Raw genomic sequence first — 72,089 nt, 5'->3', positions numbered from 1 at the left:
TGCCTCAGATATTGGAGAGTTTACTATTGTCATCTTTTCACAATTAAGTGTCGGATGAGTGATTTTACTCCAGAATTCTTCAGATTTGACCTTGTCTGAATTTTTCAAGGAGTAGATCTTTCTAAAATAGTCTGAAAAAATATTAGAGATATCTTCCGTATTTATATGGATTTTCTCTTTATGATGGAGATTATCTATTAATGGGGATCTTCTTTCCCTTCTCATCAAGTTAGCCAATAGTTTTCCGGCTTTATTCCCATGTCGGTAGAGTCTTGCCTGAAGCTTTAACTCCTTCTGCGTCTCTTTATAAATTTGGAATGTATCTCTTTCACTTTTTGATCTATTATACTTAATCCAGTTTTCTTGGGAATTATTAAGTAAATAATTATTATATGAGTTAATTACTGATTTTGTCACTTCTGTCTCTCTCATCTTTAGTGTTTTAACTCTATTAGCACTATATGAAATGATTTCTCCTCTGAGAACTGCCTTTGCGGCCTCCCAGAAGATATTCGGACGATCGACGTAGTCTTTGTTTATCTCCGTGTATTCTTGAAATTTCTCTTTCAGCCAAATTTTAAATTTTAAATAATTTACCAACCATACAGGAAAGAAGAAGCGAGAAGATCCTGATTTGGAGTTTTTATATAAAATTTCTATTGTAACAGGACTATGATCTGATATGTTGATAGGGAAGATTTTAGTTTTAATTTGCATTTTACAAAGTCTTTCGTCGATAAGAAATAAGTCTATCCTAGATAGAGTTTTATGAGCTCTGGATAAACAGGTATAATCTCTTACCTCTGGATTCTGCAATCTCCATATATCCATTATTAATAGATTTTGAAACATTTTCTTAAACATTTTGGTTTCCAGATTATCTCGCTTGTTCTTCCCTGCCATTGGCTTCTGTCTTAACCTGTCTAATGGATAATGTGGAGCCATGTTAAAGTCCCCGCCTAAAATTAGATATCCTACTGATTCAGTGAGAATTTTTGCCTGCAGATTATCCCAGAATATTGGATCAAACACATTGGGTGCGTATAGATTGCAGAGTGTATATAAAGTTCCCTCTATTTTTAGTTTTAGAATTACATATCTCCCTTCTGGGTCTAGAATACTATGAAGAATTTCATAATTAATATTTTTTCCTAACAGAATTGCCACTCCTCTCTTCCTTTCTATGCCTGTGGCAGCAACTACCTCTTTTACCCAAGAAGACTTCAGTTTCAGCACTTCTTCTAAATTTAAATGAGTTTCTTGCAATAGAGCTATGTGTGTATCAATTTTTTGTAGATGTGCTAAAATTGACTTTCGCTTAATGGGGGAGGTGAGACCTCCAATATTCCAAGAGGTTATTTTACATTTATCCACTCTGCTCATTTCTCACCCATCCAGGGCAAAAAAACAACAGAAACAGGAGGAAAAAAAAAAAAAAGTAAAAATAAACACAAACACAACGTCCCCCTGAAGGGAGACCATCTAACCCAAAAACATAGCATAACTGAGTAAGGATAAACCGTAACAAACAAACAACACCCCCCTGTTGCAGATAATTCCCCGGGGGCCCCGCATGGCCCCTTGTTGGCCCTTGAACCTTGTAACCTATATCAACCGATAAAGTTCAAAATGTAAGGCTATTTTACCTTCTATTATCTTGATTCCCTAGCTTATCTACAAATGTTTCCGCTTCTTTGGCAGATTCAAAGAAATGAGCTTCATCATTGACTATGATCTTTAACTTAGCCGGGTAAATTATTGTTGCACGATATCCCACATGGATAAGTTTTGTGCAGGTTGGGGATAGCTCTTTTCTTTTCCCTGCTGTTTCTGCTGAGAAATCTTGGAATAGATATATGTTAGTTGTCCCTAATACAATGGGTTGGTTTTTCCGATAATACTGGAATAATGTAATTTTATCCTGGAAATTCAGTAACTTTGCTATAACTGGTCTTGGTCTTACATTTCCTTTACCCGCCTCTGTCTGTCGCCCCAGCCTATGGGCCCTTTCCACTATTATTGGGGGATAAGATGAAGGCAGGCCTAATAATTGCACTAAGGTTGTAGATATGAATTTTCCCAGGTCCTCGTACTGTTTCCCCTCTGGGACCCCGGTTATTCTTACGTTATTCCTCCTAGACCTGTTCTCTAGGTCCTCAATTTTAAATTGCATTTTAGATAGAATTGTGTCTATGTTTTTTAACTTAGAGCTATGTGTCGTGCTATTATCTTCCAAGTCTGACACTCTTTGTTCGACTTCTTCAAGCCTATTTGAGAATTGCCTGACTTCATTGGTTAAGGAAAGAATATCTTGTTTGATTTCAGCTTGCACAGAATCAAATCTTGGAGCAAGAGCCTCTGTTATACTAGTTATTAATATTTGCATGTCTGGTACTGCTTTATCATAGGTAAAATTAGAATGAGTGTCCATCTGAGTTTCTGAAACACCTTTATTTTTCCTATCTCTGTGCTTTGCCGCCATGGCTGGTGAGGGAGTTTTAGTGTGTGTGTGCAAAAATGTATCCATAAATTATTGATGTGAAAAAAAAGAAATTGGAGGAGAGGGGGCAAAGTCCCCCCCTGGAGTGCAAGGGAGAAAAAAAGAAAGGGGAGGAAGTGATATATGTGAGGGTTAGTGGGGTGTGGAGTGATTGGTGAGGAAAGGAAGAAAAAAAAAATAGTCTGAAAAAATATTAGAGATATCTTCCGTATTTATATGGATTTTCTCTTTATGATGGAGTTTATCTATTAATGGGGATCTTCTTTCCCTTCTCATCAAGTTAGCCAATAGTTTTCCGGCTTTATTCCCATGTCGGTAGAGTCTTGCCTGAAGCTTTAACTCCTTCTGCGTCTCTTTATAAATTTGGAATGTATCTCTTTCACTTTTTGATCTATTATACTTAATCCAGTTTTCTTGGGAATTATTAAGTAAATAATTATTATATGAGTTAATTACTGATTTTGTCACTTCTGTCTCTCTCATCTTTAGTGTTTTAAGTCTATTAGCACTATATGAAATGATTTCTCCTCTGAGAACTGCCTTTGCGGCCTCCCAGAAGATATTTGGACGATCGACGTAGTCTTTGTTTATCTCCGTGTATTCTTGAAATTTCTCTTTCAGCCAAATTTTAAATTTTAAATAATTTACCAACCATACAGGAAAGAAGAAGCGAGAAGATCCTGATTTGGAGTTTTTATATAAAATTTCTATTGTAACAGGACTATGATCTGATATGTTGATAGGGAAGATTTTAGCTTTAATTTGCATTTTACAAAGTCTTTCGTCGATAAGAAATAAGTCTATCCTAGATAGAGTTTTATGAGCTCTGGATAAACAGGTATAATCTCTTACCTCTGGATTCTGCAATCTCCATATATCCATTATTAATAGATTTTGAAACATTTTCTTAAACATTTTGGTTTCCAGAGAGGAAAATCACAGCAGATGATTAGCATTCAAAAAGATTAGTAACACATGCAGTTTGCAACTAACCAAGATAACACAATGTTTCTTATTCCCCTTAACATTGAGTTACTATGTCTCTGTTTATACTTTGTAATCAACTTGCCAGTGTTTCTTATGGCTTATACAATTAGGGTATTATTTAGCAGTTTAAACTTTATGCAATACCTTCCCTGAGACCTGAGATACTTATATTTACAGAACTTTGCATAGTAGGCGGCCAAGGGTTAATTTATATCATTAATAAACATGAAAAAAACAAAACAAACATATAAATATATTTTTGTAGCTTTCTTTCCTTTCTCTTTATACCAAAAGAATTGAAAAGTAATCAAAGTCAATAAATAAGCAAGAGAGGGATAAGCAAGCAGTTCATAGCATTTGGAGAAAGTTATTAGCACATGCAGTTAGTGTTCAGCATGTAATTTCCTCTTTTTTCTGCTGCCTTTTTCCTGGTGTTTGTGAAAGATTTAATCTTGGAATGTCTCTCACTTTAAAAGGTGGCTTATGTATACTTCACTCTAATGTTGTGCAAACACTTTTTTGTAAGACTTTTGAGGTTAGTTCCCCGTGGAAAAATAATTATATTTCACAATAGCTTCTTTGTATGGTGGCTTTTTCCCAACTTTTGAGCCGCTATTCCTTTAAAGTAAAATGTACCTTTTACCACGCAGCTCTGTGCAATAGTTATAACCAGGCATCCAATTTCCTGCTCCTTTTCTTCCTAAGCTAGATTGTTGTTTGTATTTGTTTTCCTCTCCAGCTCTAGCTAGGATATCAGCCACACTTTCACCAGCAGCACCGGTGTATAGGAAAATGTGGTGCTCTGGCTGTTCCTTCTCCAGCTCTAAGTGGTAGCCTGCCCTGTAAGGTCAGGGTCTCCTCTACTCCCTCACGCAGCACCGGTGGGAGGGGTGGGGACCGATAGCCGAATTCAAGTGGTATTACTTCGGTTTAGGGAGCAAGCGAATCCATTAGAGCTTAAAAAATATAGGAGGCTGTGTTTAAGCTGTTACCCCCTCTACCACCTCACGCAGCACCGGTGGGAGGGGTAGGGGTAAGCCAATAGACTTCAATTTCTCCATAAAGTTTAAGAGATCCCCGGCTCAGTACAGGCTATAAGGGCCAAAGCAATATGGTGCAATGTACCTGCACCAATATGGAACCGGTATCCAGTTTTCTTCCAGATAATAGCCTCCCAGGACCAGGGTTTCAGCGCGAATTACCGCCAAATGGCTGTTGTGGGAGTCTCTAGAGAGAGCTTGCTCAGAGCCTGTCCTGCATTCAGTCTCCTCCCCCGGAACCATCTAGGGCATGCAATTTTAAACAACTTTCCAATTTACTTTTATCCCCAATTTTGATTTGTTCTCTTGGTATTCTTAGTTAAAGGCTAAACCTAGGAAGGATCATATGATAATTTCTAAGCCCTTGAAGGCTGCCTCTTATCATATGCTTTTTTATTTGCTTTTCACAACAGGAGAGAGCTAGTTCATGTTCATATAGATAACATTGTGATCATGTCCGTGAATTGTGGCAGACTCTGCACTAATTAGCTAAAATGAAAGTCAATAGATAATAAATAAAATGTCATGTGATCAAGAGGGCTTTCAGAAGATGCTTAGATACAAAAAAAACTGGGGAATGCGTAATAAAGGGATTATCTATCTTTTAAAACAACAAAAATTCTGGTGTTGACTGTTCCTTTAAACTCAAAGCAAAAAAAATTATAGAAAAAAACGGGAAACATACAAAAACTTACACTCCACAATACACAACTAGAAAGCAAACACAAATTAGAACCGCACAACTATTTATTGTTGGCTTGCCTGACAACAGCAAGAAAAGAACTAAGGGACCTTCTGATTACTGACTCCCAAAAACAAGCATTATATCTCTGTCAGCTCTACTACGACCAAAGTAATAAACCAGGTAAGCTCCTAGCCCGGTCTATACAGCGTAAAAAAATAAGTCATACATTCACTCCATAAAGACTCCCTCCGCAAAAGAAATACGCAATAGCAAGGGCATAGCCAATACCTTCCAACAATACTATAACACCCTATATAACCTTGACTCTACCGTCCGCCACTCAAGACACCAACAACTCACAGAGGACTGACAAAAATAGAAATAGACCAAGCCATAAAGGACTTGCCATCTGGCAATTGCCCTGGACCTGACAGATTCACCCCTCATACCTCCCATGGGTTTCAATACCATTTGTATGCCGATGACACCCAAATCTACCTCTCTGCACCAGACCTACCTCCTTCCTTACTAACCCGTGTCACTAACTGTCTTTCTCACATCTCATCTTGGATGTCCTCTTACTACCTTAAGCTAAATCTCTCCAAAACTGAACTCCTTATCTTTCCCCCTTCTTCCAATGTCTCCACCCCCTAAATTTCTATAACTGTTGATAATTCCATCATTACCCCTACCCCGCATGCCCGATGTCTTGGGGTCACACTTGACTCAGATCTTTCCTTCACTCCTCACATTCAGTCCTTGGCTAAAGCCTGCCGCTTCCACTTTAAAAACATTGCTAAAATTAGACATTTCCTTACACAAGATACAACCAAGATTTTAATCAACTCTCTCATCCTTTCCCGCCTCGACTGCTGCAATTCCGTCCTCTCTGGTCTACCTAGCTGCCGCATAGCTCCTTTACAATCCATTATGAATGCCTCTGCCAGGCTCATCTTCCTTACTCGTCGCTCTTCATCTGCTGCACCTCTCTGCTAATCCCTTCACTGGCTTCTTCTTGCCTCTAGGATTAAACACAAAATCCTCACCCTGACATATAAAGCTCTCAACTGCACTGCTCCCCCCTACATCTCAGAACTTATCTCTAGATACTCTCCCTCCCGTCCCCTTCGATCAGCTCAGGATCTCCTCCTTTCCTCCTCTCTTGTTACTTCCTCACATTCACGTTTACAGGACTTCTCCAGACGGGCCCCCATCTTGTGGAATTCCCTGCCTCGCTCCATAAGACTCTCCCCTAGTTTTAACAGCTTCAAGCACTCCCTAAAAACTCTACTATTCAGGGATGCATACAACCAACACTAACCTTTCCTATCGCCATTGCTTTCCTCTTGAACCCTTTGATTGTAAGCCTATGGGCCCAGCTGTATACAGATCGCTTCATAAGAGCCGACTACAACAGTGAAACTCTCGACAGAGCCCTCTACCCACTTAACCCCTACAAAAGCTATCTTATACACCGACTATGTTTACAGCGCTGCGGAATCTGTTGGCGCTCTACAAATACCTGATAATAATAATAATAATACCTCAATTATTTATTCTTTTAATGAACTTTCTTCCACTAAATTTTTACCCCAGAGTATGTTTGAAGCCCACATAACAGTCTTACTAAAACCTGGAAAATCCCCTGACAAACCCAGTAACTTTTGATCAATTTCACTCCTTGCCATAAAAATCTTAGCCAAAGTACTAGCCACCAGACTCAACAAACATTTACCACAGCTCATATCCACAGACCAGGTCGGTTTTGTCCCGGGATGTGAGGCCAAAGATAATACTCTCAGAATACTCCATATTATTGACTATGCCAAACACCACTACCTTACATTCTCCCTTTTCTCTACAGAAGCAGAAAAAAGCAGTTGATAGAGTGGACTGGTTCTATCTCAGGGAAGTCATGATTAAGATGAATTTTAGTTCACTATTCCTCCATATGGTTTTTTCTTTATATGCCAACCCCAATGCTAGGGTCCGAGCGAACGGGTCTCTTTCAGAATCATTCTGTATCTCGAATGGAATGCGCCAGGGAAGCCTTTGGTTTCCCCTCCATTTATCCTCTCCATCGAAGCATTGGCCCAAAATAATTGAACTAACAATACAATCACAGGCATTAAAACTGGTAGAGTAGAACACAAACTCATCATGTATGCTGATGACATCCTTTTTACAATGTCCAACATAGAAACCACCTTCCCAGAACTATTACGAGAACTACACATATATGGTTGCATATGAAACTTTCACGTCAACCTAACATAATCCGAACTTCTCAATATCTCTTCTCCTCCCCACATTGTGAACCAACTCATTTCCACACATCACATAAACTAGCCCCTACTAGCCTTAAATATCTGGGAATTCAGCTTACCTCCAACTCCCACACCTTATTCTCCCTAAATTACCAGCATCTTAAGGTAGAGATAGCTAGGGACCTAGCCTCTTGGAACAATGAACCTACTTCATGGTTAGGCAGAATAGGGATAATCAAAATGAACATTCTACCTCACTTACTTTACCTCTTTCCGACCCTTCCTATCCCCCTTCCAACAAACTTTTTACAACAACTTCAAACACTTGTGGATAAATTTATATGGCATGGAAAAAAAAGCAGAGTTAGGAGACAAACTATGTGTCTCCCCAAAACCAGGGGCGGCTTGGGGGTCCTGAACCATCTAGTCTATAGGAATGCTGCTCTACTACAACATATATTGGATTGGAGCCACAAATCCACCCATAAAGCCTGGGTTCAACTAGATAATATCATATTAGAGAAAGGCAACCTTGCAACCCTTGCATGGATCGCCCCACAAAAAAGACCAAATGCACTTTCTAATTATCCCACAATTGCACTAATCTTTAAAGTATGGAACAAAATAAGATCTACATGAACCCAGGTCTCATAACTTCATTCGCCACTACTTCCTAGTAGGAAAACCCAGACATACCTTATACTCACATTCGTCACTGAAACAGGCCATCGTACAAACTAAGAGAAGGAGTCTTATAATATGCCAAAGAACAAGAAACTATAGCACCCCAAGAAAAGTTACAACAGTGGGACGACACACTCTTCTCCACATGGCTTTCTCATTCTGAATTAATTCATTAAGTTTCCACTCACAAATACAAATCTAAAATGCAAAGGGATCTTACACCTTTTAAACACCTCTGAAACCAATAATCTCCCCTGAGACATACAATCTCCCTCCTCTACAAAATACTACTACTTCCCAATAACTCAACCCTCTCCACTTACACCAGGACTTGGTGCTTAAAGACAGAAATAGAACTAGACCAAACTTCATGGACTAAATCTTTCCAAATTGCCACTAAACCCTTTCGGAAAGCTTTAATCTCCCACCGGAATGAATCCCCTCCTTTGCTCTATTAACAGTCTTATTTTTTTTTCTCTCTCTTCCCTAAATCTCAGCACCCAACCTGCAAATTACCCTCTTTCTTCTACCCCTCTATCCTTTACCTCCCCCTCGAAAGGTACCTAGACTTATCCTAAAGTTCACAAGGTTATGTTATTTGATACATAACTTAAAGGAACAGTCAAAACCAGATTTTTTTGTTGTTTTAAAAGATAGATAATCCTTTAATTACCATTTCCCCAGTTTTACATAACCAACACAGTTATAATAATACATTTTACCTCTGTAATTACCTTGAATCTAAGCCTCAGCAGACTGCCCCCTTGTTTCAGTTCTTTTGACAGACTTGCATTTTAGCCAATCAGAGATGTCTCCATGGTAAATTCACGTGCATGAGCTCAATGTCATCTATATGAAACAGGCGAACTAATGCCCTCTAGTGGTGAAAAACTATCAAAATGCATTTAGATTAGAGGCGGCCTTCAAGGTTTAAGAAATTAGCATATGAACCTCCTAGGTTTAGCTTTCAACTAAGAATACCAAGAGAACAAAGCAAAATTGGTGATAAAAGTAAATTGGAAAGTTGTTTAAAATGACATGCCCTATTTGAAACATGAAAGTTTTTTTGGACTTGACTGTCCCTTTATAAACAGAGGATATGATCAAATGAAAGAAGGGCCAACCGATGCCTTGAATCTCATAATTTCATCTTGTGTGGCATATAATGGACTAGAGGACTCTTGCCCTTCTACAAGTTTGTTTGCTTGAATATTGTCCCCTTTGTATCTCATATTCTTACAATTACCCCACCAAGTTTGTATGCATTACTTTATATATTTGAATACTCTGCACATTCACCAGCATAGCTTAACTCATTTTGGAATCTTTGGAAATTAGCATTACACTTTATCTCCATGCCCCTGAAATGATGTCAGGGGCACTGTTAAGAACTCTAGCAAAGAAACAACATAAGGGCCTGATATTCAAAAGCTTTCCGCTCAGGTGAGATTATCTAAGACATCTCGTCAGTATGGAGAGGTTCCTAAATAAATGTTAGAAAAACAAATTTTAATTAGAACAATATTTTTGTTTCATTTCTCTCCATGCTGGTGAGTTTTTTTTAATATGAGGGCCTGACAGAGAATACACAGAAGGGTACCAAGGATTCTCCCCTCTAGAAGTGACCTGGGGCTCTAATGGAATGATTATACAAAGATTTCAAATTGCCCTGTATACTTGTGGCTATAAAAACAACAGACCTCCCTACAATGGAGGAGAATGAACCCATAGTCAATATCTCAGAAACCCTGACTATCCACCAGAAGAGGGAGGTAAAAGACTTCATCAGATTAAATAAAGATGTTTTCTCCTCAGTCCCAGGAAGAACTACAATAATAGAGCATGACATTGTCACTGAACCGGGAAAAAGGATAAATCTAAAGCCATATAGAATACCTGAAGCCCGGTGGGAAGCAATCAAATCGGAAGTAAAGAAAAAAATGCTGGACCTTGGGGTAATTGAAGAATCCCAAAGTGACTGGAGTAGCCCAATTGTGCTTGTACCAAAGCCTGATGGAACAATCAGGTTTTGTAATGATTACCGGAAGCTGAATGCAATATCCAAGTTTGATGCATACCCCATGCCAAGGGTTGATGAACTTGTGGAGAGACTCGGGAGAGCCAGGTACCTTACAACATTGGATTTGACCAAGGGTTATTGGCAAGTGCTGCTTACAGGATGGGCAAAGGAAAAGACAGCCTTCTCTACTCCAGATGGGCTCTTCCAATACAAGGTGTTACCTTTTGGCCTACATGGTGCTCCAGCAACATTTCAAAGAATGATAGACCGGATCTTAAGGCCACATGCTCATTATGCCGCAGCTTACTTAGATGACGTGTTCATACATAGTGAAGATTGGGAGTCTCACGTGCCAAAAGTGCAAGCTGTCCTTAATTCCATAAGAAATGCCAGTCTGACAGCAAATCTGAGTAAATGTACCATTGGCTTGGAGGAGGCCAAGTATCTTGGCTATTCCATTGGAAGAGGAATAGTGAAGCCACAACCTGCTAAAGTTGAAGCCATAAGGAATTGGTCATGACCTATGATGAAGAAACAGGTCAGAACATTTCTTGCGCTTGTTGGCTACTACAGAAGGTTTATCTCCAACTTTGCTACTATAGCGGGTCCTTTAACTGACCTCACTAAAGCAAAAGCTCCAGTAATAGTGAAATGGCCCTCTGAAGCTGAACAGGCATTTCAAAATCTCAAGGAAGCCATCTGTAGAGAACCAGTATTAGTCACCCCTGATTTTTCAAAGGAGTTTGTTTTACAGACAGATGCCTCTGATGTAGGGCTTGGAGCAGTGCTTTCCCAGGAAAGTCAAAGTGAAGAGCACCCAATACTATACCTGAGCTGGAAACTTCAACCTAGAGAAAATAACTATTCGATTATTGAAAAGGAGTGTCTAGTAATTAAATGGGCTGTTGAAACTCTCAAATATTATTTGTTGGGCAGAAAATTTAGACTAGTTACTGATCATGCACCTCTCAAATGGATGAGTCAAAATAAGGATAATAATAGTAGAGTTACACACTGGTTCCTTAGTTTGCAACCCTATTTCTTCTCAGTAGAACACAGGGCAGGAAGTAAACAGGGTAATGCTGATGGCCTTTAACGTATGCATACGCTTTTGGCCATGGTCGCTCACCCCACTAGGTCTGAGCTGGCGGGGAGGATGTGTGACAGAACCCAAGGCATAGTAATGGAAGGTGTCTATATTCCCTCAAAAGTGCTGCAGTGCGGGGTATGGTCTGACAACCCCAGGGAGAATTGTTATAATAATACATTTTACCTCTGTAATTACCTTGAATCTAAGCCTCAGCAGACTGCCCCCTTATTTCAGTTCTTTCGACAGACTTGCATTTTAGCCAATCAGAGATGTCTCCATGGTAAATTCACGTGCATGAGCTCAATGTCATCTATATGAAACAGGCAAACTAATGCCCTCTAGTGGTGAAAAACTATCAAAATGCATTTAGATTAGAGGCGGCCTTCAAGGTTTAAGAAATTAGCATATGAACCTCCTAGGTTTAGCTTTCAACTAAGAATACCAAGAGAACAAAGCAAAATTGGTGATAAAAGTAAATTGGAAAGTTGTTTAAAATGACATGCCCTGGTATTCTCCAGGGGTTCTGGTGGAGGAGGAGCAAGTATGTGAGGCTGTGCTCTATGCTCCAGTCCCAATAGCTGTTGGTGGTAACTTCTTCGCGCCTTACCCCACGAATAGGGGTTGCTACAGGGGCAGTCAGTAATATCGCCCTGGGAACCTAGCAGTGCCTTTCCATTGCACTGTCATCCTCACAAGCCCTACTGGAGCTGATATTGCCATTTGACCAGCCCGCCTGTTATTTACAGAGAACCTGTACTGTATATTGTTTCAAAAACCCCTCCGGGCTGGCTCCCCTTGTATCTTATTGTGGATTTTTTCAATTCCCCCCTGCAACCCTTACTTGCAAGGTGTTAAAACTTTATTCATTACCTAACTAAAGATCTCCTGTCTCTGCTCTCCCTCCTCCCCCCCCCACAGAACTCACCCTACCGGCTTCAGGGCTCACCTCCACTTTGCCGCATTTATACTGGTCGTTTTCTCCCTGGTGAGGACGACATTGTGGTACAGTGATCCACCGCCTGCTGACCTACCGGCGTCTTACCTCACTGCTGCTGACGAGCCAGACTCATTCCTCTGCTGTGGGCTCCCCCCTCTCCCACGGGTGCTGCGAGGGAGGGGGTGAGCGCTGAGCTGGTGCTCCGCTGGAGGTCTTCTTGCGGCTCGCTTCTTCTGTGCTTCTCCGGCTCCTGTTGCTGGCATCCTCCACTCCTCTCCCATCGGTGCTGCGAGAGAGGAGGAGGGGCCGCGATTGCTGTGCTGGATCCACATTGCGGAGGTAGAAGATAAGTGGAGATTAGCTGTATCACATGGACGCCTGCTCCTAGAAGCCTAGAAGCCTCAGCTCATATCTCCCGGTGCTGAGTGGAAAGCGGTAAGAGTAAGGTGAGCCCGCCAGGACTTTTTTGTTCAAATTCTTTGTGGTTGCTGGAAGAGAGGGGTTAACTTTGAACTAAAAAGCTTCCTATTGTACCCCCAGCTGAAAGTGCTATGCCGATACCTCTTCCTTGCCCAACATAGAACTTCTAATAGGAATACCCTTGTAACCTATTTGATAATACCACACTAGGGACTACACTCTAGAAGTCGCACTCTGACTTATTTGGTGCCTGCAACTTTGTTACAAAGATAGAGGGACATAAAAGAAGAAGGGAGAACAATTAAGAAGTTAACATTTGGCTTTTCAAGGAAAAGAGGGATAAATGTGAGGAGGGAGAAATCACGGGGAGGAGAGAAAGACTAAAGACTAAAAACAACAAAACAACAATAAAATATCAGGAGGTGAATGTTTTAAATTCTTAACTTTACCTTATTCATCAAAACTTTTATTCATTACAGTTTGATTAAAATACTTCTATGAACACAGTTCTGAAAATCTTATCTCCTGGAGTAAAAGTTTCACTTGTTTTTTTTTTTTTTGTTTGTTTGTTTTTTGCTGTTCTTTTTTTTTTGCTGTTCTTTACTTTTTGTCTTTCTATGTCTTTTTTGTTTTTTTTTGTTTTTTTCTTTCTCCCTTCTGCTTGGACTTAATTGAGCTAAATACCTCATTATTTGCTATGTATTTATAGAAAAAAAAAAAGAAACATTGTGTCCTGTCTGTTCTGGTCCGCACTGTTATATTGTTACTATATGGGGCTATAGATATATTTAGAATTGTAAGATTGTTGCGATAGTACTGCCTTATTAGTATTAAAAGGAGGCTATAGCTGTGCACAAATTTATGTAATCAGCACAATAACGCCATACAGGTACATGAAACGTTATTTGACTAGTGGAGCAGTACTAGCGCACTATCGCCATATAGGGACACAGGCGCATATAAAATTATATGATTAACGGTACCTGCTTAAGATTAATGTGACACCCTGAGACAGTGATATATTGTTTCCTTACCTAACTCTATATGCTGTGTATGCTGTGAATATATTTCTTAAAACGTTCTGCTTTCCATAACTGATTCTAGCTTTGGGTGATAATAAGAGAATGAATAAATATTATCTTCTCTGGTAATCTACTCAATATCACTACTCAACATATCTCTGTTTGCAAATCACAAAATCTTGTGATTTGCAACTGAACTGACTCTATCTAAATTTATATCTTGATTAATGTTTTCTATCTTACCGATGGGTCACTAAAATTGAAAACCTACGGTTAGATTGTCTTTGCCCTAACATTTTCTCGTTCTTGAATATAGAAAGGGACAACTACCTTTTTTGCTTATTTCTTAGGAGCAGTAAATATTCCTTTGAGTCTTTTTCCCGGTCTAAAGTACTTGTTAAAATAACCCACTGCTGACTTTCTAAGGCAAACTATCTAGAGGGATTAACTCCCACTGCCATTGCCCAATAGATTAGATACCTTCTACTCCATGAGGAAGAGAGGAAGAGATTTTTTACATAAATCTCCTCACCAGTGCATTAGTTAAATAGGCAAAAGCCTGTTGTTTTTATAACATTAAAGGCTGAGCATCTCTCAGAATCTCATTATTTAAACTGTTACTGATTCCATATAACTGAGCTTCTGCCAAAGCCACAAACACTTTAAATACACCTGTGCTAACAATTGAATATTTACATTTGTAATTAGAACAGATTTATACCTTGTTAGAATCTTACACTAGCCACCTTAGGCCATCTCAAACGCAGATCACTTCACTTCCCCTATATCACTGATCACAAATATCACTCCTCAAAACGTAACTCTCTTTCACTCTCCCCCGCACCATCACGTCCTCACACTATCTCACTTTTCTGGATTAGCTCAATCGGGAATATCACGTCTATCTAATTCCCTTTGGGTTTTTTGTTTTTTTTTTACCCCTCTTTTCCCCCCTCACTCCCCCCGCAAGCGTTTTTTTATAAACGCCCTCCTCTTCACTATCACAAATAGACACGTGGCTTATAGATAAATTTCTCTCTATTACATCCAAGACACCCTCTCCAAACATGGCAACTAGACACAGGGACAGGAAATCTAAAAATACTCAGGATTCTATCACTGAGTCACAATCAACCTCAGCCCACACAGTAGTCTTGCCTGAACCCTCTAACCCACAAGTATAAGTATTACAGAAGCTCTTACACCCAAATTTGATGCTCTTAGGACAGAGATTAAACAAGACATCTCTTCATAAACCCAAGAGATCAGACAATTCTCTAATAGGCTGCAGGAAGTGGAACAGCGAGTGTCAGATCTAGAAGATCTAACGACAGGGTACAGCTCTAAACTAGAAATGTCAAGTAATAATATTCAAAAAATCTATGACAGGTTGGAGGATTTGGAAAATCGCTCTAGAAGAAATAATATTCAAATAATAGGTCTTCCAGAAGATAAACAATATGATGACTTATGCTGTTTCATATCATATACACTCACAAAGGCTCTTAAAATTCCTCCAACCTATCACCCGATTCTGGTGGAGAGAGCCCATAGTTTGGGCACTCCCCGCTTAGGTAACAAAAACGGCAACCGCCCTAGACCGGTGATTGCAAGACTACTTAACTTTCAGGATAAGAATATGATATTGCAATATTTTCGAAAAAATCAGCCAATTCTCATAGAAAATACTAGGATTTTAATTTTTCAAGACTTCTCGGCATACACAGCCTCGAAGAGAAAAGAACTGGCCTCGATATGTACCAAGCTCATACAGAACGGCCATCGTGCCACTATAATTTACCCCTCTAAGCTTAGAGTTGTAGTTAATGATACAATACATCTATTTGAGGACGCCCAATTGGCTGAAAATTTCTTTAAGACTTTAAATCCACAATCTCATTAAGAAATGACCTTACTGTATAATGAGAAGTTAGGCCTTGTGACTAGGGAACCCCCTTGGGATAGGGTGGCTCTGTCTAGTATATGTATAAATTTGTTCTTTGTTCTTTTTTTTCCTCTCTCTTTCTCTTTCCTTCTGTTGTTCTCGGTTCTCTCTCTATCTCCCCCCCCCCATGTAAATGACACAAGGGATAAATAAATTAAAAATAGTATCATGGAATGTGGGCAGTATCTCAACTCCTATTAAACGAAAGGCGATTCTCGCCCATCTGCGGAAGGCCCAAGCTGATATCAGTTTCTTACAAGAAACCCACCTAAATTTAGAGGAATCCTTAAAACTGAAAGCACAATGGGTTAAAGAAGTTATTGCAGCACCAAGTGTTGGGAAAAAGAGAGGCATGGCTATACTGATTGGGAAAAAATCTGGAGTGGGGATCCTGCACTCTGAGGCTGACTCTGGGGGGAGATATATTTTGGTAAAACTGAAGGTCGCTCAGACAATTTATACACTCTGTAACATATATGGACCAAACATTTCTGACCCAGAGTTTTGGAACTAAATCCAGTCAAAACTTTTATTAGTTAGTGAAGGACACTTGATTTTAACATGGCACCACAATGCCCCTTAGACAGACTTAGAAATAATGCCAAGCAATTAAAGCAGAAAAAAGATAATTTAGACTCCAAAATATTCAATAAAATTAAGCATAACTTAGCACTACGTGATATCTGGAGAGTCCAGAACCCTGATGCCCAAGATTACACCTGCCTCTCAAAAGCTCATAAAACTCTCTCCAGGATTGACCTATTCTTAATTGATGAATGCCTAGCCACAACAAAAGTAAAAGCAGAAATAATGCCAATTCTCCTATCCGACCACGGACCTATTTCCCTCGAACTATATTCTGATCAGTCTAAGCGTAAAATGTCACGATTCTTTTTTCCTTATCATCTAACTACAGATTTAAAATTTAAAAAATGGATAAGAGCCAAGTTTACCGAATATCTCAATTTTAACAATGATTATATACAGCGCCCAGATATATTCTGGGAGACTGCAAAGGCAGTGCTCAGAGGAGAAGTTAGCACTTATACCGCCACTCTATCCAAAAAGGCAAAGCTAAGAGAGAGAGAAACGAGCAATCTTCTGGTTAACTCTTATAATCACTTTCTACTCTAAAAAACTCCCCTAAATTGGGCGAAATATATTCGCGCCAAAAGTATTAGAGACACTCTCTTAATGACCCAAGAAACCCATAGAGAACTCAGGCTCCAAGCCAAACTATACAGATTAGGCAACAAATCTGGAAAAATGCTGGCCAAATTAGTTAAAAATGAAGGAAAAATACCAATGATAGAAAGACTGTCCCACAATGGGATACAGATAACGAAACCGGAAGAAATATTGGATATATTCTCAGAATACTTCCAAGATATATACACGTGTAGAGGGTACGATGCTGCGCAAGCAGCAGAGTTTTGGAGCAGAATCACCTACCCGTCAGTTTCAGCTGAAGAGATAGCCAGTCTTAACTCTCCTATCTTAAAAGAAGAGATAGAAAAAGTAATCTCTAATCTTTCCCTCAATAAAGCAGCAGGTCCGGATGGATTTCCAAACAAATTCTACAAAATGTTATCAGCTGAAATAACACCCTATTTGAGTAATCTTTACAACGAAATTTATGTCAATGGTAAATCGGTCCTACCCTCCTTTTCCTCTTCACTTACGACTCTGATCTTAAAAGGAGGGAAGGATCCATTGCAAAAAGAATCATACAGACCAATTGCTCTGTTAAATTTGGACTACAAAATTATGACCACTATCTTAGCAAATAGGTTGCAAACTATCCTAGCGAAAATAATTCATATGGACCAAGCCGGCTTTCTTAGGCCTAGATTTAGAGTTTGGCGGTAGCCGTGAAAACCAGCGTTAGAGGCTCCTAACGCTGGTTTTGGGCTACCGCCGGTATTTGGAGTCATTCAAAAAAGGGTCTAACGCTCACTTTTCAGCCGCGACTTTTCCGTACCACAGATCCCCTTACGTCAATTGCGTATCCTAACTTTTCAATGGGATCTTTCTAACGCCGGTATTTAGAGTCGTGTCTGAAGTGAGCGTTAGAAATCTAACGACCAAACTCCAGCCGCAGAAAAAAAACAGGAGTTAAGAGCTTTTTGGGCTAACGCCGGTTCATAAAGCTCTTAACTACTGTGCCCTAAAGTACACCAACACCCATAAACTACCTATGTACCCCTAAAACGAGGTCCCCCCACATCGCCGACACTCGATTAAATTTTTTTAACCCCTAATCTGCCGACCGCCACCTACGTTATACTTATGTACCCCTAATCTGCTGCCCCTAACACCGCCGACCCCTGTATCATATTTATTAACCCCTAATCTGCCCCCCACAACGTCGCCGCCAGCTACCTACAATAATTAACCCCTAATCTGCCGACCGCAAAGCGCCGCTACTTAAGTTATCTTTATGTTCCCCTAATCTGCTGCCCCTAACACCGCCGACCCCTATATTATTTTTATTAACCCCTAATCTGCCCCCCTCAACGTCGCCTCCACCTGCCTACACTTATTAACCCCTAATCTGCCGAGCGGACCACACCGCTACTATATTAAATTTATTAACCCCTAAAGCTAATTCTAACCCTAACCCTAACACCCCCCTAAGTTAAATATAATTTTATTCTAACAAAATAAATTATCTCTTATTAAATAACTTATTCCTATTCAAAGCTAAATACTTACCTGTAAAATAAACCCTAATATAGCTACAATATAACGAATAATTACATTGTAGCTATTTTAGGATTAATATTTATTTTATAGGCAACTTTGTAATTATTTTAACCAGGTACAATAGCTATTAAATAGTTAAGCACTATTTAATAGTTACCTAGTTAAAATAATAACAAAATTACCTGTAAAATAAATCCTAACCTAAGTTACAATTAAACCTAACACTATACTATCATTAAATTAATTAAATAAAATACCTACAATTACCTACAATTAAAAGAGGTTTCACTGCAAGGAAAACAGAAACAGAGGCGCCACATGTGTAGATCAATCAAAACAGACAATATCCAAGTTAGATGAGATACAGGATACTCACAAACGTGAAGGCACTCTCTTGTGCCTGTAGGAGCGGGCTGGTATTTAAACAGCAAACCAGCTAGCTGTACCAAGGGATCCCCGTCAGGATATCCTCGCAACAGTAATCCTTCACTAGATTGATTCCAGCAAAAAGGAAAAAATGTTCAGAGGGGAGGAAGGCTAAACAGCCTTATGGTTACTGGCAAGGGATTCACGCTGACATTTGCATCTGAAAATAATAAGTAGAATCAGGAGTGATCGCTAATAATATTACAGATTCTCCCCAAGAGTCTGTGGCACGGGGAGAAGCACAATACTGGTTTCAGGGATTAGAGAAGCTGTAGTTTGTCAGGTTACAGTGAAAAGAAAGGTCTTTTCACTGTAACCTGACAAACTACAGCTTCTCTAATCCCTGAAACCAGTATTGTGCTTCTCCCCGTGCCACAGACTCTTGGGGAGAATCTGTAATATTATTAGCGATCACTCCTGATTCTACTTATTATTTTCAGATGCAAATGTCAGCGTGAATCCCTTGCCAGTAACCATAAGGCTGTTTAGCCTTCCTCCCCTCTGAACATTTTTTCCTTTTTGCTGGAATCAATCTAGTGAAGGATTACTGTTGCGAGGATATCCTGACGGGGATCCCTTGGTACAGCTAGCTGGTTTGCTGTTTAAATACCAGCCCGCTCCTACAGGCACAAGAGAGTGCCTTCACGTTTGTGAGTATCCTGTATCTCATCTAACTTGGATATTGTCTGTTTTGATTGATCTACACATGTGGCGCCTCTGTTTCTGTTTTCCTTGCAGTGAAACCTCTTTTTGAAGATACACCATCGTTTGGGTGAAGACCGAGAGCTGCCTTCTATTTCTACTTCCATTTATTTGGACTTATTTGGACTTCAGTTGGGATCTTTCCCATTTCACCTATTGATACGTCTGTATTCTCATATATATATTTTTTATTCTATCATTATATTTTATGTTTTATATTTTACATTTTACAGATTTTACCATTTATTTTCTATATATTGTTTTATAGGTTTTTTTACATTTTTGGTATCACCAAAGGGGTTTTTTGATTGTATTTCAGTACTATTTTCTGCCCTGAGTCATTAGCGCCTCCTATAGGGGATTGGTGGTATTACTCTAATATCACAATATCCCTCTTAATACTTTTTACCTACAATTAAACCTAACACTACACTATCAATAAATTAATTAAATATATAATTTCTATCTACAAATAACTACAATGAAATAAACTAACTAAAGTACAAAAAATAAAAAGAACTAAGTTACAAAAAATAAAAAAATATTTACAAACCTAAAAAAAATATTACAACAATTTTAAACTAATTACACCTACTCTAAGCCCCCTAATAAAATAACAAAGCCCCCCAAAATAAAAAAAATGCCCTACCCTATTCTAAATTACTAAAGTTCAAAGCTCTTTTACCTTACCAGCCTTGAACAGGGCCCTTTGCGGGGCATGCCCCAAGAAGTTTAGCTCTTTTGCCTGTAAAAAAAAACATACAATACCCCCCCCCCAACATTACAACCCACCACCCACATACCCCTAATCTAACCCAAACCCCCTTAAATAAACCTAACACTAAGCCCCTGAAGATCTTCCTACCTTGTCTTCACCATGCCAGGTATGACCGTCCGTTCCAGGCTCCGATATCTTCATCTAAGCCCAAGCGGGGGCTAGACATCCATCATCCGACGGCTGAAGAAGTCCAGAAGAGGCTCCAAAGTCTTCATCCTATCCGGGAAGAAGAGTAGATCCGGATCGGCAACCATCTTCTTCCAAGCGGCATCTTCTATCTTCATCCGATGAGGACCGGCTCCGTCCTGAAGACCTCCACCGCGGACCCATCTTCATCCGGCGACGTCCAACTGAAGAATGACGGTTCCTTTAAGGGACATCATCCAAGATGGCGTCCCTCAAATTCCGATTGGCTGATAGGATTTTATCAGCCAATCGGAATTAAGGTAGGAAAATTCTGATTGGCTGATGGAATCAGCCAATCAGAATCAAGTTCAATCCGATTGGCTGATCCGATCAGCCAATCAGATTGAGCTCGCATTCTATTGGCTGATCGGAACAGCCAATAGAATGCGAGCTCAATCTGATTGGCTGATCGAATCAGCCAATCGGATTGAACCTTATTCTGATTGGCTGATTCCATCAGCCAATCAGAATTTTCCTACCTTAATTCTGATTGGCTGATAGAATCCTATCAGCCAATCAGAATTCGAGGGACTCCATCTTGGATGACGTCATTTAAAGGAACCGTCATTCGGCTAGTAGGCGTCGGGAGAAGAGGATGTTCCGCGTCAGATGGAAGATGATGGCTCCCGAAGAAAGAAGATTGAAGATGCCGTTGATAGAAGACTTCATCCGGATCATGGACCTCTTCAGCTCCCGCTTGGATGAAGACTTCATCCGGATCATGGACCTCTTCAGCTCCCGCTTGGATGAAGACTTCAGCCAGATCATGGACCTCTTCAGCCCCCCGCTTGGGCTTGGATCAGGACATCGGAGGAGCTCTTCAGAACGGATCGGTGAACCTGGTATGGTGAAGATAAGGTAGGAAGATCTTCAGGGGCTTAGTGTTAGGTTTATTTAAGGGGGGTTTGGGTTAGATTAGGGGTATGTGGGTGGTGGGTTGTAATGTTGGGGGGGGTATTGTATGTTTTTTTTACAGGCAAAAGAGCTGAACTTCTTGGGGCATGCCCCGCAAAGGGCCCTGTTCAGGGCTGGTAAGGTAAAAGAGCTTTGAACTTTAGTAATTTAGAATAGGGTAGGGCATTTTGTTATTTTGGGGGGCTTTGTTATTTTATTAGGGGGCTTAGAGTAGGTGTAATTATTTTAAAATTGTTGTAATATTTTTCTTATGTTTGTAAATATTTTTTTATTTTTTGTAACTTAGATCTTTTTTTATTTTTTGTACTTTAGTTAGTTTATTTCATTGTAGTTATTTGTAGATATTGTATTTAATTAATTTATTGATAGTGTAGTGTTAGGTTTAATTGTAGGTAATTGTAGGTATTTTATTTAATTCATTTAATGATAGTATAGTGTTAGGTTTATTTGTAACTTAGGTTAGGATTTATTTTACAGGTAATTTTATAATTATTTTAACTATTTTAGCTATTAAATAGTTCTTAACTATTTAATAGCTATTGTATCTGGTTAAAATAATTACAAAGTTGCCTGTAAAATAAATATTAATCCTAAAATAGCTACAATGTAATTATAATTTATATTGTAGCTATATTAGGGTTTATTTTACAGGTAAGTATTTAGCTTTAAATAGGAATAATTTATTTAATAAGAGTTAATTAATTTCGTTAGATTAAAATTATATTTAATTTAGGGGGGTGTTAGTGTTAGGGTTAGACTTAGCTTTAGGGGTTAATACATTTATTAGAATAGCGGTGAGCTCCGGTCGGCAGATTAGGGGTTAATAATTTAAGTTAGGTTTCGGCAATGTTAGGGAGGGCAGATTAGGGGTTAATACTATTTATTATAGGGTTAGTGAGGCGGATTAGGGATTAATAACTTTATAATAATAGCGGTGCGGTCTGCTCAGCAGATTAGGGGTTAATAAGTGTAGGCAGGTGGAGGCGACGTTGTGGGGGGCAGATTAGGGGTTAATAAATATAATATAGGGGTCGGCGGTGTTAGGGGCAGCAGATTAGGGGTACATAGGGATAATGTAAGTAGCGGCGGTTTACGGAGCGGCAGATTAGGGGTTAAAAATAATATACAGGGGTCAGCGATAGCGGGGCCGGCAGATTAGGGGTTAATAAGTGTAAGGTTAGGGGTGTTTAGACTCGGGGTACATGTTAGGGTGTTAGGTGCAGACGTAGGAAGTGTATCCCCATAGCAAACAATGGGGCTGCGTTAGGAGCTGAACGCGGCTTTTTTGCAGGTGTTTTTTTTCAGCTCAAACAGCCCCATTGTTTTCTATGGGGGAATCGTGCACAAGCACGTTTTTGAGGCTGGCCGCATCCGTAAGCAACTCTGGTATCGAGAGTTGAAGTTGCGTTAAAAATGCTCTACGCTCCTTTTTTGGAGCCTAACGCAGCCATTCTGTGGACTCTCAATACCAGAGTTATTTTAGAGGTGCGGCCAGAAAAAAGCCAGCGTTAGCTACGCGGGTCATTACCGACAAAACTCTAAATCTAGCCGTTAATAAACGATACTCCGCAGCAAAGATTAGAGAACTTCTTGTCACGCTGGATTATATTCAGAATCCTCCCTCTGCCGAGGCAGAGAGAGAGGGCACCCCAGATCTAGCCATCTTATCAATTGACGCAGAAAAAGCGTTTGATTCGGTAATTTTCAATCATATAATAACATCTTTAACAAAATTTGGGATCAAAGGAAACCTTCCCAACTTTCTAGAAAATCTACACAAACAATCCCATACGCGATTGATAATAAATGATACCATCTCTTCTCCGATCTTAATAGACAGAGGGACACGCCAGGGCTGCCCTCTCTCTCCGCTTCTCTTTGACATAGCTATTGAGCCCCTAGCAATCATGATAAGGGAATCTCTCTAAGGCATAAAAATTCGGAACTATGAGATAAAAGTTGGACTCTATGCGGATGATCTTCTAATTTATCTATCCAATACAAAACTTAATATACCAAGACTTCTTCAAATAACCGATCAATTTGGCTCTTTTTCAAGATACAAAGTGAATAAATCAAAGTCCGATATTCTCTGGTTGAGAAGAAACAATAGTTCTATCTTAAATACTCCATTCAGCGTGGTCTCTGAATCCTTTAAGTATCTTGGCATTTATATACCAACGGATCTAAGAGACCTATATAAATTTAATATATCTCCTATACTAAATAGTATTAAGGAGAAACTAAAAAATTGGCAGCATTTACCACTTTCTATCTCGGGTCGATCAGAACTATTCAAAATTATTCTTCTTCCTAAGCTTCTTTATATTCTGCAGAACGTCCCACTAATATTTGTTAAAGAAAGATTATCCGCTCCGTCAATACCTCACTTAGGCAATTTATATGGCAAGGGAAAAGATCTAAGATATCTTTTGCAAAACTCACTGCATCAAGAGACTATGGAGGTCTAGCAGTCCCAAATATTAGATTTTACAATTGTAGCTTCTTAGCACGTATAGTAATGGACTGGATCTTTACTAAGAACTATATTCTGAACAATGAACTGGAACTTAACCCCTTAATGACCACAATGTACCCTATATGTCACTGGTCATTAAGGGTTTTTTTCAGGACATAATAACACAAGTCTAGCAAGAACACGCTATTAATGCCTTCCCCTCCGCAGCTTTGTGGAATAGAGCAGTCTCAACGCTTGGTGGCAAGACCGCGCTATAAACAATTACGTCCCAAAAAAAGGCCAGCGACCTTAAGGGTTAATATATGTGAACCATATCTTCCACTAGCCATGATTCACTGCCCACCAAAGAAGCTCCAGCAAAGATTAATTGACTCAAAACTATATATAACCCCCATCAAGGCATGGTGGAAAATAACCAAAGTCCTGGCAATAACCAGCACTGTCTCAAACTATCTTCCCTTTATAGGAAACTCCGCAATTTCAGCCGGTATAAACTCTACGGTTTTTAACCGATGCATAACAACGGCCTCAACAGGGTATCATATCTGATAGATAGTGATAGAAAATGTATTAAGACCTTTGAAGAGTTGAAGAACAAATTTAATCTTCTCAATAAAGATTTCTTCGCATACCTGCAAATAAGACATTTCATTGCTGAACTAACCAAAAAAGGCAGGTTGGTCTTGGGCACTAGGTAAACTTGGAAAACTGGTTAACTCTGACTAAGAATGGTTATATGTCTACTGCCCCATGTTACCACATACTTAGTGTTAGCAAAGATGCCCCTATTCTGGACAAAATGGCAGCGGCATGGACTTCCTTTATACCTCAAAGTAATATCAAATAAAAACTCTTACAGTTATCAATTAATAAAGTGGCATCAACCACTTTATCAGCTACCTGGCGAGAGTCGCATCTTAGGCTCCTCCATAGGGCCTATTTCACCCCGGAGAAAGGCCTCAGAGTGCATAATCAACAATTCAAGAAATGCCCTAAAATGCTCTTACCCCACGGCAGATCTGATACATATGTTTTGGCACTGCCCTCAAAATCAGAAAGGTTTTGGAACAAGCTAGAATACTGGCTTAAAACTGTTCTGAAAACCGAAACACTTACCCTATCATTATATCAAATCATATTATGTTTAAACATAGAAAGTAGCTATCAGATCAATGAAAAATTAGTAATTCTCTCTATCCTAACTTCTAGATATTTGATTTGCAAAAAATGGAAAAATGCGAACATTTACCGACTATTACTAAAGTAAAAAATTATCTAAAATAACAGTGTGTACTAGAACAAAAAGTTACGAATATTGACAAGGAATCGGATATAAAGGAATTTCTTTAATAAATGGGGCAGCTTTCATAAAAACATTCCATGAAAGGGAAATTGATTATTTGATTATCCCATTTAAAAATTCAGAAAATAGTCCTTCTTGGCATCTGGTAATGGGGGGGGGGGGATAGTGAATAGTGAATAACGAATATTTCCTTGGTCTTCTTCCTTTTTCCTTGAAGGTGCTCAGCTTTTCCTTTCTTCCTTTTTTTTTTTTTTTTTTCTTCCTTCAGCAATGTAGTATTGTTAGGTGTTACGTGGTGTAGTGCTGTGGCCTGCTCTTATTCAGCAGCTGCTTTTGTCTTATTCTTGGTCTGGACCTTGACTGTTGTCTTGATCAATACTTAGATCTAGAGAAAAGGATCGAATTGTGACAACAGAACGACTAGGGAAAACCCAAGAGTACACACAAAAGATACCCTGCATACAACCTCAAAATTGTTAGATATATGTGTGGGACTCTAGTCTGATCCTGACACAAGTCAGTAGAGATTATTAAGATGTGCAATATATGATGTCAATGGACACAATTTATTTAGTTAGGTATTTCCTTTTTTTTTTTTTTTTTTTGTATGTGACGTCATGAAGGTCATGACGATCGAGGAAATTGTTTTGTAAGGAGAAAAAAATAAAATAAAAGAACCCAGCAGAATATACAACTTAATTTGGTGAAATGTTAATAACACTGATAAATCTTTTGCTTTTGATTTTATGTTATTTCTTTCTTGTCTTTATGGGCCCTGCACGGCGCAAGATATGTTCTTTTTTTCCTGCTGTATGCATTGCTTGGTTATAAATAAAAAGTTAAAAAAAAAAAAATTACATGCCCTATTTGAAACATGAAAGTTTTTTTTGGACTTGACTGTTTCTTTAAAAACAGAGGATATGATCAAATGAAAGAAGGGCCAACCGATGCCTCGAATCTCATAATTTCATCTTGTGTGTCATATAAAGGACTAGAGGACTCTTGCCCTTCTACAAGTTTGTTTGCTTGAATATTGTCCACTTTGTATCTCATATTCTTACAATTACCCCACCAAGTTTGTATGCATTACTTTGTATATTTGAATACTCTGCACATTCACCAGCATAGCTTAACTCATTTTGGAATCTTTGGAAATTAGCATTACACTTTATCTTCATGCCCCTGAAATGATGTCAGGGGCACTGTTAAGAACTCTAGCAAAGAAACAACATAAGGGCCTGATATTCAAAAGCTTTCCACTCAGGTGAGATTATCTAAGACATCTCTTCAGTATGGAGAGGTTCCTAAAAAATGTTAGAAAAACAAATTTTTATATTAGAACAATATTTTTGTTTCTTTTTCTCTCCATGCTGGCGAGTTTTTTTAATATGAGGGCCTGACAGAGAATACACAGAAGGCTACCAAGGGTTCTCCCCTCTAGAAGCGACCTGGGTCTCTAATGGAATGATTATACAAAGATTTCAAATTGCCCTGTATATTAAAATACAAGATGAGTTGGGGTCTATACAGCTATAAGAGCACAGGCCATCTCTGGTATATTAAAACTGTTGTCTGTATTGCACTTTATGACCACTGGTTCTTTTCAGTTGGTGTCTAGCATTGTCACAGGATTAAGTCAGCAAGATAAATGAGCATGTTCACATCAAGATTAGCATCTAATTTATTAACTGTTCACTGATCATAGAATTAAAATAAATGCAATTATTTCAGCATTTTTTTGTTAACAATCGACTAGATTACGAGTTTGGCATTAGCCTTAAAAAGCAGCGTTAAGGGGTCCTTCCTAACCCTGCTTTTTAACGCCCGCTGGTATTACAAGTTTGGCAGGTACAGGTGTACCGCTCACTTTTCTTCTGTGACTTTTCCATACCGCAAATCCCCTTACGTCAATTGCGTATACTATCTTTTTAATGGGAATTGTCTAACGCTGGTATTACAAGTCTTGGAAGAAGTGAGCGGTACAGCCTCTACCTCCAAGACTCCTACCGCATATAAAAATCAGTAGTTAAGAGTTTTATGGGCTAACGCCGGAACATAAAGCTCTTAACTAAAGTGCTAAAAAGTACACTAACACCCATAAACTACCTATTAACCCCTAACCGAGGCCACCCCACATCGCAAACACTATAATAAAATTATTTAACCCCTAATCTGCCGACCAGACATCGCTGCCACCTACATTATACCTATGAACCCCTAATCTGCTGCCCCTAACATCGCCGACACCTACATTATATTTATTAACCCCTAATCTGCCGCCCTTAACGTCTCCGCCACCTAACTACAATTATTAACCCCTAATCTGCCGACTGGACATCGCCGCCACTATAATAAATGTATTAACCCCTAAACCGCTGCACTCCCGCCTCACAAACACTATAAATTTGTTATTAACCCCTAATCTGCCGTACCTAACATCGCCGCCACTACCTACAATTATAACTCCTAATCTGCCGTCCCCAACGTCGCCGCTACTATATTAAATGTATTAACCCCTAAACCTAAGTCTAACCCTAACCCTAACACCCCCCTAACTTAAATCTATTTTTAATAAATCTAAATAAAATTACTATAATTAAATAAATTATTTCTATTTAAAAATAAATACTTACCTATAAAATAAACCCTAATATAGCTACAATATAACTAATAGTTACATTGTAGCTATTTTAGGATTTATTTTTATTTTACAGGCAACTTTGTATTTATTTTAACTAGGCACAATAGTTATTAAATAGTTTTTAACTATTTAATAACTACCTAACTAAAATAAATACAAAAGTACCTGTAAAATAAACCCTAACCTAAGTTACAATTACACCTAACACTACTCTATAATTAAATTAAATTAATTACCTAAACTACCTACAATTAAATACAATTAAATTAAATAAACTAAATTACAAAAAAACAAACACTAAATTACAGAAAATAGAAAATTACAGAAATAGAAATTACAATATTTTAAACTAATTACACCAAATCTAATCCCCCTAATAAAATAAAAAAGCCCCCCAAAATAATAAAATTTCCTACCCTTCACTAAATTACAAATAGCCCTTAAAAGGGCCTTTTGCGGGGCATTGCCCCAAAGTAATCAACTCTTTTACAGACCTTAAAAGGGCTTTTTGCGGGCATTGCCCCAAAGTAATCAGCTCTTTTACCTGTAAAAAAAAGAAATACAATACCCCCCCTAACATTACAACCCATCACCCACACACCCCTACTCTAAAACCCACCCGATCCCCCCTTAAAAAAAACTAACACTACCCCATTGAAGATCACCCTATCTTGAGCCGTCTTCACCCAGCCGGGCACCAGTGGTCATCCGATGGGGCAGAAGAGGACATCCGGACCGGCAAAAGTCTTCATCCTATCCGGGCAGAAGAGGACATCCGGACCGGCAGACATCTTCATCCAAGTGGCATCTTCTATCTTCATCCATCTGACGAGGAACGGCTCCATCTTGAAGACCTCCGGCGCAGAACATCCTTCTAGGCCGACAACTACCCGATGAATGGCTGGTCCTTTAAATGACGTCATCCAAGATGGCGTCCCTCGAATTCCGATTGGCTGATAGGATTCTATCAGCCAATCGGAATTAAGGTAGGAAAAATCTGATTGGTTGATTTAATCAGCCAATCAGATTGAAGTTCAATCCGATTGGCTGATTGGATCAGCCAATAGAAACTACCTTGCATTATATTGGTTGATCCAATCTAGCCGTTTGATTGTCAATGGGCTATTAAGAAGATGGATGTATTTACATTGTGGAACTTCAACATGTTGAAGGTTTGATGAATGGGGGCCTTAATCTTGTACAGAAAATAAAAATATGAGCTTTAGACCATAAAAAGGGAATAAAAAAAGTGACGACAGTCTAGAAAATACATTTAAACCTAGTAGCAAGTCTACACATAACAGCAAAGTTTTCAGCAATGTACAGGTAAAACACCTAAACATGACTTTGCACATATATAGGCTAACTGTGAGCTGATTGGGATAATTCCTAATGGAGAGAAGTCTTAGCCACAGTTCATAGCTGATAACTTTGAAGACGCTAAAGAGCTGAATAATGGGTAAAGGTTCATTGAGAAACGCTGTTTGTATGGGGCAAGAATCTCCTGCAACTTGTGTTGTGCAGAACTTTACTGTACAAACTAATAACCACAGCAAGGACTGGAAGTAGAACTCACACAGTCTTCAACTGGATTTGCAAAGTCTGCATGCACATTCCTGCAATGATTATGAACTTCTGTAATCTGCACCCTTACCGTCATATATCATCTTTTGCAAGATTGCTTTTTGTATTAAGGCATGCTAGGCTTTTAAGAAGTCTTTCGAGATTTGTTTTTTTAGGTTCAACTGTGCCTTTTAGGAGGAGTAGGCCTTAATTTGTAGTAGTCTACATAATTTTTCTGTGTACAGTGTGTGGCTGCTTGTGTATGAAGTTTGTGTTTGAGCTTGTTAATTGGGTTTTTATTCTGAGTTTTTTAACTCGATACCATAAGTTATTGTGCTGCTCTGAAATCAGGTTTCATATTTGATTCCTGACTTATGAATATTTGTTCTGGATTTGTCTTTATGGCTTGTTACAGTTTAAAGTTTTTAAGAATCTGTTTTTATAGTTGAACCCTGATTTTGTTTTTACTGTTGTGAATATGCTATTTGATTTGAAACGTTTTTGTTTGTATTTGGGATAATATGATCAGATTTGTACTAAGGTTTTTGATTAAACTTTTTAGTGAGTTCAGTTGAGGTCATACCACTCTTTTACCCATATCCCTTGCTATATTAGTGCATGTAGAAACTTTGGAGGACCCTAGTAAGGGTATTTTGGCAAGTGGTGCTACACAGCCATTGATTCCAGCTTATATATATTAAACATCAATACATTCACCTGATACTGGTGAAAGCAGTTTTCCTGTTTGTAACAGCATGGTATTGTAGCATGTCTTGGCCAAAGCACAGTTTTACAATATAAGCTTGTAACCACAGACCTACATACATCAGAATGATTGATATATCCTACAACCACTGATTAATGAGTTCAATTTCTGTGGGGAAAAATCATTACTGGAATCCAAAAGAATTTTAAAGGGACAGTCTACTCCTGAATTTTTATTGGTTAAAAAGATAGATACTACTTTTATTAACCATTCTCCAGTTTTGCATAACCAACACAGTTATATTAATATACGTATTACCTCTTTGACTACCTTGTATTTAGGCCCCTGCAGACTGCAGACTGCAGACTGCCCCCTTATTTGGCGGACTTGCATTTTAGCCAGTCAGTGCCCTCTCATAAGTAACTTCACAGGCATGAGTATAATGTTATCTATATTGCACACATGAACTAATGCCCTCTAGCTGTGAAATACTGTCAAATGCATTAAAATAAGAGGCAGCCTTCAAGGAATTAGAAATTAGCATATGAGCCTACCTAGGTTTAGCTTTTAACTAAGAATACCAAGAGAACAAAGCAAATTTGATGATAAAAGTGAATTGGAAAGTTGTTTAAAATTGCATGCTCTATCAGAATCATGAAAGTTAATTTTTGACTAGATTGTCCCTTTAAGTAGGTTGGATATTAAGCAAGAAACATTGGAATTTGATCCAAATCACCTCTGTTCTGTGTATTGTCTGCTTATTCCTTTGGTTTTGACTATGGCTACAGTTACAGATGCCATCCCTCTATCCCTATATTTCTATTTCTCTATCCCTATCCCTCTATCTCTATTTCTCTATCCCTTTCCCTTTATCACTATCCCTCTATCCACCTATCTCTATTCATCTATCCCTATTCATCTATCCCACTATCTTTATCCCTCTATCCATCTATACCTATCACTCTATTCCTATCCCTCTAACCCTATTCTTCAATCTCTATCCCTCTATCCACCTATACCTCTATCTCTATCCCTATGTCAACATTTTAGATTTTTGCAGTGCAGCGGTCCCGTTCCCTCCTGCCCCCTCCAGCGATGGGCCGCCCACCGGCCTCCCTCCTTACCCTCCCACGCCACCAACGATTGGCACCACTGCTGCCCGATGCAGAGAGGGACACAGAGGGATAGGGATCTACTTATAGCGAGATCACAGCAGAAAGAGGCCCAGGGCTTAATGATCGTTGAGGGGTTAAGGCCAGATATGTTTGTCTCGTGCTGTAGTCTCTACTTCGAATGACTGCATCAGACCAACATAGCTGAACTTTTATAATATAGGATATTTAACACTATTAAGTTTAAACTAAACTATGTTTACATTGTCATACTGCTTGCTCCTCCAGGTACACAGATGAACCTCATAAATCCTATGTTTTTCATTTATTACTATACTAGTGTTAAAGTCTGTGTACATGGGCCAAAATGTGTAAGTAAAGAAATATATATCTTAGGAGGCATATCTTTCTCCCTCTATCTCTAGCCCTCTAGCTTTATCTCTCTATCCATCTATCCTTATCCCTCTATCCATATATCCCTATCCATCTATCCCTCTATCTCTATCCATCTATCCCTATCCCTCTATCCATGTATCCCTATCGCTCTATCCCTATCCATCTATCCCTCTATACATCTATCCCTCTATCCCTACCCCTCTATTCCTATCCCTCTATCCCAATCTATCTTCCTCTATCCCTATTCATCTATACCTCTATCTCTATCCCTCTATCCATCTATCCCTGTATCCCTATTGCTCTATCTCTATCCCTATCCATATCCATCTATCCCTCTATCCATCTAACCCTCTATCCATCTATCCCTCTATCCATTTATTCCTCTATCCATCTATCCCTCTAAATTTCTATCTCTATCCCTCTATCTTTATCCCTCTATCTCTATCCCTCTACCTCTATCCCTATATCTCTATCCATCTATCCCTCTAGCTCTATCCCTCTATCCATCTATTCCTATCCCTCTATCTCTCTATCCATCTATCTCTATCCCTATGTAACTTTTTTTTCTGCAGTGCAGAGGTCCCGCCCGTCTCCAGCAATGGGCCGCCCACCTGCCTCCCTCCTAACCCTCCCACACTCGTGGGGCATGCAGAAATAGTGCAATCTCGCTACTTTTAGCGAGATCACAGCAGAGAGAGGCCCAGGGCTTAACTACCAGCAACGTCCTCGCGCTTGTCATACAGTCTTTACTGCGCATCGGCGTTGCTCGTTAAGGGGTTAAGGTCAGGTATGTTTGTCTCATGCTGTAGTCTCTACTGCGCATGACTACATCGGACAAACATACCTGGCCTTTTATAATATAGGATATTTAACACTATATCATACACTATTTTATAATATAATATGTCATTCCAAGGTCCAAAAGTGACCATCTAGTGGTTATCAAGTGAGAGATATCAAACATTACCAGATGACCCATAAGTGGTCAGTTTCATAACCACTCATATCATAGGATAACAGTATACATAAAATAGAGGTTTCTGAAATGTCATACCACAAGCTGCATGTTCCACTATCTCCAATATATAATGTATCACTGCATTGTACTTTTGATTAATGTATTATGACTTTCACTCTTTGTTGGAATTTGTACAAATACTCAAATAAAGGAATATATAAACAAATCTTTTTTATTTTCAAATCAATTTAAAAGTAAGTGTGGTGTAAAATAATAACAGATATAATATTAAACAAGATATAAATATGAAATGCTAATTTGAATCATTATCGAGGGTAGACTAGGCCAGCGGGTTGGGTAGCAATTGCCCATGAATCCACAATAACATCAGGCCAATAGGCCATCCAAGATACAGAGACAGCTCTCAGTAAACGATTCTTGAGATATACTGTATATTATATACAATATATAAATATACACACACAACAAATAGAGAAAGTCCAGCACTTGCTTACAAGCTCTCAGCTAAGATTATAAGCAAAACTGGAAGAGTTAGTTACCACATCTGGCCAAATGGGGCAAGCCCAGGTAAAGAAAAGTGTGTACAATTCTAGATTATTAGTATTATTTTAAATATTTTAATTATAATAAACAACTTTTATTCTGATCAGAATTTTTAAAGCACATTCTATTAACAACAATTGTCAGTGTATGGAAACAAAAATACAAAAAAATAAATAAAAGCAAAAAATGTAATATTGGTAATTTAAAGATTCAGATTTGGGAAAAAAATTACACTTAATTCTTATATTTTTGTTAATAATCCTTGGTATAATCATGTCCCTGGTTCAGATTCTGTATTCTTTGTGATATTGCTTCTAGGTTGTTTTGTACAGTTCTATCTGACTTAAGTATGTTTATTGTATAACCATTAGTATTGTATACTATTACTACTTTTGATATCATACATCATGATCAATACAGTTTTCAGATTAATATTATTTTAAATGAAATAAAAACAAATTGAATTATGTCTTAAAAAGTGTTTAAAAAAGGACTGCAAAAATGCATTTTGAAATTTGGTTTTAGCTAAAATAGACAGTTATTTATTGATAAAGAGGGAATAAAAACATTTTGTTGCCCATAGAAGGCTTTGGAAGATTTTGCTTATCAGCCAGTAAGGGTCTCTCCTACAGACAAGCATTGCATTAAATATGCTTTTCTGTTATTTTCATTTTCAAAGTACAGGTAGTCCCCAGGTTACGAACAAGATAGGTTCTGTAGGTTTGTTCTTAAGTTGAATTTGTATGTAAGTTGGAACAGGCACTTTATTTAGGTGAAACTCTAGCCAAACATTTTTTAGTTTTGGAAAGCATAGGGAAAAGTTTGTTTTGCTATCTGTGCCCCTGTTCAGAATATTTCACACCACTTTCTGTCCTTGTGACAATTGGATTTTGAGTATTTTGGTTTATCCTGTAAAGAAGGATTGGCAATAAAGCTCTATTTTCTCTGTTTGTAAGTATGAGTTGTACTTAAGTCGGATGTCTGTAACCCGGGGACTGCCTGTAATCCGATTTTAACCTTTTGTTGTGATACAAGCTGGCTGGTAGGAATTGGTTCAGTATTATGAAACACAGGACGTAACAATGATAATAAACAAATAATAATGGCATGAGAAGTTATGAAAGTAATAGAACATATTTTTATAACAGCAATTATTTAACAAATTGAAGTAATGAATTGAATAGGAAGGTATTCCAATAAGTTAAAAAAAAAAAATTACGTGTATGTCACATAAGGAGATAAAGTGAGACAAATCATAGTTTCTAACATAGCTTATTCATTACAGTATAACACACAATAATAATAATATATTAGCAGCTTTTGTCAGATCTAGGTTAACATTGTCTCAGGAATTCCCTGTGTTAAGGCTGTGACACACTACAAGCAGAGCGACGCGCAGCGTGTACATGCAGCTGTGTGCGCTCAGTGTGTCCTGCCTTTTCATCTCTGAGCACTCTGCTGCGTCAGGACGCGTAGCTGAGCGCTCAGAGATGAAATATTTGAACTTCAGAAGCGATGCGACGCGGAGCGAAGCAGCTGCTTCGCCTCGCGCCGCATCGCTTGCAGTGTGTCACGGGCTTTAAGGCTGTGACACACTGCAAGCGGAGCGACGCGAGTCAAAGCAGCTGCTTCGCTCCGCGTCGCATCGCTTCTGAAGTTCAGATATTTAAGGCTGTGACAAACTGCAAGCGGAGCGGTGCGCAGCGTGTAGATGCAGCTGTGCGCGCTCAGTGTGTCCTGCCTTTTCATCTCTGAGCACTCTGCTGCGTCAGGTCGCGTAGCTAAGCGCTCAGAGATGAAATATTTGAACTTCAGAAGCGATGCGACGCGGAGCAAAGCAGCTGCTTTGCCTCGCGCCGCATCGCTTGCAGTGTGTCACAGCCTTAAATCTCTGAGCACTCAGCTACGCGACCTGACGCAGCAGAGTGCTCAGAGATGAAAAGGCAAGACACACAGAGCGAGCACAGCTGCATCTACACGCTGCGCACCGCTCCGCTTGCAGTGTGTCACAGCCTTTAAACATCAAGTGCCATTCCTGCTTGAACACAAAGAAATGTTCATGATTAAAGTAGGAAAGAAATTATGACACAGTTTGGTTAAATCACTTTTCTTTAGTAAAAACAGCTAAAATATATACAGTGTATGTATATATTCACTGCCTACCAATAGAGAGCTAAATTACAAGTGGCGCACTAACGTTAGCACGTGCAATATATAAATATCTAAATATGCGCTCGTTGGGTTAACCTTGTGTAAAGGGTTAGGGCTAAATAAAAAGTTGAATTAAACCCAACATAAATACATTAAAATAAAGTGTAACACTCATATATACACTATCTAATACAATTATTCACAAAAATATTATATGACAAAAAAAAAAGTTTTTTTAAAAATTAAACATGCTTAATTGATGATGTTTAGAATGCATATTTTTGAAGTTCTGCTCATCCAGGAATACATCAACATTTTTAGAGATGATTAGACACTGTGTTGTAGAAACTCTTGTTTACAAATTTGAAATAGCTTAAACCTAGTTTAGACCTCAGATTGTACCATTATTTTAACATTTACATATATTTACTTCACATTGTTATATTATTTATTAAAATAGCAAGTTTATATATAAATATGCCCCAATATATGATATGATTAAACATTTCACTGAGGAAACATATTAAATAAAAATACACAAAACCCAATTTTTTTCTTTCATGATTCAGATAGAGAATGCCATTTTAAGCAACTTTTTAATTTACTCCTATTATATATTTTTTCTTTCTCTTGCTATCTTTAGTGAAAAAGCAGATATGTACATCTAGCCATCAATCAGCAAGTGCTACCCAGGTTCTGAACCAAAAATGGGCCAACTCCTAAGCTTTACATTCCTGCTTTTTCAAATATAGATACCAACAGAACGAAGAAAATGCAATAAAAGGAGTAAAATAGAAAGTTACTTAAAATTGAATTATCTATCTGAATCATGAAATAAAAAAATTGGGTTTAATGTCCCTTTAACAGATTAAATAATGTTTTTTAAGTAATTCAAAATTGAAAATCCAAAAAAGAGTAGCATATTAATGTATTTACAATATTATTAAACTTCACAGAAAAACAGAAGGATTCCATATAAAATAAGTTTGTCCAGCACATAGTATTTGCAAAGTTCATGCCATAAAACAGTTGTTTAATAATGCCCAATAAATGTATTCATATAAAAATTGTATGACGTCTTGTTACATTGCAGGTTCTTAGTTTGTATGGCAAATATATTCCAACGATGGCATCTCGTTCTGGTCATGATTTTCATTTTCTGTGTCAGGAACATTAGTGGCTCTGCCAAGTAGTATGGCCAACCTCTCAGAGGGAGACAATATAAGGGGATACAGGACGTAGTAGTAAAGAAGAGAAGCCAGTGTGGCTCCAGCTAAGGGCCCAACCCAGAAGACCTGTGAAGATAAAGCATAAACGCTGATATTAAGATAACAGACACAAGCTTAGTATGACTGCAAACTTTCTTTGTAAGACAACAAAGGCTTAATGTGTATAATTACCCAAATGTTAAGTGTTTTCCTTCTTAAATAAAAAAATAAGCCTGGATGAGATTGGTTTATTTTCATTTTAAAGGAGCATGGACATTTTTTTTAATAACATCAAAAAGAGATATATTAAACATAAGGGACTAGATTACAAGAGGAGTGCTATTGATAGCACAGGATGCCATCAATTTGGTATTATAAGTCCATGGGAAAACAGAATAGCCAGAAAATGTTTATCATGGCCGACATCCATTTAGTTAACCCTATACTTTCAATGCAACTCATAATTGCTCTAAAAAAGTTAGTGCTACTTAAGACATAGCTGCCGATTTATTAAGCCCTGTATGCTGCCTTATGCAGTTGTTTCCGTGCGAGCCTTCAGGCACGCCAGAAACAGGAGTTAAGAAGCAGTGGTCTTAAGACCGCTGCTCCATAATCTGTCAGCTACCTCTGAGGTGGCGGACAGCAATCTGCCTGATCGCATACGATCGGGTTTAATGACACCCCCTGCTAGCTGCTGATTGGCTGCAAATGTGCAAGGGGCAGCATTGCACAAGCTACTGCGGATCATGTCCGCTCGCACTATAATAAATCGGCCCCTTGAAGTAAAGTGTTAGGGCTATAATAAAAGTATAAAACAACACATGTATAACATATTAGTGGGAATCCGCAACAAGGAGACAAAGATCCCTGGCTCACTCTGATCATCCTTGACACAGTCTAAAGTGGTGAAACTTACATCATAGAATCGTTACACAACACCACATCACAATGAGGGGCAGTCTCTTTTCTGTGATAAAGACTGTAATGCCAGGCTAATACAGAGTGAGCATTTGACTTTGATTCCTTGTTGCGTACTATAGCCAGAGCGTATATACAGTTCTGATATGGGAGCCTAATAAGATACAAGTGTGATTTTGAACATGGCACACTGTTTTTAACTCAAACAATGTTTTAATAAAGTGGAATCCCCTGTTTAACCAGGGCTAATCATTAAAAGGACAGTCTACACCAGAATTTGTATTGTTTTAAAAGATAGATAATCACTTTATTACCCATTACCTAAATTTGCATAACCAACACAGTTATATTAATACACTTTTTACCTCTTTGATTACCTTGTATCCAAGCCTCTGCAAACTGCTGCTTTAATTCAGCTCTTTTGACAGACTTGCCTTTTAACCAATCAGTGCTGACTCCTAGGTAACTCCACGTGCGTGAGCACAGTTTTATCTATATGACACACATGAACTAACACCTTCTAGTGGTGAAAAACTGTCAAAATCCAAAATCTTAGCCTTCAAGGTCTAAGAAATTAGCATATGAACCTCCTAGCTTTAGCTTTAAACTAAGAATACCAAGAGAACAATGCAAAATTGGTGATTATTATTATTATTATTATAGTTTATTTTTGAAGCACCAACATATTCTGCAGCGCTGTAAATGGGTACAATTAATTTAAATCAAGCAATGGTATCATACTTGGGTACAATTCATTTAAACAAAACAATGATATCAAATGTGTAAGAGACAAGACAGCATTTTACAAACACAGGAGGAATTGAGGGCCCTATTCCCATGGGAACTTACAATCTAGAAGGTTAGGAGGTTGAGAAACAGGAGGTGAGGACTGCAAGTTTGATTGAGAAAGATGTTAGATGAGGGAAATGTTAGGTAAGTGAAATTAATTTATTGGGTTGTAGGCTACTCTAAACAAAAAGTCTTCAGGGAGCATTTAAATGAAGAAAGTATAGGGCAAAGCCTGACAGCACGAGGGAGAGTGTTCAAGAAGGTAGGTGCTGCACTACTTGTTGATTAGAGAGAATAGGTAGGGGGAGCGGAGTTGGTGAGAGCTTTGTATGTAAGGGTGAGAATTTTGAATTTTCATTCCGCTGTGAATGGGGAGCAAATGAAGGGACTTGCAGAGAGGTGCAGCAGATACAGATTGATGGGAAATGTGGATTAGCCTGGCAGAGGCATTTAGGATGGATTGAAGGGGGGAGAGGCGGGAAAGAGGAAGGCCAGTAAGTAGGTTATTGCAGTAGTCAAGTCGGGAAATAACAAGGGAGTGGATTATTTGCTTTGTGGTGTTAGCACTCAGAAAAGGGCCAATCTTGGAAATATTGTGTAGGTGGTTGAGGCAGGATGAAGAAAGCAAATGGATGTGGGGGATGAAGGATATATTTGAGTCAAGTGTAACTCCAAGACAGAGGACTTGGGGCGATGGGAAGATAGAAAAGTCAGAAGTCGGCATAGAGCTTGAGGGGGGATTAGAAGGAGCTCAGTATTGGACATGTTAATCTTGAGGTGGTGAGAGGTCCTCCAGGAAGAAATACCAGATAAGTAGTCGCTGACATGAGAAAGGACAGAGGAAGAGAGAGCATGGTTGGAGAGGTAGATCTGGGTGTCATCAGCATACAGGTGGTATTTGAAGCCGTAACGGTTGATAAGTTTACCCAGTGAAGAAGTATAAATGGAGAAGGGTAGATGAATCAAAACAGATCCTGAGGTACTCCAACACTCAGAGGCATTGGAGAGGAAGAGTCACCAGCAAATGACACAGAAAAATACCTGTGAGAAAGATAAGAGTGAATCCAAGAAAGAGCAATGCCACAGAGGCCAAAAAAGCTAAGGGTCTATAGGAGGAGGGGTGGTCAACTGTGTCAAAGACAGTTGAGAGGTCAAGTAAGATAAGTATAGAGTAGTGACCATTACTTTTAGCAGAAAGAAGGTAACCTTGGTAACATTGGTAACCTTGGTAAGGGCAGTCTCAGTTGAGTGTTTGGTGCGGAATCCATATTGCAGGGGGTCAAGTAAAGAGTTGGTGGACAGGAAGTGGGTTAGGCGATTGTAAACTAGTTTTTCGAGGAGTTTTGATGTTAGAGGAAGCAGTGATATGGGGTGGCAGCTTTCAGGAGAATTAGGGTCAAGGGAGGGTTTTTTGAGTATGGGAGTGACCTTTGCATGTTTGAAAGAAGATGGTAATGAACCAGTAGAGAGAGATTGGTTGAAGATGTAAGTAAGAGCAGGAGTGAGGGTGGAAGACAGGGAGTGTATTAAATGGGAAGGGATAGGGTCAAGCGGGCAGGTAGTGAGGCCTGACGAAGATAGTAATGAAGAAACTTCATTCTCAGTGGCTGGATGGAAGATACAGAGGGTGGAAGAGGAAGTAACTGGGCCTGCTGTTGTAAGATTGCAGGTTGGTGTTGGGATGTTGCTTAGGATAGTATGTGTTTTTTTTAAAAAGTAGTCTGCTAGGTCTTGAGCACTAAAGACAGTTGGGGGTGTGGAGCAGGTGGGTAGAGGAGAAAGTTAAAGGTGGAGAATTTAAGGTTTTAGGAAAAGAGAAGATATGAGTGAAGAGAGGTAGGTTTGCTTGGCTAGTGAAGGGCAGAAGTGTATGAATGAAGAATAAAGTTATAGTGTATGTAGTCAAGTTCAGAGTGAGTTTTCCTCCAGACATGCTCAGCAGTACGGGAGCATTTTTGCAAATAGCGTGTTTGCTGAGAGTGACAGGGCTGTAACTGACGGCGTGATGTTTTGCGTAGTTGGGGAGGGGCAAGTGTGTCTAATGCAGAGGAGAGAGTTTTGTTATAGTGGACTGTCACGAGATCAGGGCAGGTTATTGTTGAAGTGTGAGGGAGGAGATCTTGAATGATATTTGAAAATTGGAGCGGATCCACAGCGTGTAGATTTCTACAGGTGCGAGGGCAGGATAGAGAATGGGGTTTAGCAGTATCATTAGTATTATAGGTGACCAGGTGATGGTCTGAAATGGGAGAAGGGCGGCAGGTGAGGCCAGAAATAGAGCAGAGTTAGGAAAATACCAGGTCGATAGAGTGATAAAAGTAAATTGGAAAATGTTTTAAAATGACATGCCCAATCTCAATCATTAAAGTTTATTTTGGACTAGACTGTCCTTTTAAGCAATTTTCTTAGAGCTATCGTAGCTCCACCATATATGAGTGCCGCTACTATAATGAGATGAAGTAGAGTTTTATTACAGTATTATGCTATGGAATTCGTTATTTCTATTTAAAGGAACATTAAACACACATCTTTTTAATTCATGATTTAGACAGAAAATAACATTTTAATCAATTTTCCAACTGACTTCTATGATCTAATATGCTTCACTCTTTTTGTATCCTTTGTTGAAGAAGCAACAATGCACTACGGGGAGCTAGCTAAAGGCTATGGTTGAGCCAATAACATGAGGCATATATGTGCATCTACAAACCAGCAGCTCCTGTGGCTACCTAGGTATCCATTTCAACAAAGGATACCAAGAGAAATCAAACCTGCTGAGAAAATATGGGTTTGATTGTTTATTGTGCACAGTGAAAATTGTATTATTTGTTTTGACTTTTATTTTATTTTGTTTAATAATTAGCACTGTAGAGTGTGCACAATATATATATCCACGGAACTGGAGACCGGCGACCGCAAAACTGAAGACCGGTGACCACGGAGCCATGGAGCGTAGAGGATCCTCTTTGTACGATTGCTGCCGTACACTGAATAGTGAATTCAAGGTACGCAATTAAATATGGGTTCCTTGCATTCCTAGTGGCTGATTTGATTCTTCAAATTCAAATCAGCCAATAGGATGAGAACTACTGAAATCCTATTGGCTGCTCAAATCAAATTTTATTTTTTTAAATTTTGTTTATTATTTTATGTAATGTTAGACTTTTTTATTTTCTGTAACTTTAGCTTAGTTTAAACTTAGTTTTTTTTTATTTTTAAAGTAATGTTAGGTTTTTTATTTTAATTGTAATTTAGGATTAATTTAATTTATGTAATCGGGTTAATTTAGGGGGTGGTAGGTTAGGGGCTTAGGGATTAGTTATTTGCGTTGTGGGGTTTGGTGGTTTAGGGGTTAATAGATTTATTAGGTTAATTGAGATGTGAGTTAATGGTGGATTAGGGGTTAATATTTTAAATAGATAGTTTGCGTTGTAAAGGCATTGCGGATTAGGGGTTAATAGTTTAAATAGATAGTTTACATTGTGGGGCATTGCGGATTAGTGGTTCATAATTTAAATAGATAGTTTGTGTTGTGGGGCATTGCGGAATAGGGGTTAATAGTTTAAATAGATAGCTTGTGTTGTGGGGGCATTGCGGATTAGGGGTTAATAGTTTAAATAGGTAGTTTGCATTTTGGGGGGATGGCGGTTTAGGGGTTAATAACTTTGATATATACTTTGCGGTATGGGGGTTGGTGGATTAGGGGTTAATACATTAGTTATTGCGTGGGGGGTTGCGGTTGAAAGGTAGATATCACGCATGAGTTAGGTGTTTGATTTTATTCTAACAGCGAGCGACGGGTAAAATATACAGCGTTGCACTTGTATGTGACGCAGTATATGCGATCGAGTGTAGTGTCGGGTTACCATAGTAACCTATTAATATTTTAGAAATCTGGCTTCGGGTGGAAGCGTTAACACAACGCTAACTTACACCTACACGAAAAGAGCGACCACTCGCAAAGCAGAAACCTTTTCAATGGAAACCAGGTACTAAAATGGAGCCGTAAATTACTTTTAGCTGTCGGCCGCTTCAGTAGCTTACGGCTCCATCTTTAATGGCTCAAAGGAAGCGAGCTCTATGTTTATAGCACTGCAGAATCTGTTGGTGCTCTACAAATAACTGATAATAATAATAATAATAAAAAGTAATTCATGTATATGAAAAAGCATCAGTTAAATATTTATATTAATTTTGCATGAAAATGTTTAGGTAAATGCTGCTTACAATTAATTGAAACTAAGAAGAAGTGCATGTTTGTGTTCAACTGATAACCGTTGCTTACTGGCTGAACAACGTCAACAGAACATTTTTGTTTATTTAGCACAGGAACATTCATCCAAAAAAATTTACATAATTTTACTGTTAAAAGAACATATTTTTTTTAGCACAATGTCCCTTTAATTAATTATTGCTAAATTCCTAAGCATATTTGCTGAAGCAAGGCCTCTCTCTAATGGGCCACATTTTGAGGATATCTTATATCTTAACTGGAGCACAGGTGAAATAATCAGCTGATTAGTAAACTTAGTTATTTTACCTGCTTTTATCCAAGGTTATCCTGAAAACCTGGCCTGTTGGGGAAGCCTGAGGACAGGTTTAAAAACCAGTGGAGTAGAAGTATTGATATAAAAATATTTTTACTATTTACAAGTATCGCACACCACATAAAAAATGTTATTTCTGAGTTCACAAAATCAATAGGGTAATCATAGAATTGGGTGATAAAAGATAAAAACTATTTAATAACATAAATAGAAATGCCCTTACCCATTGATTAGCAAATCTTCTCATCACTACGGCTGGAGCAAAGGAACGAGCTGGGTTCATTGAGCAACCGGTATAATAAATCTAAACGAGAGTTACAAAGTTAATTACATTGCCTTTCAGGTTTTTATTTTTTTTATTTTTAATTCATTTGTCTATTTCCTGTAAATTAGATAGACAATTTTGTGTCCCTAATAAAACAAAATTAAAAAAAAGTAAATGATGTATGAATTACTTACCCCTACAAGATGCCCTAAAACAACAGCAAGACCAATAGATAAAGCTGGGAATCCAACATTATCCTTTCTTCGGCTGTCAGTTGTTGCAAAGATGCACAGGACCAGTTGGAAAGTAAGAATGATTTCTACACCAACGCCTTGTCCTTGAGTTACAGCACCACTGAGCTATTAAAAAAAGAGAGAGAGTTGGTTACTTTCAATTTGCATGAAAGTTCCTCTTTAGAAACGTCTACAAATATTTAATTAGATAAAGCTATAATTATCCACTGAAATATTCTACAATCAACTACTAACATGAGATATGTTGTGTATTGGTGTTTGTCACATTTTAAAGGGATATGAAACCCAACATTTTTATTTCATGATTCAGATAAAGCATTCAATTATAAAGAACCTTCTAATTTACTGCTATTATCCGTTTTTCTTCATTCTCTTGGTATCTTTTGTTAAAAAGCAGGGACGTATGCTTAGTAGCCGGCCCATTTGTAAAGCGCTATATGGCAGCAGTTTTGGAAGAATCTTATCCATTTGCAAGAGCACTAGATGGCAGAACTATTTCCTGCCATTAAGTGATCCAGATGCCTACCTAGGTATGTCTTCAACACAGAATTTCAAGGGAATGTAGCAAATTTGATATAGTAAAGTAAATTGGAAACTTTTTTAAAAATGGTATGCTCTGTCTGACTCACAAAACAACCTTTTTGGGTTTCATATCCCTTAAAGATCAAATCAAGTTTTACTATCAAGTAGTAACTAGAAAATGCACACTCTATGGATTTATGCTGTTATTGATCTATATTACCATAGAGGCATATATACATACGTGAATGTAATTTTGTAAAATGTTCTCTTTTATGTCGTTAAAAAATGCTGCAATAATGATATGAACATATATTAAAGGGACATTAAACACTGTGAGATGATAATATAAAAGGATAAATCATTTATATAAAAAAATCTCTACATTATACTTTCTTTATTTTGTCTCCATTTCCTGTAAATTCCATAAAGAAGTTGTGAGTTTTTAAGTTCCTGTTAGAAATGTAAGAGCAGAGCACTGTTATATTATACACAGCCATTGGCTGCACTCTCTAGTGACCTATTTATAACTGTCCCTAATTGGCCACAGCAGAGAAGGCAACCTAAGTTACAACATGGCAGCTACCATTTTTTATAGACACTAAAACTTATTTTGTCGATATTTAAACGGCTAATTAAACTTTAAAAATGACATCTACATTTTATTCTCATACTAATCTTTTCATTGAATGCATCATTATATCTAGCATTTGTTAAGTGTTTAATGTCCCTTTAAATGGACATACAATCTAATTTTTCTGTTTCATAATTCCGATAGAACATCAACATTTTAAAAAGTTTTAAATTTATTTCTATTATCAAATTTACATAATTCTCATGGTATTCTTTGTTGAAGAGAATAAGTAGTGTGCACATTATGGAGCAATATACGGCAACATATTTGCAAATCTGCTGTCATATATTGCTCCAGACAGGTGCAGACTATTGAGCCTACTGAACTGATTTTCAAAAAGGATAACAAAAGAATTTAAATTTGATAACATAAGTAATTATTTTTAATAGTACACTCTGTTAGAATCATGAAAAAAATGGGTGTTGTGCCTATTTAAAGGGACATGAAAGCCACTTTGTTTTCTTTCATGATTCAGACGGAGCAGGCAATTTGCATGCAATTTGAAATGCATTTCCAATTTATTTCTATTATCTAATTTGTTTAATTCTCTTTGTATCCTTTGATGAAACTTATACCTAGGTAGGCTCAGAAGCTGATGATCAGTGGTTGGACATACATGCCTCTTATCATTGGCTTTCAACTAGATCCCAGTATTACATTTCTGGTCCTTCAACAAAGGATTCAAAGAGAAATAAATAAATTTGATAATGGAAGTAAAATGGAAAGTTGTTTAAAATTGTATGATCTATCTTAAAGGGACATGAAACCCCAAATATTTCTTTCATAATTCAGATAGAGAATACAATTTTAAACAACTTTCTAATTTACTTCAATTATTTAATTTGCTTCCTTCTCTTGTTATCCTTTGCTGAAAGGTTTATCTAGGCAAGCTCTGGAAAGCAGAGAACCTAGGTTCTAGCTGTTTATTGGTGGCTGCATAAATATATTGATTGTGATTGTCTCACCCATGTTTTCAGTTAGAAACCATTAGTGCATTGCTGCTCTTTTAACAAATGATACAAAGTGAATTAAACAGATTAGATAATAGAAGTAAATTATAAAGTTGTTTAAAATTGTATTCTCTATCTGAATCATGAAAGAAAATGTTTGGGTTTCATGTCCCTTTAATAATTAAAGAAATGTGTTAAGTGTTTCATATCCCTTTAAGTTTAAAGTTTTTCCAACCTAAATAGACATTTTAACACTATTTAGCCTAATTGCACCTCTCTATAATTGTTGAATCAGTGGATATGTTTAATCCATCAGAGTATATCCCTACACCAAATGTAAGGACTTTTGCATAATTATATTTCTTGGACTTTGGGCTTCATTTCTGAATCAGCAGATGTTGCATTGGAGGCCCTTCATTTCAAGCTCTCCGGAAACGGAATTTAAGAAGCAGCGGTCATAAGTCTGCTGCTCCTTAACCTGTCCGCCATATTTAAGGTGGGGGATTGAAATCATTCTGATCCAATTGGCCACCAGTAAGCACGGACAGCATTGCACAAGCATCTCACTAGAAATGCTTGTGAAATAATCGACATTTAGTAAATCTACTCCTTTCAGTTAGAACCAGATATGCTGACCTTTTTAAGAATAAAGGGACATTATTTACTATCAGAATAAAAGGGACATTAAATCCAAATTGTTTCTTTCATTTTTTCTTCCAAGATATCAAAAATGTTTCCATTTTGCTTCTTTTATCAAATTTTCTTTGTTCTCATGTTATTCTTTATTGAAGAGATATCTAGAGAGGTAGCGTGCACGTCTTGAGCACTGCATGACAGGAATAAGTGCTGCCATCTAGTGCTCTTGCTGATGTATAAAATTTTTGCAAATCTGCCCACCCCTGAACTTACCTTCCTGATTTTCAAAAAAGGATAAGAAGAAAACAAAGACAATTTGATAATAGAAATATAATAAAAAGTTGTTTCAAATTGTATGTATTATCTGAATCATGATCCAATATTTTGGGTTTTATGTCCCTTTAAGTAGATTTGAGTAACCATGTTAGTCCAGAGATTTCAGTACCAAAAATGTATTGCAATAATTAATAACACTTTTTTTTATTGGACTAACATTCTATACTCAGGTCTTAAGCATTACCTGAGGAATGGAATCTTGAATTTTATCTGGGATTGCTAATTCAATAAACATAAGTATTACATCGTACTACATTACTAGATTTAGAAAATGTTTTATTAATAAAATTTGTTTTAATAAGAATGATACAAATGAGAACGATAAATATGTTTAAACTTTTTTTACTACTGTGCATCCCTAAAAGTCAGAGATTTTGGAGAATGATTTAAAGCTTTACATTTTGCTGCTTAATACAGAAGGGGAAAAAAAGGTAATTACTTTAGAGGTAAACTTCATCATAGGGAAATTTTAGTAATTTTATTTTGTATTTTTCTTTTTTTAGAAAGTGTTAATGGTGTCTCTGTAATATGGACAGATCCTTAATGGGTCATTATAGTGGAAAAAATGATACTGTATGCTCTCATTGGGCTGTGCTAAGTGACTATTGCTGCTGATTGGCTCAGAGGCAGTTTTTTTACTCGGGACCAGTAGTTCTCTGCAGCTCTCAATTTACCTATGTGTTTAATCCCTTTCCACATAGATTTGCAGTGATACATTTATATGCCCTAACAAATGACATCATGTACTTTTTTCACTACAATGACTCTTTAAATTTCTTCACACAGTAAAAATATAAATATCAGCATCTTAAAGATTTCACAATCTCACATTACTGCTTTCTTCACTGTGGTTAATTACTATAAACCTTCATGCCTTCAGCTTTGGCACTATACATTGCTCCTCTATTAAAGGGACATAAAACCCACATTTCTCATTAATGATTCAGATAGAGCATAACATTTTAAACAACTTTCCAATTTACTTCTATTAGATTTCTTTCATGTTCTTGTTATATACTTTGTTGAAAGGCAAGAAGGTAAGTTCATGAATGTGCATGTATCTGTAATAATATGTGGCAACAGTTTTCCAACAATGTTACATTACAAAGAGTACTAGATGGCAGCACTATTTCCTCTCATTTAGTGCACCAGACATGTGCACGCTACCTGTTTAAATATCTCTTCAACAAAGAATAACATGAGAATGAAGCAAGTTTGATAATAGAAGTTAATTGGAAACTATTTTTAAATGGTACGCTACGTCTGAATAATGAAAGAACAATTATGGGTTTCAAATACCTTTAATCAGTATTCTAGACCCAGTACCCAAACTTATATGTTGACGGCTCGCGATAAGGGGCTGGTTATTGCTACCGCGAGCTTGTGGTAGCAATTACCGCTTATAAGATCTCTGCTTAATTTTAAAAATGTCCTCTAAATGCCCCTAAACTTAAGTGTTAGTTTTCTGGGGGTTAAAGTCGGCGGCTGTGGGGTGCTAGAAAAAAAATGGCACTGAAAAGTTGCAGTCCATGGAAACTGTGTGTTCCCTGTAAATATATATGTATATGATTATATGCATATATATTTATGGGAAAATATGTGTATATACATTAATACATTAATAGATATGTACATAAGCATATACATATATATTTATATTTTCTGCCATCGCTGCGTGACTTACCCCCTGTGCTGTGGTAGTTCTCATGCCATGTCTCACGGCATGAGAACGAAGCTCCCATTAGAGCCTATGGAAGCACGCTCTTGTGAGTGCATTGCTTCCGTGCGATGTGAATGCGAAGTCGCGTTCGCAATGCACCTCACCTGTAATACCAGTTCACATTTGCGTGCGTTGATATTACAAAGTGGAGAGCAAATATCGCTTTAGCGAAAGCGATATTTTGCGCTCCATTTATAATCAGGCCCTTAGTGGGCATACATATTTACTAGACTATTGCATCAGTGAATAATTTGTGTGGACAAATTATTCATAATGAATAGTCCATTTGTTTTTCAGTATATTCCTTTGACACACTATTCAGAATTTGTTTAGTTTAAAACAAAATGAATAATAAATGAATAATCTGTAATATTTACATTTGTTTTCACTGCAGGTGAAAAATTGTCAATTATAGTGATAAACTTATCTATAGCGCACTGAGGGAGCAGTGCTAAAACACGACCCTTCTTCACAGATCCCAGGGCCACGCTATTAGGAGACTGACGGCTAGATTTAGAGTTTTGTCGGTAAGGACCCGCGTAGCTAACGCCGGCTTTTTTCTGGCCGCACCATAAAAATAATAATATTGAGAGTCCACAGAATGGCTGCGTTAGGCTCCAAAAAAGGAGCGTAGAGTATTTTTAACGCAACTTCAACTCTCGATACCAGAGTTGCTTACGGACGCGGCCAGCCTCAAAAACGTGCTCGTGCATGATTCCCCCATAGAAAACAATGGGGCTGTTTGAGCTGAAAAAAAACACCTGCAAAAAAGCCGCGTTCAGCTCTTAACGCAGCCCCATTGTTTGCTATGGGGAAACACTTCCTACGTCTGCACCTAACACCCTAACATGTACCCCGAATCTAAACACCCCTAACCTTACACTTATTAACCCCTAATCTGCCGCCCCCGCTATCGCTGACACCTGCATATTATTTTTAACCCCTAATCTGCCGCTCCGTAAACCGCCGCTACTTACATTATCCCTATGTACCCCTAATCTGCTGCCCCTAAAACCACCGACCCCTATATTATATTTATTAACCCCTAATCTGCTCCCCACAATGTCGCCGCTACCTACCTACACTTATTAACCCCTAATCTGCCGAGCGGACCGCACCGCTACTATAATAAAGTTATTAACCCCTAATCCGCCTCACTAACCCTATAATAAATAGTATTAACCCCTAATCTGCCCTCCCTAACATCGCCGACACCTAACTTCAATTATTAACCCCTAATCTGCCGACCGGAGCTCACCGCTATTCTAATAAATGTATTAACCACTAAAGCTAAGTCTAACCCTAACACTAACACCCCCCTAAGTTAAATATAATTTTAATCTAACGAAATTAATTAACTCTTATTAAATAAATTATTCCTATTTAAAGCTAAATACTTACCTGTAAAATAAATCCTAATATAGCTACAATATAAATTATAATTACATTGTAGCTATTTTAGGATTAATATTTATTTTACAGGCAACTTTGTAATTATTTTAACCAGGTACAATAGCTATTAAATAGTTAAGAACTATTTAATAGTTACCTAGTTAAAATAATTACAAAATTACCTGTAAAATAAATCCTAACCTAAGTTACAATTAAACCTAACACTAGACTATCATTAAATTAATTAAATAAAATATCTACAATTACCTACAATTAAACCTAACACTACACTATCAATACACTAATTAAATAAAATACCTACAAATAACTACAATGAAATAAACTAACTAAAGTACAAAAAATAAAAAAGAACTAAGTTACAAAAAATAAAAAAATATTTACAAACATAAGAAAAATCTTACAACAATTTTAAACTAATTACACCTACTCTAAGCCCCCTAATAAAATAACAAAGCCCCCCAAAATAAAAAAAATGCCCTACCCTATTCTAAATTACTAAAGTTCAAAGCTCTTTTACCTTACCAGCCCTGAACAGGGCCCTTTGCGGGGCATGCCCCAAGATGGCATCCCTCGAATTCCGATTGGCTGATAGGATTCTATCATCCAATCGGAATTAAGGTAGGAATATTCTGATTGGCTGATGGAATCAGCCAATCAGAATCAAGTTCAATCCGATTGGCTGATCCAATCAGCCAATCAGATTGAGCTCGCATTCTATTGGCTGTTCCGATCAGGGGGTCGCCATCTTGGATGACGTCATTTAAAGGAACCGTCATTCGTCGTTCAGTCGTCGGGCAGGATGGATGTTCCGCGTCGGAGGTCTTCAGGATGCTGCCGCTTCGCTCCGGATGGATGACGATAGAAGATGCCGCCTGGATGAAGACTTCAATCGGATGGAAGACCTCTTCTGCCCCGCTTGGATGAAGACTTCGACCGGATCATGGACATCTTCAGCCCCCCGCTTGGGCTTGGATCAGGACATCGGAGGAACTCTTCTGGACCGATCGGTGAACCTGGCAGGGTGAAGACAAGGTAGGAAGATCTTCAGGGGCTTAGTGTTAGGTTTATTTAAGGGGGGTTTGGGTTAGATTAGTGGTATGTGGGTGGTGGGTTGTAATGTTGGGGGGGGGTATTGTATGTTTTTTTTACAGGCAAAAGAGCTGAACTTCTTGGGGCATGCCCCGCAAAGGGCCCTGTTCAGGGCTGGTAAGGTAAAAGAGCTTTGAACTTTAGTAATTTAGAATAGGGTAGGGCATTTTTTTTATTTTGGGGGGCTTTGTTATTTTATTAGGGGGCTTAGAGTAGGTGTAATTAGTTTAAAATTGTTGTAAGATTTTTCTTATGTTTGTAAATATTTTTTTATTTTTTGTAACTTAGTTCTTTTTTTATTTTTTGTACTTTAGTTAGTTTATTTCATTGTAGTTATTTGTAGGTATTTTATTTAATTAATGTATTGATAGTGTAGTGTTAGGTTTAATTGTAGGTAATTGTAGATATTTTATTTAATTAATTTAATGATAGTCTAGTGTTAGGTTTAATTGTAACTTAGGTTAGGATTTATTTTACAGGTAATTTTGTAATTATTTTAACTAGGTAACTATTAAATAGTTCTTAACTATTTAATAGCTATTGTACCTGGTTAAAATAATTACAAAGTTGCCTGTAAAATAAATATTAATCCTAAAATAGCTACAATGTAATTATAATTTATATTGTAGCTATATTAGGATTTAATTTACAGGTAAGTATTTAGCTTTAAATAGGAATAATTTATTTAATAAGAGTTAATTAATTTCGTTAGATTAAAATTATATTTAACTTAGGGGGGTGTTAGTGTTAGGGTTAGACTTAGCTTTAGGGGTTAATACATTTATTAGAATAGCGGTGAGCTCCGGTCGGCAGATTAGGGGTTAATAATTGAAGTTAGGTGTCGGCGATGTTAGGGAGGGCAGATTAGGGGTTAATACTATTTATTATAGGGTTAGTGAGGCGGATTAGGGGTTAATAACTTTATTATAGTAGCGGTGCGGTCCGCTCGGCAGATTAGGGGTTAATAAGTGTAGGTAGGTAGCGGTGACGTTGTGGGGGGCAGATTAGGGGTTAATAAATATAATATAGGGGTCGGCGGTGTTAGGGGCAGCAGATTAGGGGTACATAAGGATAACTTAAGTAGCGGCGCTTTGCGGTCGGCAGATTAGGGGTTAATTATTGTAAGTAGTTTGCGGCGACATTGTGGGGGGCAGATTAGGGGTTAATAAATATAATACAGGGGTCGGCGGTGTTAGGGGCAGCAGATTAGGGGTACATAAGTATAACGTAGGTGGCGGTCGGCAGATTAGGGGTTAAAAAATGTAATTGAGTGGCGGCGATGTGGGGGGACCTCAGTTTAGGGGTACATAGGTAGTTTATGGGTGTTAGTGTACTTTAGAGTACAGTAGTTAAGAGCTTTATGAACCGGCGTTAGCCCAAAAAGCTCTTAACTACTGACTTTTTTCTGCGGCTGGAGTTTTGTCGTTAGATTTCTAACGCTCACTTCAGACACGACTCTAAATACCGGAGTTAGAAAGATCCCATTGAAAAGATAGGATACGCAATTTACGTAAGGGGATCTGCGGTATGGAAAAGTCGCGGCTGAAAAGTGAGCGTTAGACCCTTTTTTGAGTGACTCCAAATACCGGAGTTAGCCTAAAACCAGCGTTAGGAGCCTCTAACGCTGGTTTTCACGGCTAACGCCAAACTCCAAATCTAGGCCTAAGAGCGGCAAATCCAACAGACTGCGCTATAGGACATTTTCCATTAGTGCGAGCTCTGGGATTCATCTCGCTTAACCACCTATTAGCGCAGTCTTGATCTCTGTGAAGAAGAGTCGGAATTAGCACACCCAGTGCACTATAAGTATTTGCCCTTTTAAAGCTAATTCAAAGGAAATAAATGAATACTAATGGAATTTGTTAATATATATATATTCGCTTTTTTAAATTAGTTTGTCCATTTGTTCAGATATTGGTTTTGTGTAAACAAAACAAATATCCATATTTTCGTCACAAATATGGATTTGTAACAAAACGAAAGCACACACACATATATACATATACATATATATATATATATATATATATATACTAGAACTTGCACTCACTGGTCTTGCTAAATCTATTCATTGTTTACTAGCACCCTGGCATTTTGACTTTGAAGTGAGAGTGCTCTTCTATGGTTTAATAAATAAATATATATATATATATATATATATATATATATATATATATATAAAAACATCTAATATTTACACTTTTAAGACCCACGAAGGGCTAGATTACAAGTGGTGCATTAACTTTTATGTTTGCTCACGATGGGTTAGCGTACAGATTACAAGTTGAAAGTAAAAAGTTTGCGTGAGAAAGTCCAAAGTATGCTAACTTTAGGACATCGGATAATGCGACTGTGTTAACATCTCCCATAGACTTCAATAGGACACACGGTTAAAAAAAACAACAACAAAAAACATATAATTCAGGCACTAATCCAACACCGTATTAGACCAACAGTACTAAATCTGAAGGAAGTTATTAATACTTTACATTCTAATGTTCTTCACATAGAAGAAAATGTTCTTTTTTATTTTTATCTCTCTCTCTCTCTCTCTCTCTCTCTCTCTCTATATATATATATATATACAGTATATATATATATATATATATTTATATATATATATATGATTATGTATATACTTGTGCATCTATATGAATATATATATAAATATATATATAAATATATATATATATATATATATATATATGTTTGTTTTTTCTTCTACCTGACATACATTGGAATGTAAAGTATTTATATTCAAAACACATTAACACACATTAAAAATGATTACATTTCAATACAAATTATATTTCATGTTTCACATATAAAACCCCATAAGGAGAGCATGGACTGGAAGGGGTTAATGACCACATCCAAGGCCATGAAGTTTGGAGAGGTGGGATTAGGATTGAGGAGAGGAGCCAGGAGAGGTGTTAAATAGTGGGATCAGTGAAAGCCGTTAGGCTTTTTAAATAAGCGGGAAAGAAGCTCCCTCCCTAAGTGAAGGCAGAGGCTGTCGCAGCTGTGGCAGGTGCTGGCCTTATGAGGCAAATTTAAGTTCAAGTGGGAACCTCCCCCCCCCCTTTAATCGGGGAGAGTTGATACATTTTAGGCGTGCCTGTCATTAGCCAGTGGAAGGCACGTGAGGTTATTGGGAAAGCTGCAGCTTAATTTTTACCAGAGTTATAATGTTTGATGGTTATGATCAGTGATGTTTGGTCTTAATAAATTTGGGCTGTGGCCTTTTCACCCCACATTAGGTAGTCGTGTCTTTATTTATGTACATGAGCGGAATGTGACGATTGTGTGGGTCAATATATGTGACCATATTGTCGCTTTAAAAAGGGACACATATGAAAAATACATGTCAGGGTTTGTCACGGATACCAGACGGCCAAGGCTGCTGTCACGGATACCGGGCTGCAAAGGATAAACCCCTACCCCCCTACTACCTCACCACCATTGTTCCTCAGCAGTTTTGGGCTCCTCAGAGCAACCGCGATCTCCAGGAGTCTTTGTTTGCTTGTTTTTGTGTTTCTACTTTGTCAGAGAAGAGCTCGTCTCTGACCAAACAAACCCTCCTAGGCTGTCTGGGCTCCTGGAACTCCCAGTCGGCCGCCTCACAACGGACACCTGCCTAACCCCTCTCAGGCTGGCCGGGCTCCTGGAACTCCCGGTCGGCCAAAGAACAGCAGGACACCCACTAACTTTACTCCTGGTCGCTCCAGCAGCCCTTTGCCCCAGAGCTACACTCTTTTGGCTATTGGTAGCCCCTAGGGAGGACAATAGTTGGACAAATTACCGGAGGGGAGCTCCTTTGGGAACCAGGGGTTTTGGACACCCCTACCCCCATAACTTCAACGGACTGTATCTCCGGATCGAATTAATCCGCTTTTTGGACTGTAGCATCTTGGGACCGATAGCTTTCAAATGAATGACAACCTAGAAGTGACACTGCTCCCCTGGGAACCCCCCAAAACCGCAACCCCTGGGTCCTGGGATTCTGTAGGACTGTGGCTGCTATTGAGGCGCTGGTCTGTCTAGAGGGACGGTAATGGCAGGGAAATTGTGGGATTGTCCAGTGTCTTATCAAGATGAGCTTTGTGTAAAAGGAGTGTGTGTTTTCCAATAAAATCAGTTCTTCTTTGTTCCACCTAAATGCTAGTTGTCTAGTTATTTGGGTGAGGATTGCTGAAATAATTTCTTCTCCGCTACATAGCGGCCCTTTGTCTGGGGGAGGAAGGAACCTCTGGCAGAGCTACCTAGTCGGGGTAGCTGGAGTCTGCCACAGGGTGGGACCCTCAATAATGGTGATGTCGGGCATCAGGGGTGGCTACAGACTGTGGTCACTTGCCAGCTACATAGCTGCAGTCAGCAGGGAGGAAGCAGGAGCTACCCAGCCGGGGTAGTCGGGTATCTGTCACAGGGTTCTTATGCAAGACATTTCTTTAAACAGCCCTGAAAACAGCCCTGATATATGTATTTTTTCATATGTGTCCCTTTTTAAAGTGGCAATATGGTCACCCTACATATATACACAAATACAGTATATACGCATATTTAGACGTTTTTGGTCAATATTTTTTTAACCCTTACACTTTACGCTAGGTCTTCAGGCGCTCTAATTCGTTGAGCGCAAATTTTGTTATAAGCTCGCTAGTTTGCTCAGTCACAAAACTATGTATAGTGTCCCGCGTTAACATTAGATTGCCACCATTAATTACAGTAGAATTGCATAATAAAAAGACAATGTATTCAAATAAACAGTAGATTTTTTTCTGAAAAATTGATTTCCCCCTCAATTTGCAAGCTCCCTATATCATGTGACAGCCATCAGCCAATCACAGACTAGAATGTGTATACACTAGGAACCTGTGTCAGTTTAAATATCTAGCAAATAAAGTTATTGTTGAGGTATGTAGAAGGTTCTTCCCCTTTTGAGAGGTTTCAATCATATGTTTATTTAATTTTCATACAGTTTTAATTTATATAAATTGTCATTTAGAGGATTAAGTATTTTAATTTTTTCCTCAAATATTTTAAAATTAAAAGGTTATTTTACCACTGTAAATTACCAATCTTCAAAATCACAAATCCCTATATATTGTCAATACAATTCTATCTTTAAAACACACACACATCAACAATACTGAGATGTTCCACTATATATAAAGATCTGTTCAAATACTGCTTGAAGTTGTTTTCTTTAAGAAAGGCCATTCTTATATACTTCCACACAGTCATTAGTAACATGTGAAGCTATAGAGCCACACAATATTTACTTTTTTCCAGTGAATATCTTTAACATTTCTGAAACTGGCCAATTTTGCTGATGGTTATGAGCATTTGACAAAGCTTACTTATAATAAGATGTGTGCTGTAAGATGTGTAAGTCATCTGATTGGCCTGTTGGTTATTTTTTAATTACTTTGACATTACCAATAGTTAAAGTAAACTTTTCACTGCCAAATATCTATGTTATAAGGATGTTGCTGATGTTATAAGGACTCTGCTGTAAACTATAAGAAGTTAAGCAATTTCTGAAAGGTCTTGAAGGAAAACACAATATATGTTTCTAGAAAGCATCACTTTCAGAAGTGCCAGGAAAAATCACTTGAATTCACAGTAAATCTGAGTGCCAACATTTAAAAAAGGTATATTTTTTAACAAAATAAACTTTTTAGGGCTAGATTACAAAGGGAGAGCAATTTTGGGTGTTATCTTTGCTAGGTAGAGGCATTTTCCGTGTATCGGGTTGCATTTCTATTACAAGTTAAAAGTAAAACAATAACGCACAAGTAAAAACCCAACGCCACAAAAAATTAAACTTCGAATATCATAACCACGTTAACGTATTCTCCTATACTAGTCAATGGTGAGTGCAAAACCTAACGCCGTTACTTTCAACTTGCAATACGTTTGCTATTTCCGTCTTCCACAAAAAGCAGTGAAAAACCCGATATTGCTTGCATACTACAGTTAGTGCGCCACTTGTAAACTAGCCCTTAATCTGTAATATTTGTCAAAGAATGTGGCATGGCTTGGTTTGCCATTAGGCAAAGTAGATGGCTCTCTAGCTACATGACCAACCGCTGATGCCTGTATCCAATACATAAATTATAATGTTAAATCCTCCTTCTGCTGCAAAACATTGAGTACATGAAGTCTAGGGTCCATAGGGTTTAATAATCCTGTATTCTGTATATAATGTGCCTTAAATTTATTTAAATTTGTCTTCTCTACGTAGTTTCTAAGAAGTTGTTATACTACTTTGCTGGGGTAAAAACCAATTAGACACAGAACGCCCCGAATTCTTGGATCACTGCACATTAATAATAGGATTCTTAGGTGATCAAATTAATGCCAAACAGAACACAGACTACACAGCTGTACAGTGAATCAGCAAAATTTTCATTCTTAGTCATGCATATAAAGGGTTGCCGAAGACAAGTGAATTCATAAGTTATTTACAAGTCAATAATTGTTAATTAACCCTATTACTGAAATTATTTAAAAAGAGGGCAGCAGTAAATTTGTTAATAATTTTACAGGATGTGTATATTTTTACATAACTCGTTTTATCAGAGGTTCTTTTTTCTTTAGTCTTAGCAATATGTATTGAACTAAACATACAAACATCTTGGAAAGGAACTAATTATAGAAGTGCATTTCCATAATTCAGAATAAATTATGACCTATTGTATAGCAATGTCTTCTTATATGTAAACAACATGTATAATAACTAGTTACTAGGAAATCTCATATTAATTAAAAATTAACATATTATCCATGTTCTCAAAGTTTTTAGTAATTAAAACCCCAAATACTTTAATATTGAATGGAAGTTTAGCAATAAGTGTGCACTTGTTACTAGTTCAAACTTGATAAAAGCTTTGTTAAGCTTTGAGCTTTTCAGAAGTTATAAATGTATATCCTGGGGTACTTTTGCCTAGGGTTTCGTAGAATTAGTGACAACCAATATCTTGATGATAAGAAGTATAATTATTTTAATATTGCCAATACATTTTTGTTTTTATTGTAAAATAAATAAAATATCATAATATAGTCAATTAAGTGTGTGCCTCCAGACACTAACATCTCCAGATTCTATACCAAAAGTCCCCTTCGCTCTGCTTATGACCTCCTTCTCTCCTCCTCTCTTGTTACATCCTCACATTCCTATCTACATGACTTCTCCAGACTGGTCCCTATTCTGTGAAACTCTCTGCCTCGCTCCACAAGACTCTCCTCAGGTTTTCAAACTTTAAAGTGCTCCTTAAAGACTTTACTGTATAATATACACTAACATTTTCTTATCGAAGTTCCTCTCCTCCTTTAGTATTCCCCTTGAACCCCCTTAGCATGTAAGCCTACGAGTCCAGCTGGTTTGTAGAACACCTTCATGAGAGCTGATTTACAATGGTGAAACTCTTGGCCGGGTCTTCTATCCCTTTGTCTCTTATAATTGTTAACTTGCATATTAGACTCATGTTTTTAGTGCTACAAATAACTAATAATAATAAGAATAATAATATTGTGTGTGTGTCTATGTGTGTGTAATGTGCCCGGTGTGTTTATGTGTGGATGTGTGTGTGATGTGCCCGGTGTGTTTGTGTGAGTATGTATACTTCATGTGCCCTGTGTGTTTTTGTGTGTAGGTGTGAGCTATGTGCCCAATGTGTTTCTGTGTGCGATGTGCCAGTGTGTTTGTGTATGTAGGTGTTTGTGATGTTCTCTGTGTGTGTGATGTGCTCAGTGTGTATGTGTGTGTGATGTGCACGGTGTGTTTGTGTGTGCGATGTGCCAGTGTGTTTGTGTATGTAGGTGTGTGTGATGTTCTCGATAGGTGTTATGTGCTCAGTGTGTTTGTGTGTGTAGGTGTGTGCTATGTGTCCAATGTGTTTGTGTGTGGGATGTGCCCGGTGTTTTTGTGTGTGTTTGGTATTTGCGATGTCCCAGCATGTTTGTGTATGTAGGTGTGTGTGATGTCCCTGTTGTGTTTGTGTGTGTAGGTGCGTGTGATGTGCCCAGTGTGTTTGTGTGTATTTGTGTGATGTGCCTGGTGTGTTTGTGTGTTATAGTGATGTGCACAGTGTTTTTGTGTGTTTACCTGTCTTTGATGTGCTTGGTGTGCTTGGGTGTGATGGATATGGGGTGCTTTTGTGTGTGAGAGATGTGCCGTGCGTGTGATGTCCCTATATATAAGTGGGGGCTGTCTTTGTGTAATATGCCTAATGTGTGTTTTGCATGTGTAATTGTATTATTCCATTGTAAAAAAAATTCCAAAATATAACATTACATACATTTAAGGTTGAAAGCATTAATGATGACAATATAATCTGCTGTCTCAAAGCTACAGTACCAATCTTTTATGACTGCTATGTTAAATCTTTCTTACACTAATCAAACAAAAAGGGGTGAAAGTAGATACCCCTAGTACTAGTTACCATACTGCAGAATGGGTCATTGACATCACTATCCAAATGCAAGGGTAATTAAAGAGTGTGTGTAGGTATGTGCAATGTGCCCAATGTGTTTGTGTGTGTAGATGTGTGCAATGTGTTTTTTCTGTGTTTATGTATGTAAGTGTGGGAGATGTGACAGTGTGTTTGTGTGTGTATGTGTGTGTGATGTGCCAGTGTGTTTATGTGTGATGGTGTATGCAATGTTGTTTGGTGTGTTTGTGTGTGTAAGTGTGTGTGCAATGTGCCCAGTGTGTTAGTGTTTGTAGGTGTGTGTGATTTTCCAGTGTGTTTGTGTGTGTGATATGTCTGGTGTATTTGTGTGTGTTTGTGATATGCTCAGTGTGTTTGTGATGTCCTCGGTGCATGTTTAGGTGTGTTTGATGTGCCCTATGTGTTTGTGTGTGTAGGTGTGTGCAATGGGTTTCTGTGTGTAAGTGTGCGTAGATGTGTGCAATGTGTTAGTGTGCTTTTGTGTGTAGGTGTGTGCAATACGTCATTGTGTTTGTGTGTGTAGATGTGTGCAATGTGTCAATGTGTTTTTGTGTGTAGGTGTGTGCGATATGTCAGTGTGTTTGTGTGTGTAGGAGTGTGCGATGTGACCAGTGTGTTTATATTTGTAGGTGGGTGTGATGTGTCAGTGTTTTTGTGTGTAGGTATGTGTTTGTGTCAGTTGTGTTTTTTTGCATGTAAGTGTGTGTGATGTGCCTGGTGTGTTTATGTTTGTGTGCGTTTGTGTGATGGTCCGTTGTGTTTGTGTGTGTGTAGATGTGTGAAATGTGATTGGTGTGTTTGTGTGTGTTTGGGATGTGCCTGGTGTTTTTGTGTGTTTTTTTGGGATATGCCTGGTGTGTTTGTGAGGTGCCCAGTGTGTTTGTGGGTGATGTGCATACTGTCTTTGTGTAATATGCATAGTGTGTGTTATGCATGTGTAAGTTTATTATTCCATTGCAGTATTGATGATGACAATATATTTTGCTGTCTCAAAGCTACAGTACCATTATTTTATGACTGCCATGCCAATTATAATAATCATAAAAAAGGGGTGAAAGTTAATATCACTAGTACTAGCTACCATACTGTAGGGTGGGTTATTGACATTACTATCCAAATGCAAGGGTAATTTAATAGTGTGTGTAGGTGTATGATGTGTCTGGTGTACTTGTGTGTGTAGGTGAGTGATACGCTGGGTGTGTTTGTGTGTATTTGAGATGTTCCTGGTAAATTTGTGATGTCCCTGGTGTATAAGTGTGTTTGTGTGTGTAGGTGTGTTCGATGTGCCCGGTATGTTTGTGTGTGCAGGTGTGTGCGATGTGTTTGTGTGTATTTGTGTGTGTTTAGGTGTGTGCAATGTGTTTGTGTGTAAATAAAGGGGTGAAATTAGAAATCCCTAGTTCTAGTTACCATACTGCAGGATGGGTTATTGACATCACTATCGAAATGCAAGGGTTATTAAATAGTGTGTGTAATGTGTGTGATGTGCCTGGTGTGTTTGTGTGTAGGTGTGCAATGTGCCCAGTGTGTTAGTGTGTGTAGGTTTGTCTGATGTGCCTGTTGTTTTTATGTGTGTAGGTGTGTGTGTGATGTGCCCAGTGTGTTTGTGTGTGTAGGTGTGTGTGATGTGCCAGTGTGCGGAATGTGCCCTTTGGGTTTTGGTTGTCCGATGTGTTTGTGATGTGCCTCTGTGTAGGTGTGTTGGATGTCCCTAATGTGTTTGTGTGTGTATGTGTGTGTGTGATGTGTTTGTGTGTAGGTGTGTATTTGTGTGTGTAGGTGTCTGTAGGTATGTGCAATGTTTTTCTGTGTGTAGGTGTGTGCGATGTTCCAGTGTGTTTGTGTGTGTAGGTGTATATGATGTGCCTATTGTGTTTGTGTGGGTAGGTGTGTATGATGTGCCTGGTGTGTTTGTGTGTGTTTTTGATGTACCCAGTGTGTTTGTGTGTGAAGGTGTCTCTGATGTACGTGGTATGTTTAGGTTTGATGTGCGTGGTGTGTTTGTGTGGATAGGTGTGTGTGATGTGCCTGGTGTGTTTTTGATGTGCCCAGGTCTATGCAAGTTGCCCAGTGTGTTTGTGTGTGTAGGTACGTGTGATGTGTCCGGTGTGTTTGTAGGCGTGTGCAATATGTCAGTATTTTTGTGTGTGTAGGTGTGTATAAAATGCCTGTTGTGTTTGTGTGAGTAGGTATGTGTGAAATACCAGGTGTGTTTGTGTGTGAAGGTGTGTTTGATGTGTCCAGTGTGTTTGTGTGTGTGTAAGTGTGTGCAATGTGCTTGGTGTGTTTATGTGTATTTGCTATGTGCCCGGTGTGTTTGTGTGTGTTTGTGATGTGCCCAGTGTGTTTGTGTGTGTGATTCATCTGGTGTGTTTGAGTGTGGTGCTTTTGTGTGTGAGATATGTGCTGTGTGTGTGTGATGTTCTTATATAAGTTGGGGCTGTCTTTGTGTAATAACAGTGTGTGTTATGCATGTGTAAGTTTATTATTCCATTGAAACTAATTTTTCAAAATATGACATTGCATACATACATTTAAGGTTGAAAGCATTAATGATGACAATCTAATTTGCTGTCTCAAAGCTACAGGGGTGAAAGTAAACATCACTAGTACTACCATACTGCAGGATGGCTTATTGGCCTCACTATTATAAATACCTATCCAAATGCAAGGGTCATTAACGAGGAATGAAAATGTATAACCAAATTGGACTATTCTTTTCTAGTGTAACAAGTATACTCTTTATTGCACTTGCTTTTATATTCAGTTCTTTTTTACAAACCCCTATAGAAGAACTTGGAACATATAGTGATTTTATATATACCATGTATGTGTTTTAGCCCCAATCTTTGCCTTTTTATGGTACATATACAATCAGCATCTCTTTCAGGATGTTCCAAGATCAGTTTCTGAATTGTGTACATTGCTGAATTAAATAAATGCAATGGAAATTTGTATTTAATTGTAATATATTACATAATGTTTAAATATTTTAAATTGGCTTTAACATTATTTGTGTATTTTTATGCCCCTTTAATTTAAAGGGCCATGAAACCCACATTTTTTCTTTCATGATTTAGAAAGAGAATGCAATTTTAAACATCTTTCTAATTTACTTATATTATCTAATTTGTTTTATTCTCTTGATATTCTTTGCTGAAAAGCATATCTAGATATGCTCAGTAGCTGCTGATTGGTTGCTGCACATAGAAGCCTCGTGTGATTGGCTCACCATGTGCATTGCTTTTTCTTCAACTATGGATATATAAAAAATGAAGCAAAATAAATAATAGAGTTAATTGTAATGTTGTTTAAATTTGTATTATCTATCTGAATCATGAAAGAAAGATTTTGTGTTTAGTGGCCCTTTAAGATGTGTTTCCAATTACTTACAGCTGCAGATATAAAATCCAATAAACAAGGTCATATTACATACAGTTTGTATACCTATCACTTTACAAAGAATGTGTAAACAGAGAAAATGATCAAATATCAGCTCACTCTGGAGAATATAGTTTAGCATATCAAAAAAATAAAACTGTAAAATATGAAATAAAAAATATTTTTAAGCATACTGTGGATATTTTCAGATTTTTAAGTTATTTATTTGATAAACAAAGATACACTTGACGTTTACTATTTAGTGTTCATAAAGCATACCAGGTCTTTGTATAATCAATTATTTTGATCTAAATGTTTTACAACACTGTTCTTATTTAAATGAAAAAAATAAAAAAAACACGCCTATTTCCTACCCTGCCTAGAATAATAATGCATAAATAATTCTGTGTAAATACTTTCTTACACAAAAGCCAATTAAAACACATGCACCCTCCTATGTTATAACGATTAATTCATTAAATTTGATTAGATGTCTATAAATTAAACCCAATATATTTATGAAAAGACAGGATAGAAAAAAATATTGTAATAAGCTTGGCACACATCATTTTAACAAGTAATTATCAAACTTAATTGATAAATTATTCTAACTTGAACCCAAGATAATTGTGTAGTTATGTTTGGCATATTTTTTTTTTAATCACATGATTTTATTTTCCTCAATACTATAAATTTGTTTGTTCATGCAAATATTTGGGCTGATTGTTATTTCAACTACAAAATGTCTTACCGAATTGATGGCGAGGTTTCCTCGGATATTTGGAGGAACCACACCATAAAGTATCCCAGCACCTGCCAGTCCTCCGAGGAGTTGTGCAACGATATAGGCTATAGCTCTTCCTAAGGATATTTGGGATGCTATTAGGAATGCAAAGGTTACAGCTGGATTTATATGAGCGCCACTAATTTGCCCAAATATTTGGACAAGTGTGGCAATTGCCAAGCCAAAGGCCAGAGATATCTGAAGGATTGTTGGAAGGGCAGATGGCCATCTCAAAGCAGAACCAAGTCCAAAAAACACAAACAATAAAGTAGCAAGAAATTCAGCAAGAACTGCTCGAACAAATTTCCAAGAGATAGATATTCTCCTCATTTTGCTATGGAAAGATGATTTGAATTAAATGTCTTTACTGATGTGCCAATCTACTGGCTTATATATTTGTAAGGTATGCAAGTAGCAAGATGGGGTGGAGCTGAAAAAGTGTTGGTTACAATCGACATGCTAAAAACTATTCAGTCTAACAGAACCTGTTTCTCACTATTATGTGTCACCTACAAATGATGCTTCATTTATTTCTGGAATGAGAAATAGTATATCGGTTTATGTTTCAGCTGATATTTAAATTAAAATATAAGCTTATATATATATATATATATATATATATATATATATTCCCATTGTCATTGTCTTGCCTATAAGTATTTCAACCTACTAGATTACTCATGAGACATGATGCCCGGGAAGCATTTCCTTCTGTATAAGATTGTGAAAAGATTCACATTTTTTAATTTACCACTTATATATAAAAAAAAAAAAAAAATTTCAAAGATTTTACAACTTTGCATTAATTGTATAACAGATAGAATAATGAACATATTAATAAACAGAAAACAAGGGTTCATTTTAAGTCACCCATTGAATAAGCAAGAAAATAGTGAGTAACAGTGAGAAAATATTTTATAATTATGAAAAAGGTATATTAGTACAACTTCCTACACTAATGTTAAACTATGTGTATCTGGGAAATGAATGGCATTAGTCAGGGGCGTATTTAGGTTTTGTGCTGCCCTAGGCACTGAAAATTCTGCTGCCCCCACCCCCCACCCCACCCCAGGTTTAAAGTGAAGGTAAAGTTTATGTAATTTGAATATATCTATGTATTCCTTGAACATAGAATATGCTAATTGCTAACTTTATTTTATAAAAAAAATAATATTTGTCTTTTTTTTAACTATATTTTTCCCTACCGTTCTGTCCATAACTCCTCCCAACCTCTACATCCGGTTTGTAATGTGCTGTTACGTATAGAGTGATCCTACCCGGCTCTATACGTAACAGCAGGAGCGCGTTCACGATGAGCAATCTAACTGCGCATGCGCGATTCTAAGCGCACCCATCTCCCTTCAACCAACATTAACTGGCCTTAAGCAGAAACAGTACGCATGCGCGAAACTAGAACGCCCGGTGTAGTCTTTGATGGAGAAATAGACTCTAGCGCATGCGCAGTATAGCGAGTGGGCGGATGACGTCGGGTCACGGGCACCTAACAGCCAGAAATTCAACTGGTTGCTCTAAAAACGTGACCAGAAATAAAAAAAAAAAATACAGAGCGGGATGATTGTGAAAATCGGCAAAAAAGGATTTTAAATAGAAAATAAAGGCTTTTGAAGTAATAATGTAAAAAATCATGAATGAAAGTCCCATTCATTTTTAAAAAATAATTGGATTCTGTATCAGTGTCAAGGTAACTTTCCCTTCACTTTAAGGCCTTTTTTAGACATAATATTTTTTGGTCACACACACACACACACACACACACACACACACACATAGATAGATACACACACACACACACACACACACATAGATAGATACACACACACACACACACACACACACACACACATATATATATATATTAAGACATTATTTTGTCAGATGATTAAAGTGTTTATATCAGAAAAAAATATCCTTCACTGTATGATAGTTTGTCAGTAGGTAGTTGTTTAACCTTAAACATCTTCTTTGGTGATTGACAGTTATTTAAGCAAAATATCTGTTTGGATAAATATGTCATGAATATACAAACTGGCCTTTAAAAGTACTTAAAAAATACAACAGTAGTTATGATAGGTTTAGGAATTGTATCCTAGGGGATAAAGTCACATGATACAATCATAATAAAGTATATACTTGTATTGTTTCTCAATGTATTAAATGCATACAACATACTTTCAGTTGTTTTTTAAGTCACCTAGTTGTATAGATTCAGCAATAAATACTTATTCTTTGCATGTATGACAGATAGACAAACAGTAAATGTACAAGTATTTAGTGACTAATCCGTTTAAGTATTTTAATGCCTAATGAAGATGTATTGAAGGGAGAAAGGCATATGCTGTTTCACAGTGGTCACGGTGTAGTGCACACTGCACTGTGTAGTCTGCGTGAGTCTCAATCACGTGGTGGAGCCAGGAAGAATACCGCATTCCCTCTCAGTCCAGGCCAGGCTGCACAAGTGAGCTCCGCCTCCACTGTCACCACGTCATGCGCACCCACATACAATTCCCATAGGATAGCAATAGCCGGGCCAGCCATTTAAGTCATTTGTAATTGGTTGATTTAGCCACCCGGCCCTAAGTTCAGTAGAGTGGCCCTAGGGACTCAAACTTCTGCTGCCCCTTAAAAATCTGCTGCCCTAGGCACTGGCCTCGTTGGCCTATGCCTTAATACGCGTCTGGTATTAGTACATTTCCAATCATTGTTTAAATATGTAGAACAGAAGAAGTAACTTCTGTCATTTGACAGGTCCTCAAATGGCAGAAGTTACCTGATCTACATATTACATTTGAAAACCAAAAGTTCTCTCCCCACATTCAATTTTTCCTTAGTTCTAGCTATGCAGATTTTTTTTTTATTATTATTAGAAATGCCTTAAACAAAACATATTCCATCAGCTCCAGTAAAATGTATTTTTAGAGTCTCTGGGGCCCATTTAACAAGCTCCGTATGGAGCTTGCGGGCCCGTGTTTCTGGCGAGTCTTCAGACTCGCCAAAAACAGTAGTTATGAAACAGCGGTCTAAAGACCGCTGCTCCATAACCCTGTCCGCCTGCTCTTTCTAAAGCAAGAAAGAGAGAAGGAAAGAAGAAAGAAAGAAAGAAAGAAAGAGGAGATAGGGAAATAGAGAAAGAGAGAGAGAGAGAGAGAGAGAGAGAGGGAGGGAGGGAGGGAGGGAAGGAAGGAAGGAGAGAGATAGAGGGAGAGAGGGAGGGAGGGAAGGAGAGAGATAGAGGGAGAGAGGGAGGGGGAGACACAGAGGGAGGAAGAGAGGTAGAGACCCAGAGGGAGGCAGGGATGGAGAGACACAGAGGATGAACTACAGTTAACATAGGATGGCTACAGCTAACAATAAACCTCAGAACTGGAAAAATACAAAGCAAGGAAAGATCCCCTTTTTAAATTAACATGTTTAATTATGTTACAAAGGAGAGGCAGACAAATAATTAGCTCAAGTAGTTATAGTTAGTAATTTCTACTAAAATTCCTTGTCCTACTAGTGCACTGGGCTCCATGGAACTGCAGAAGTAGAGGGCTAAAGATAAAATGTATTTGAGCCATAAACTTGCCGTATTGCTGCTAATTCACCCCACTGTCAGCTGAGCATGATATTTCTTTGACCAAGATTCGGCTCCAGAACAAATGAAATGGGGGGGCATTTTTTTTTCACGAGGGGGCACGCATTTTTTACAAAGCATGTATGAGAGTCAAAATAAGAGCAGAGTGAGGGGACATCCCTTACTAGAGAAATACAATTATTCTACACTGACAGTGCAATTACCACTCAGAGTGACATCGGCGTTTCTACTCAAATACACTCGCAACAGAAGCATCTGTCAGAAGCACTTTTAATCCATACTGTACTGAGAGTATAGTGGATATATAAAGCAAATGCATATAGAGAGTAAACTACTGGTTAATGTAATCAGCTGGTAATGTTAGTAAACAACATAAAAACATAATTTATGCTTACCTGATAAATTCCTTTCTTCTGTAGTGTGATCAGTCCACGGGTCATCATTACTTCTGGGATATTACTCCTCCCCAACAGGAAGTGCAAGAGGATTCACCCAGCAGAGCTGCATATAGCTCCTCCCCTCTACGTCACTCCCAGTCATTCGACCAAGGACCAACGAGAAAGGAAAAGCCAAGGGTGAAGTGGTGACTGGAGTATAAATTAAAAAATATTTACCTGCCTTAAAAACAGGGCGGGCCGTGGACTGATCACACTACAGAAGAAAGGAATTTATCAGGTAAGCATAAATTATGTTTTCTTCTGTTAAGTGTGATCAGTCCACGGGTCATCATTACTTCTGGGATACCAATACCAAAGCAAAAGTACACGGATGACGGGAGGGATAGGCAGGCTCTTTATACAGAAGGAACCACTGCCTGAAGAACCTTTCTCCCAAAAATAGCCTCCGATGAAGCAAAAGTGTCCAATTTGTAAAATTTGGAAAAAGTATGAAGCGAAGACCAAGTTGCAGCCTTGCAAATCTGCTCAACAGAGGCCTCATTCTTGAAGGCCCAAGTGGAAGCCACAGCTCTAGTAGAATGAGCTGTAATTCTTTCAAGAGGCTGCTGTCCAGCAGTCTCATAAGCTAAACGAATTATGCTACGAAGCCAAAAAGAAAGAGAGGTAGCAGAAGCTTTTTGACCTCTCCTCTGCCCAGAGTAAACGACAAACAGAGAAGACGTTTGTCGAAATTCCTTAGTTGCCTGTAAGTAAAATTTTAGAGCACGGACTACATCCAGGTTGTGCAGTAGACGTTCCTTCTTCGAAGAAGGATTTGGGCACAAGGAAGGAACAACAATCTCTTGATTGATATTCCTGTTAGTAACTACCTTAGGTAAGAACCCAGGTTTAGTACGCAGAACTACCTTATCCGAATGAAAAATCAAATAAGGAGAATCACAATGTAAGGCTGATAATTCAGAGACTCTTCGAGCCGAGGAAATAGCCATTAAAAATAGAACTTTCCAAGATAACAACTTTATATCAATGGAATGAAGGGGTTCAAACGGAACGCCCTGTAAAACATTAAGAACAAGGTTTAAACTCCATGGTGGAGCAACAGTTTTAAACACAGGCTTAATCCTGGCCAAAGCCTGACAAAAAGCCTGGACGTCAGGAACTTCTGACAGACGTTTGTGTAACAGAATGGACAGAGCTGAGATCTGTCCCTTTAATGAACTAGCAGATAAACCCTTTTCTAAACCTTCTTGTAGAAAAGACAATATCCTAGGAATCCTAACCTTACTCCAAGAGTAACCTTTGGATTCACACCAATATAGGTATTTACGCCATATCTTATGGTAAATCTTTCTGGTAACAGGCTTCCTAGCCTGTATTAAGGTATCAATAACTGACTCGGAAAACCCACGTCTTGATAAAATCAAGCGTTCAATTTCCAAGCAGTCAGCTTCAGAGAAGTTAGATTTTGATGTTTGAAGGGACCCTGTATCAGAAGGTCCTGTTTCAGAGGTAGAGACCAAGGTGGACAGGATGACATGTCCACCAGGTCTGCATACCAAGTCCTGCGTGGCCACGCAGGAGCTATTAGAATCACTGATGTTCTCTCTTGTTTGATTCTGGCAATCAATCGAGGAAGCATCGGGAAGGGTGGAAACACGTAAGCCATCCTGAAGTCCCAAGGTGCTGTCAGGGCATCTATCAGGACTGCTCCTGGATCCCTGGATCTGGACCCGTAACGAGGAAGCTTGGCGTTCTGTCGAGACGCCATGAGATCTATTATAAGTATTTGGGCAAAGACCTCCGGATGGAGTTCCCACTCCCCCGGATGAAAAGTCTGACGACTTAAGAAATCCGCCTCCCAGTTCTCCACTCCCGGGATGTGGATTGCTGACAGGTGGCAAGAGTGAGACTCTGCCCAGCGAATTATCTTTGATACTTCCATCATAGCTAGGGAGCTTCTTGTCCCTCCCTGATGGTTGATGTAAGCTACAGTCGTGATGTTGTCCGACTGAAACCTGATGAACCCCCGAGTTGTCAACTGGGGCCAAGCCAGGAGGGCATTGAGAACTGCTCTCAATTCCAGAATGTTTATTGGCAGGAGACTCTCCTCCTGACTCCATTGTCCCTGAGCCTTCAGAGAATTCCAGACGGCACCCCAACCTAGAAGGCTGGCGTCTGTTGTTACAATTGTCCAGTCTGGTCTGCTGAATGGCATCCCCCTGGACAGATGTGGCCGAGAAAGCCACCATAGAAGAGAATTTCTGGTCTCTTGATTCAGATTCAGAGAAGGGGATAAGTCTGAGTAATCCCCATTCCACTGACTTAGCATGCACAGTTGCAGTGGTCTGAGGTGTAAGCGTGCAAAGGGTACTATGTCCATTGCCGCTACCATTAAGCCGATTTCCTCCATGCATTGAGCCACTGACGGGTGTTGAATGGAATGAAGGGTGCGGCAAGCACTTTGAAGTCTTGTTAGCCTGTCCTCTGTCAGGTAAATCTTCATTTCTACAGAATCTATAAGAGTCCCCAGGAAGGGAACTCTTGTGAGTGGAACGAGTGAACTTTTCTTTTCGTTCACCTTCCATCCATGTGACCTTAGAAATGCCAGTACTAACTCTGTATGAGACTTGGCAGTTTGAAAGCTTGAAGCTTGAATCAGAATGTCGTCTAGGTATGGAGCTACCGAGATTCCCCGCGGTCTTAGTACCGCCAGAAGAGCACCCAGAACCTTTGTGAAGATTCTTGGAGCTGTAGCCAATCCGAATGGAAGAGCCACAAACTGGTAATGCCTGTCTAGGAAGGCAAACCTTAGGTACCGGTAATGATCTTTGTGAATCGGTATGTGAAGGTAGGCATCTTTTAAATCTACAGTGGTCATGTACTGACCCTCTTGGATCATAGGTAAAATTGTCCGAATAGTCTCCATCTTGAACGATGGAACTCTTAGGAATTTGTTTAGGATCTTTAAGTCCAGGATTGGTCTGAAAGTTCCCTCTTTTTTGGGAACCACAAACAGATTTGAGTAAAACCCCTGTCCCTGTTCCGATCGTGGAACAGGATGGATTACTCCCATTAACAAGAGCTCTTGTACGCAGCGTAGAAACGCCTCTTTCTTTGTCTGGATTGTTGACAACCTTGACAGATGAAATCTCTCTCTTGGAGGAGAGTATTTGAAGTCCAGAAGGTATCCCTGAGATATTATCTCTAGCGCCCAGGGATCCTGGACATCTCTTGCCCAAGCCTGGGCGAAGAGAGAAAGTCTGCCCCCCACTAGATCCGATCCCGGATCGGGGGCCCTCAATTCATGCTGTTTTAGGGGCAGCAGCAGGTTTCCTGGTCTGCTTGCCCTTGTTCCAGGACTGGTTAGGTTTCCAGCCTTGTCTGTAGCGAGCAACAGCTCCTTCCTGTCTTGGTGCAGAGGAAGTTGATGCTGCTCCAGCTTTGAAATTACGAAAGGAACGAAAATTAGACTGTCTAGCCTTAGCTTTGGCTTTGTCCTGAGGCAGGGCATGGCCTTTACCTCCTGTAATGTCAGCGATAATCTCTTTCAACCCGGGCCCGAATAAGGTCTGCCCTTTGAAAGGTATATTAAGCAATTTAGACTTAGAAGTAACATCAGCTGACCAGGATTTTAGCCACAGCGCCCTGCGTGCCTGAATGGCGAATCCTGAATTCTTCGCCGTAAGTTTAGTAAGATGTACTACGGCCTCCGAAATGAATGAATTAGCTAGTTTAAGGACTCTAAGCCTGTCCGTAATGTCGTCCAGAGTAGCTGAACTAATGTTCTCTTCCAGAGACTCAATCCAGAATGCCGCTGCAGCCGTGATCGGCGCAATGCATGCAAGGGGTTGCAATATAAAACCTTGTTGAACAAACATTTTCTTAAGGTAACCCTCTAATTTTTTATCCATTGGATCTGAAAAAGCACAGCTATCCTCCACCGGGATAGTGGTACGCTTAGCTAAAGTAGAAACTGCTCCCTCCACCTTAGGGACCGTTTGCCATAAGTCCCGTGTGGTGGCGTCTATTGGAAACATTTTTCTAAATATCGGAGGGGGTGAGAACGGCACACCGGGTCTATCCCACTCCTTAGTAACAATTTCAGTAAGTCTCTTAGGTATAGGAAAAACCTCAGTACTCGCCGGTACCGCAAAATATTTATCCAACCTACACATTTTCTCTGGTATTGCAACTGTGTTACAATCATTCAGAGCCGCTAACACCTCCCCTAGTAATACACGGAGGTTTTCCAGTTTAAATTTAAAATTTGAAATATCTGAATCCAGTCTGTTTGGATCAGAACCGTCACCCACAGAATGAAGTTCTCCGTCCTCATGTTCTGCCACCTGTGACGCAGTGTCTGACATGGCCCTAATATTATCAGCGCACTCTGTTCTCACCCCAGAGTGATCACGCTTACCTCTTAGTTCTGGTAATTTAGCCAAAACTTCAGTCATAACAGTAGCCATATCCTGTAATGTGATTTGTAATGGCCGCCCAGATGTACTCGGCGCTACAATATCACGCACCTCCCGATCGGGAGATGCAGGTACTGACACGTGAGGCGAGTTAGTCGGCATAACTCTCCCCTCGTTGTTTGGTGAAATTTGTTCAATTTGTACAGATTGACTTTTATTTAAAGTAGCATCAATACAGTTAGTACATAAATTTCTATTGGGCTCCACTTTGGCATTGCAACAAATGACACAGGTATCATCCTCTGAATCAGACATGTTTAACACACTAGCAAATAAACTTGCAACTTGGAATACAATTCAATTAGAATAATATTAAAAACGTACTGTGCCTTTAAGAAGCACAGAAGATCTATGACAGTTGAAAATTAATAAATTGAAAACAGTTATAGTGTAAACAACACAACTTTAGTAAAGGTTTAATCCCATTAGCAAAGATAACAAATTCTGAAAGCAGGAAACAAATTACAGAATAAACGTTTTTTATCTCAGTCAACTATAATTCTCACAGCTCTGCTGAGAGAAATTACCTCCCTCAA

At 38.3% G+C, this 72,089-nt stretch overlaps 1 protein-coding gene across 1 annotated transcript; it reads right to left on the bottom strand.

The window, feature by feature from the left end:
• Positions 1 to 36,234: 36,234 nt before the first annotated feature.
• Positions 36,235 to 63,434, bottom strand: LOC128652070 (aquaporin-5-like). The gene is made up of 4 exons (XM_053705021.1): positions 63,050 to 63,434; positions 43,105 to 43,269; positions 42,869 to 42,949; positions 36,235 to 36,478 (listed from the first exon to the last, which is right to left on the bottom strand). Exons 1-4 carry the CDS (start codon positions 63,410 to 63,412, stop codon positions 36,281 to 36,283), a joined length of 807 nt encoding a protein of 268 aa, XP_053560996.1. The 5' UTR covers positions 63,413 to 63,434; the 3' UTR covers positions 36,235 to 36,280.
• Positions 63,435 to 72,089: the final 8,655 nt, after the last annotated feature.

The sequence above is a fragment of the Bombina bombina genome, chromosome 3, assembly GCF_027579735.1.
Source record: "Bombina bombina isolate aBomBom1 chromosome 3, aBomBom1.pri, whole genome shotgun sequence".
In the NCBI taxonomy this organism is placed as follows: domain Eukaryota; kingdom Metazoa; phylum Chordata; class Amphibia; order Anura; family Bombinatoridae; genus Bombina; species Bombina bombina.
Note: the sequence above shows the minus strand (reverse complement) of the source record. Positions and strands in the feature narration are given on the sequence as shown.

Excerpts from the sequence above, each read along its gene's own strand:
- LOC128652070 (XM_053705021.1), bottom strand. The coding sequence starts at position 63,412 with ATGAGGAGAATATCTATCTCTTGGAAATTTGTTCGAGCAGTTCTTGCT. Across the intron at positions 42,950-43,104 it reads TTTTAGGGCATCTTGTAGGG|ATTTATTATACCGGTTGCTC; the intron begins GTAAGTAATTCA and ends ACTCTCGTTTAG. Across the intron at positions 36,479-42,868 it reads GAAGATTTGCTAATCAATGG|GTCTTCTGGGTTGGGCCCTT; the intron begins GTAAGGGCATTT and ends TTATCTTCACAG.